The sequence below is a fragment of the Tasmannia lanceolata genome, unplaced genomic scaffold (genome assembly GCF_043159265.1).
Source record: "Tasmannia lanceolata isolate RefF3 unplaced genomic scaffold, GAP_Taslan_0.1 ptg000008l, whole genome shotgun sequence".
Taxonomy (NCBI): domain Eukaryota; kingdom Viridiplantae; phylum Streptophyta; class Magnoliopsida; order Canellales; family Winteraceae; genus Tasmannia; species Tasmannia lanceolata.
Window position 1 is genome coordinate 32,962,830 of NW_027518685.1, and position 72,089 is coordinate 33,034,918.

At 42.4% G+C, this 72,089-nt stretch overlaps 1 protein-coding gene across 2 annotated transcripts; it reads left to right on the forward strand.

The window, feature by feature from the left end:
* Positions 1-19,162: 19,162 nt before the first annotated feature.
* LOC143885238 (light-inducible protein CPRF2-like) lies at positions 19,163-36,530 on the forward strand. 2 transcript variants are annotated; one of them, XM_077389314.1, is made up of 7 exons: positions 19,163-19,679; positions 23,652-23,742; positions 31,095-31,305; positions 31,830-31,905; positions 31,987-32,112; positions 35,598-36,008; positions 36,128-36,530. In XM_077389314.1, the coding sequence occupies exons 1-7, from the start codon at positions 19,272-19,274 to the stop codon at positions 36,443-36,445; spliced, it is 1,641 nt and encodes a 546-aa protein (XP_077245429.1). In that variant the 5' UTR covers positions 19,163-19,271; the 3' UTR covers positions 36,446-36,530. The 2 variants fall into 2 exon arrangements, with proteins under 2 accessions (XP_077245429.1, XP_077245430.1); XM_077389315.1 differs by having other exon boundaries at positions 19,164-19,679; positions 35,598-36,054; positions 36,128-36,369.
* The last annotated feature ends 35,559 nt before the right edge of the window (positions 36,531-72,089 follow it).

The window sequence follows — 72,089 nt, forward strand, 5'->3', positions numbered from 1 at the left end:
CGGCTGGCCGTCCACAGCCTTAGCCGGACAGGATATGGCGCAATCGCTAGACGACAAAGCGCTAGAAGACAAAAGACCTGCCCGGCTGGCCGTCCACAGCCTTAGCCGGACAGGATATGGCGCAATCGCTAGACGACAAAAGACCTGCCCGGCTGGCCGTCCACAGCCTTAGCCGGACAGGATATGGCGCAATCGCTAGACGACAAAAGACCTGCCCGGCTGGCCGTCCAGTGCCATTGCCGGACAGGATCGCATGAACCGCATGAACCAATTATGCCCGGCTATGACGCTCAGGAAGCCTGGCCGGCCAGACTTCTGGTTCAAAATTTGGCCGTACTGGATAACCGAGAGCCTTCTGCCCGGCCGTGCTCCTTCAGGCCACACTTCAAGGCCAGACCAGGGCGCCCGGAGGCTCCTGTCGGGCCACGATTCCTTCTAGCTGAATCTGAGTCCGGCCTGAGCTGCCCAGAGGCCTTAAGGCCGGTCAGATGCTGTTTTTACCTTCTCTTTGCTTCTTCTAGCCATTCTCTTGGCTCGAAGAACCAGGGGGCAACTGATGGGGTCCGGACTCAGCACTGATGGGAATCCGGACTCAGTGCTGATGGGTCCGAACTCAGCATCCAATTGGCTGCTGGCACGTGGCCCTCACAAGGACCGCTGGAAGGCCAACACCTGTCCCTACTAGGTATGACACCTGGACCAATCAGGGACTTCCACCTGCCCTCCTTAGGTATGAGACCTGGTCCATACAGAGGCCACCACCTGTCTTGGACAGGTGGCTCAGAACTACCACCTGTCCTAGACAGGTGGCTCAGAATCACTATAAATAGCCTTCACTTGTACTAAGGTGAGGGTTCTGAAATCTGAGAATAAAAACTCTAAGCTTTTGCTCTGACATTGCTCTGCACTCCTGCTCATACTGACTTGAGTGTCGAAGCGCCCGTCCGGAGTATCACTCCGGGTTGGTCCTCTGACCTTTTTCTTTCTTGTCTGTACCCATGTGCAGCGCAGGACTCCACCAGCCCTTCAGTCGTGACTTGTTAGCTCGGACCATCCAGCCCTACCATAACATGTTACCAATTTTAGACCTAACAAGAGGGACCAGTGTTTGTCTGATAAATAGAACCCATGAATAAACCCCAAACTTTAAAGACCCATAACTATTTAATGGGCTGGAGAAAAACAGACGTAGATAAGCAATAGGTAACAAACATCTGTGATTTAGATGATAATCATTTGCAGTCTTTCATGAAATATAAGACACACTTTTCTCATCATTTATGAAAGACGCTTCGTTCCTTCTCGAAATAAGAAAGGATTGGATCCTTCTAAATCAACTCTAGAGGATGGTCCTAAACCTCTGATCTATAGTGGTTTCTATTAATGTCTTCCCTATACGGATCAAAGGTGAGACCCAGTGTCAACTAGTGGGCATACCTCATTATTAATAGATCAAAGAGAATACCCAGTATCCTTAAGCGGGCATATCTCCTTATATTATTTACAATGAGGACGCATGTAGCAGTTCAGTATTTGTTAAGAAAGATATAACTTTGTTGCATAACCATCAAACATAATCATTTATATTAAAGGTTGTGCCGAAAACAACCTTACCTCATGTGGAACCCGAGGTTGCTAGTCTATGACCAAAATCACTAGGAACTCTTCATCTTTACTTACAGAGCTCTTCCTTGTGGGTTTTGCTTTTGAGTTTTCTCTTAAATGAAGCATGTTTTGGACTAGATTGATTGGAATCCTTGGATAGCTTTGTTCTCGGGATTGGTTACCATTGCTTTGATAATTTTGTCTTCAATAAGCAGAGAGTATATATATGGTTTAACACTAAGAGGTGATCTGTATGCGAGTGAATCCATACCACTACAATATAATTACCTACTAACCTCTTGGATAATATTTCATATTAATTTTGTGACTTCTGATTTGTTTTTTCTTTTTAAGTTTACCTGCTTGAGCTGTATGATAATAGTAGGTTAAAACTAAAATGACATTACTTTATGATAATATTACGAAGTTATTGTAAATTTCTTTGTTGACACTACCAAAGGGGTCAGTAAAAAAATGAATGAAAATGATACTATAGTTTGTTGATGAACAAAATGACATGTGAAGTAGTAAGTTGATACCACCAAAGTGGGTCAACCAAGGACAAATTCAGTGAGTTGATACCATAGAAGTAGGTCAGCTTATGTAAGTTGACCCCAACAAAGTGGATCAACTAGAAGTGAAAATTTTGAAGTCACCAAATCTAGATTGGAAATTTTTTTTGTCAATTTGTTTAGGAATGTCATACCCAAAGGTAGACATTTCTTGCTTTTTTTTTTCCTGCAACAAGAGTTTGCAAATTGACACATATTTGACCTTGAAATTCCACAGACTTGTCACCCAGTTTGGTTTCTCTTAGAATCCTGTTGAACATTGTTTGTATGCCAAGTTCAGTGGGAGACATGTTGTTTTCTTTGGTTCTATAAGTCAATGATGTCCTTCATGTGTGTTTTGACTAAATAGAGTAACAGGAGTTCACCTTAGCATGGCAAGAGTTCATATATGTGTGACAAGGGTTCACATTAAATAGGGTGGTAAGAGTTCACCATAATAAGATAAGAGCGCTCATAAGATAGTTGATTGGATTTCATCTAAAGTGGCATGAGTCCACAAATTGGGTCAGGTGTTCACAAATATGATTTGTGACAGGAGTTCGCAATATGAACTGTGGCAGGCAAGAGTCCATAATATGAACCGTGGCAGGAGTTCACAGTATTTGTGGCAAGAGTTCACAATACAAACTGTGGCAGGAGTTCACAATGTTTGTGGCAGGATTTCACAGAATAAGTTGATCCTGATAATAATCCCTAATAATTGTGTTTGTGAAAATCTTATTTCAGAAGTACTTTGACACGGGGCATCGGCGGTCAAAATAATTAGGTCTACCTGTCTGTATTGTGAGTGAGTGAAATTTGATTTAAACAGATTTTAAAGGCCAAGTGGGAGATTGTTAGATACGTGGCCTATAAAATCTCTCCTTCTGACTTGGCTAATATTGTTTGAACTTATCTCATTTCTTACTTCTTATCTCATCTTACTTGATAAGAACGAATAGTAACAAAAGGGATTTTATTCGTATCTTCATTCTCAATCTCTAATGGGAGAGATTTACGATGAACCAAAATATAAAAGGGGGATCACACCTTGGCTTTGGCATAGTAACACAGTTACAATCTTCCCATGCCCCTATCACGTAAGTTTGCTTGCTGGCTCCGCTACTAGTAGATAGTGAAGTAGCCTAATTGCTATCAGACAGATAGCTCATTCGGCGGGGCGAGAGCTCGTTGAGTGAAAGAGAGCTGCAAAAGGTGGTGAGAGCGTAAGTGGCTCTCTTCGCTCATAGAATGAGCGGATCAGTGCCTAACACCTTCCAATCCCATAACTAAAGAGCGAACCTATCTAAAATACCATCCAAGTTCGGACCTATTGGACTGCAGGCTACTAGGAGTGTCAACGGATCCACTTCGGGTCGGACCCACCTATGTCACAGTCACGATCCATTCAAATTCCTTATTGGTCGGGTCGGAGTCAGATTGTCCTTCGGATCCTACTTTCCACGTCATGATCACGATCCATTTTAATTCGGACTGTCCATCGGAGTGTCCTGTTATGCCCCACTAAGCTAAGTAAACAATTAATTATTTTAAAAAGAGTTTGAATTGCAGTCCACTATTTGTGTGTCTCTATGCATTTTCTTCAACTAAATTAAAATTTTATCTATGTTTGATCCATGTGTAAAACAATGCTTGTAAACAATAAAACTAATCGAAATTACATACACAAATATAATGTATAACTATTATCAAAGAATATGATGCATAAAGAACAAAACCCCTCTCTCTTTTCCTTCGTGAAAGTATGAAATGAAACAACTGAAATGAGTGAAATCGCATTCCCATCCGATTCTTTAAGTGATACGAGAGGTTTTGACCAAAATACCCTTTATTGAACGGTTAGGATTAACAAAATTTGGAGGGTATTTTGCAAAACATTTCGGATTGTGACTATCCAATGGGCATATGTGGCGTGCCCATACTCAATCCAAAATTTTGGATTCCAGATTTGATGATCCGAAATATGCCCATGGATCCTATTCCTATGTGTAGATCCCGTTCATTAACGTTCGGATTCGGATGATCCATCGAACCGTTTGGATCCATTGACACCCCTATAGGCTACCCAATCAGCTCGAGTTGGAGCTAACTAGAAAATTGGGGTATTTGGATGAGTTGGATCTTCCTACAAAGAAAATAACATCAAAATCCATTATTCCTCATTGCTAATGTGCTCTACACCTCATGCTCATATAAATCTCTCTCAGCTTAAAATAACATATTAATGAGTAGATAAATTGATCAGAATATCAAATGGCTGATTGTTTTGTTCAATTATCAATTCGAAATTTAGGGATGCGATCGATCAACCCAACTTTATTCCTTTCTCTAGTGTCTCTTTTCCCTTCCATAAACTTGCATTTGTCACAATCCCTTTTGAGGAAAATCATTTGTTTTTTATTCTATCTCGTTCAATTATTTAGAATCCCTTTCTTCACTAAGGCCCTGTTTAGATTGCATGGAAAAGTTGGGAAACGAAAAATATTTCTAAAATCTCATACTTTTTTACACATTAAAATGGATAACTTGAACCAACCCTATTTATTTTTTACTTAGAGGGATCTTCAATTTATGATAATGTCCTTCTAAATTAAAATTAACCATAATTATATAATTTTCCTTCTAAATTGTGGAAAGAAAAAAAATTCCCCAATAAATAGATCTCTCACTCATGCGTCAACGGTATCTGATCAAGCATTATGAGCTACCATTCCTCTTAGGAAATTGGTTTCCAAATTTATCGGTGCAACTGGCAAGTTACCATGCGGAGCTCCCATTCCTTTTAGGAAAGAGTAATGCTAGGGAGACCGAGAGTACCACCGAAAAGGGGACCCAACAAAATGATTATGGCCACATACTCACAAGTGACGTTAGCAATCCCTCATTCTCATTGTAGGTACCGTGCTCGGTGGTCCCTTGGAGTTGCATCTATCCATTGCAAGCAATTCAGTTCTTACACGTAAATGCTCAATACCCAAGTGGGCTTACCGGTCTGGCTTTTTCAATGACTCCTGATTAATGGAATGGGATAGAGTACTTATATGTTTCCCAGGAGCACATACACAAATTGCATACTCCGTATCATTATCCTTTAGGAAATTGGTTTCCAAATTTATCAGCAAGTTACGGGGTGATGGGGTCCGGACTCAGCACTGAGGGAATCCGGACTCAGCACTGAGGGAATCCGGACTCAGCACTGAGGGGTCCGAACAACTGATGGGGTCCGGACTCAGCACTGAGGGAATCCGGACTCAGCACTGAGGGGTCCGAACTCAGCATCCAATTAGCTGCTGGCACGTGGCCCTCACAAGGACCGTTGGAAGGCCAACACCTGTCTCCACTAGGTGTGGCACCTGGACCAATCAGGGACCTCCACCTGCCCTCCTTAGGTATGAGACCTGGTCCATACAGAGGCCACCACCTGGCTCAGAACTACCACCTGTCCTAGACAGGTGGCTCAGAATCACTATAAATAGCCTTCACTTGTACTAAGGTGAGGGTCCTAGAAATCTGAGAACCAAAACTCTAAGCTTTTGCTCTGACATTGCTCTGCACTCCTGCTCGTACTGACTTGAGTGTCGAAGCGCCCGTCCGGAGTATCACTCCGGGTTGGTCCTCTGACTCTTTTCTTTCTTGTCTGTACTCTTGTGCAGCGCAGGACTCAACCAGCCCCTCAGTCGTGGCTTGTTAGCTCGGACCACCCAGCCCTACCATAACCTGTTACCGATTTTAGGCCTAACAGATTTGGCGCCATCCGTGGGACTACGCAACAAAAGGCTTTTCGAAATCTCACTCAGATAAAAATGGTAGGACAGACCGGCAAGCGAGCACCTCCGACTTCTCGGGCTACCCGGGCTACGGCCCCCCGTGAAGGACGAAGTGAGCGGCTGGCCTCACAGGTGGAGGTCGGGGCGGCCGTGGAGCGGACTTCGCCCCACTCGGACCGTTCAGACCCTACCCCGACCCCAAGGGAGATGCGGGCCCTTTTTCAAGAAATGACTGCTGTAGTTGCGCAGTTCAGGAATGCGGCCCCCGCACTCCAGCAACACCCAGTCGAGGTTTCTCGACCCGTTCAGAGGGGAGAAAGCTCCCGCAGAGAACGCGCGTCTCCACCCCGGGACCAAACTCGTCACTCCACAAGAAGAGACCACTGCTCGCGGGACAGGAACGTGCGCCCTGAGCCTCGTCAGCATCACCGGTCACGATCTCCCTCCGTGCAGAAACGTAGCAGCAAGAGAGACCCTATGCACGGAGAGGGATCGCGGCACCGGCGAAGGAGTCCCCTCAGCCAGTCCGGATCCGCAAGGAGCCCATCAGCCGTAAGGAGTAGACCTGCTCGTCTGGCCGAACAGAGGGATGATCTGATGTTACTGAGAATCCAGAAGATCGATAATAGAATCGAAGAGCTGGCTAGAGATCATGGCCGCCCTGCTTCAAGGATCTTCAGTAGCAATCCCCCTTTCACAGACAGGGTACTCGGTGCGGCAGTCCCCTTGGGCTTCAAGATGCCGCAGATCCCGCAGTACGATGGGACCACCGATCCCGTGGATCATCTGCAGACCTTCAGGACCACGATGCTTCTCCACGGGGCGTCGGACGGGTTCCTTTGCAGGGCACTCCCCACCACATTAACTGGAGTCGCGAGAGACTGGTACTCACGGCTGAAGCCCAAGTCTGTGGACAATTTCGACGACTTCGGGGACGACCTGGCCCGGCATTTCATGAGCAGCAGAAGACCTCGAAAGACAACGGCTTCACTGATGGCCCTGAGGCAGGAAGACGGTGAGGCCTTAAAAGCGTTCGTTGGCCGGTTCAACAGGGAGGCCCTGCAGGTACCCAACCTGGATCCCTCCGCGGCAACGAATGCTCTTCTGGCCGGAGCCCGGTCCACCGACTTCAGAAGAGCAGTCGCTCGACGCAATCCGCAGTCCTTGGCAGATCTGATGACCGGGGCGGAAGAGTACATTTCCGTCGAAGAAACTCTCGCTGCCCTGGATTCCGTCAGCAAGAGAAGACCAGAGGAGAAGAACTCCGCCAAGCAACGTAGGGACGACAGGCCCCAGAGGAAGGAGAGCAGTCCGTCCCGGAAGGAAATGAGCTCCCCCCGGCCTCGAAAGGAGAGGAGCCCCCCGACGAGGGAGCGCTACACGCCGCTCACCGCATCCAGGGCTCAAATTTTGGCAGCCATTCGGAAAGAAGATTTCATCCGATGGCCGAAGAAGCAGACACCAGAGGCGGGCACGCAAGATATGTCCAGGTATTGCCGGTTCCATAAGAGCCACGGCCACGACACCAATGCCTGCATTCATCTCAAGGAGGAGATCGAGCAGCTGATAAGCAGAGGGTACCTCGGGAGGTACTTAAAAAACAATGACAACAGAAGGGAGCGCCAGGACAACCCGAGGCCCAGAGACAGAAGCCCTCGAGACGCCCAACCTCTGGGCGACCGCATCCAGGCTCCTGCCCCGGCCGTTCTCCCTCCTCAGGTACCTCAACCTCAACCTCAACCTCATGGTGTTATTGGTACCATTTCAGGAGGGCCGACCGCGGGAGGGACCTCTTCATCGGCCCGCAGGACCTATGCCCGGCAGGTCAACGCCGTCCATGCCTGCAGCAAGAGGGCCGAGCCAGAAAATGAGATATCCTTTTCGGAGGCAGATCTTGACGGTCTGATCCTCCCGCACGATGATGCCCTGGTCGTCACAATGCTAGTGGCGAACTGGGAAATGAAGAAGATCCTGGTCGACAACGGGAGCTCCTCCGACATCCTCTACTATCACGCCTTCGAACAGATGATGATCGGAGCTGACCGTCTGAAGCCGGCCAACTCAGATCTGTTCGGGTTCTCAGGAGAAGTTGTCAAGGTCGAAGGGCAGATTGAGCTTCCAGTTCTTATCGGGGAGCCGCCCCGCCAGTCCTTTGCCATGGTGACCTTCCTGGTGGTTAAGGCCAAGTCGGCCTATAATGCCATTCTAGGACACCCTGGCCAGAACCTCCTCCGAGCTATTCCCTCCGCCTATCATCAGAAGATGAAATTCATTACGCCAGGAGGCGTAGGTGAAGTCAGAGGGGATCAGCCTCAATCAAGACAATGCTATGCGGCAGCGCTGAGAGGGAAGAATGCGTCTGAGTCTCTTCCAATCGAGCTGTACGATCTGAGAGACGAAGCGCAGGTCACGGTCAACGAGCCCGCAGAGGACCTCATCTCCATTCAATTGAACAGCGGTGACGAGCAGAGGGTTGTCCAGATCGGCTCTGCCCTGCCAGAGGCCGCGCAGCAGGATCTCGCTCAGTTCCTCAGAGCCAATGCAGATGTCTTTGCCTGGACTCCTTCAGACATGCCCGGCATTGACCCGTCGATTAGCACCCACGAGCTCGGTGTCGATCAGACCTGTAAGCCCGTAAAGCAGAAGCGGAGACACTTTGCACCAGAAAGGCGGAGAGCCATCAGAGAAGAGGTGGAGAGGCTTTTGAAGGCCGATTTCATCCGTGAGATCCAGTATCCGGACTGGCTCGCGAATGTGGTGATGGTGAAAAAGTCCAACGAGAAGTGGAGGACCTGTATAGACTTCACAGACCTGAACAAGGCCTGCCCAAAGGACAGCTACCCACTCCCAAAAATAGACCAGCTCATTGACGCTACAGCAGGTCACGAGCTGCTCAGTTTCATGGATGCTTTCTCAGGATACAATCAAATCAGAATGTACGAGTCAGACATCCCGAAGACATCATTCGTTACCGACCAGGGGACTTATTGCTATCGGGTGATGCCTTTCGGACTGAAGAATGCAGGAGCCACCTACCAGCGTCTCGTCAACAAGCTGTTCAGAAATCAGATCGGTCGGAACATGGAGGTCTACGTTGATGATATGTTAGTAAAGAGCAGAAGTGCTTCCAACCACGTCTCCGACCTCGAAGAGGCCTTCCAAGTCTTGAGGGAACACAACATGAAGCTTAATCTGACCAAGTGTACGTTTGGCGTCGGAGCAGGCAAATTCCTGGGCTTCATGGTAAGCCAGAGAGGAATAGAGGCGAATCCGGAGAAGATCAAGGCAGTAATGGAGCTGACTCCTCCCAACACTATCAGAGAAGTACAGCGGCTGACCGGGCTGGTGGCAGCTCTGGGGCGGTTTATTTCTAAATCCGCCGAGAGATGCCTCCCGTTCTTCAATGCGATCAAAGGTATAAAAACCGCGCCCTGGACTCCGGAATGTCAAGCAGCCTTCGAGGAGCTGAAGCAGTACTTATCCTCCCCCCCTTGTTGTCCACGCCGGAGCCAGGAGAAGAGCTGATTCTGTACCTCTCAGCGGGACCCTTGGCAGTTGCAGCAGTACTGATCAAAGAAGAGTCTAACCAGCAAAAGCCGATCTACTATGTCAGCAAGGTCCTCCACGATGCAGAGACCAGATATCAGCGAGTAGAGAAGCTCGTGTGCGCCCTCATTATGGCGGCCCGGAAGCTAAGGCCGTACTTCCAGGCGCACACGATCAAGGTCTTGACAGGGCAGCCTCTCAGACAGATCCTCCACCGACCAGACACTTCGGGCCGACTTGTCAAGTGGGCCGTGGAGCTCAGTGAGTTTGATATCAAGTATCTACCCATGCCGGCGATCAAAGCTCAGATTCTCGCTGACTTCATAGCCGAGTGCACAGCTCCGGACCCAGACCCCGGGCTGGTAGCAGTTCCGTCTCCAGAAGCAGAGCTGGCTGTACCGGAGCCACGAGTCGTTTCCAGAGCATCACCGCCCCCCGGGACTGAGTCCGTCATCGCGCACCCAGTTTTTGACGAAGAGCCGCTCTGGGAAGTTTATGTGGACGGGTCATCGAACAAGACAGGGTGTGGTGCAGGACTAGTTCTCACTGGACCAGAGGACTTCGTCCTGAACTATGCCCTGAGGTTTGGTTTCCGTGCGTCCAACAATGAAGCAGAATATGAAGCGCTCATAGCCGGGATGAATCTCGCTGTGCAGACCCGTGCTCAGAGGTTAAGGGCGTACTGCGATTCACAGCTGGCCGTCTGTCAGATCCAGGGAGTATATGAAGCCCGTGAAGAGCGGATGATCAAGTACTTGGGAAGGGTTCGCAGTCTGGCCGTTCATTTCAAGAGCTTTGAGGTCGTCAGAATCCCCCGAGCAGAGAATGTAAAGGCAGATGTGCTATCAAAGCTTGCAGCATCAGGTTACACCGCCCTCAGAGAAATTCGCATGGAGTTTCTGAAGAGGTCCAGTATCGATGCCCAGTCCGTCGTGGTGATGCAGATTGACGATGAGCCGTGCTGGATGGATGAGATAATCAGGTATCTGCGCAGCGGAGAGCTCCCGGGAGAGAGAAAGGAGGCCCGCAAGGTCACGCAGCGGGCAGCGAGGTTTTCACTGGATGGCGGGACTCTATACAAGAGGTCGTATACCCTCCCGTATCTAAAGTGTCTTCGCCCCAGTGATGCCTTGTTAGCCCTGCAGGAAACCCATGAAGGAATCTGCGGAGAGCACCTCGGGGGCAAGGCCCTGGCCATTAAAATCCTCCTGAGAGGTCTGTACTGGCCTACATTGAGGAAGGACGCGCTGAGCCTTGTGAAAAAGTGTGAGAAGTGCCAGAAGTTCTCTCCGACCGTCCACCAGCCACCCATTCCGATGGCCCCGATCATCAGTCCTCTTCCCTTCGCAGTATGGGGAATGGATATTCTGGGCCCCTTTCCGCCGGCCTCGGGAGGCCGTGAGTTCGTCGTTGTCACCATTGATTATTTCACCAAATGGGTAGAAGCAGAGCCTCTGGCCAAGATCACAGAGCAGAATGTACAGAACTTCTTCTGGAAATCAGTGGTGTGCAGGTTCGGAATCCCCCGAGTCCTCATAACGGACAATGGCAAGCAGTTCGACTCGAGGAACTTCCGAAAGTTTTGTTCTGACCTGCACATAGAGCAGAGATTCACATCTGTGGCGCATCCTCAGACGAATGGGCAAACAGAGGTGACGAACAGGACCCTCTTGCAGGGGATAAAGAAGAGACTGGATGGCAAGGCCGGGCGTTGGGCAGACGAACTGTATCATGTGCTCTGGGCGTATCGGACTACTCCGCGTACAGCCACAGGCGAGTCGCCCTTCAATCTCTCCTTCGGAACAGAAGCAGTGATCCCGGTTGACATCGGCGTCCCCTCCCTAAGGATCGTCCATTTCAGTGAGCAGCTCAACGGGGACGGACTCCGTGCCAACCTTGACTTGCTTGAAGAAGTCCGTGAGGAATCTCAGATCAGGTCGGCGGCCTATAAGCAGAAAGTATCCAGATATCATGACGTCAAGATCCGACCAAGAGAATTCCGTGCCGGCCACCTAGTCCTGAGGAAGGCCTCCGTTTCCCAGCCAAGAAGCGTGGGCAAGCTCTCTCCGACCTGGGAAGGACCATACCGAATCAAAGAAGTCATCCGCCCAGGAAGCTATCGGTTAGAGTCCCTCGACGAACAGATGCTACCACACGCCTGCAATTCTAGAAATCTTCGGATCTACTATCAGTAATTTTGTTTGCCTTCATAGACTTGTAAAGAACTGCTGTAATCATCGAAGTTCTGGAATGAATAAAATAAGTTTCCTGAACAAGTGTCCCTCTTTGAGTCACTTATATAAACATCAGCGAGCAGTAGTGGTGCACTCCGGCTCATCCTAGTGGCTTGGAGATCAGTTCCAGCCTGGACGCCCGCAGTGGAAACCACCTTCAAATATTTCCTAAGTGTTTGAGTACCAAGCTTCCAGCTCGGTTCTCGCAGACTTAGGACGAGCAGTAGTGGTGCACTCCGGCTCATCCTAGTGGCTTGGAGATCAGTTCCAGCCAGGACGCCCGCAGTGGAAACCACCTTCAAATATTTCCTAAGTGTTTGAGTACCAAGCTTCCAGCTCGGTTCTCGCAGACTTAGGACGAGCAGTAGTGGTGCACTCCGGCTCATCCTAGTGGCTTGGAGATCAGTTCCAGCCTGGACGCTCGCAGTGGAAACCACCTTCAAATATTTCCTAAGTGTTTGAGTACCAAGCTTCCAGCTCGGTTCTCGCAGGCTTAGGACGAGCAGTAGTGGTGCACTCCGGCTCATCCTAGTGGCTTGGAGATCAGTTCCAGCCTGGACGCCCGCAGTGGAAACCACCTTCAAATATTTCCTAAGTGTTTGAGTACCAAGCTTTCAGCTCAGTTCTCGCAGACTTAGGACGAGCAGTAGTGGTGCACTCCGGCTCATCCTAGTGGCTTGGAGATCAGTTCCAGCCAGGACGCCCGCAGTGGAAACCACCTTCAAATATTTCCTAAGTGTTTGAGTACCAAGCTTCCAGCTCGGTTCTCGCAGACTTAGGACGAGCAGTAGTGGTGCACTCCGGCTCATCCTAGTGGCTTGGAGATCAGTTCCAGCCAGGACGCCCGCAGTGGAAACCACCTTCAAATATTTCCTAAGTGTTTGAGTACCAAGCTTCCAGCTCGGTTCTCGCAGACTTAGGACGAGCAGTAGTGGTGCACTCCGGCTCATCCTAGTGGCTTGGAGATCAGTTCCAGCCAGGACGCCCGCAGTGGAAACCACCTTCAAATATTTCCTAAGTGTTTGAGTACCAAGCTTCCAGCTCGGTTCTCGCAGACTTAGGACGAGCAGTAGTGGTGCACTCCGGCTCATCCTAGTGGCTTGGAGATCAGTTCCAGCCTGGACGCTCGCAGTGGAAACCACCTTCAAATATTTCCTAAGTGTTTGAGTACCAAGCTTCCAGCTCGGTTCTCGCAGACTTAGGACGAGCAGTAGTGGTGCACTCCGGCTCATCCTAGTGGCTTGGAGATCAGTTCCAGCCAGGACGCCCGCAGTGGAAACCACCTTCAAATATTTCCTAAGTGTTTGAGTACCAAGCTTCCAGCTCGGTTCTCGCAGACTTAGGACGAGCAGTAGTGGTGCACTCCGGCTCATCCTAGTGGCTTGGAGATCAGTTCCAGCCTGGACGCCCGCAGTGGAAACCACCTTCAAATATTTCCTAAGTGTTTGAGTACCATGCTTCCAGCTCGGTTCTCGACGCAGCACAGAAATAATGCGTACAAAAAATAAGAATGCCGTACAGACAGTTGAACAAAAATGTATTTGTATTCAGTATTCATATTACAAAATTGCTCTCTTCGCCGAGCTGGCTTACAAAGAATGGGCATTACAAACTGTGCAAAAAAACATATCACCAAAAAGAAAGAAGGTTGCTACTCAGGCCTCCTCGTCTGCCACCACCTCGGTGACGACCTCTGTGGGAGTGAGGGCTGCAAGCTCGCCGCCCTCCGCAGAGGAGACGGCGGCCACAGTCACCTCCGCATCTACCTCAATAGGCCGGGAGGAGTCCGGTTCGTCTTCCTCCTCATCTTCCTCCTCCTCCGGAGGTGCATACGGGACGGTTAGCCCGTCCAAGGAGATGTCGGGGTGAAGCCTCTTCACCTGCTCGGAGCAGAGAAGGAAACCCGCCCTGTAAGCCTGGAGGCCTAAGTCGAAGTGCTGAGCCTCCTTCCTCTCCTCGGTTTCCTTCACGGCCTTCTCCACGGCCGCCTTCTCCTTCCTTCCGGCCCTCTCTGCCGAACTTAGGAGATCCTGCACGGCCTGGTTTTTGACCCTCTGCAGTTCGTCCTGTAAGCTGTTGAGTTCGGCTTCTTTGATCTGGACGGCTTCATTGAGCTCGCCGTTCTCCTTCTGGAGCTGGGCCTTTTCAGACTCGATCCTTGTGATCGTCTCAGAGAAGAGATATCGCTTCTTGGCCATATCTCTCGAGTAAACCTGGAGTTGATAGAGGGCGGAGCTGATTGCCGCTTCGCAGGTCTCCGGCACCTCTTTTTCGACTTCTAACCGGTCGCGTGGGAGGACGCCCTTGTACATCAACTCTGTGGCCACCCGGGTATCCCCCAGACCGGTGTCCGTTTTCTGCACGGCCCAGTTCGGGCGGAAGACGTTGTCGCCTCCAACCGATGCGGCGGCCGGAATACCCAGTACTGCCCCGCCGTGTCTTGGCCCTGTCGCCGCTCCGGACTTGGAGCTCTGACCCGGGGTATCTGCCCGGCTCGATAGGGCAAGCTTATGCGTCGCCCGGCTGCTTTTCAGAGGCTTAGCCAGTGCGACCATCGGCGGAGTCGACTCCGGCACCTTCCTCTTCTTGCCCTTTGTTTGGGGCTGCTCCTGCGTTGGGGACGCGCCAGAGGTCTGCTTGATTCTGTCCAAAAGGGACATCTGCTTCACCATTTCTGCAAAAGAGAACGGAGCGCAGTCAGAAATATGAAAATTGAAGAACACTTCAAAAAAACAAAATGTTATCCTAAAAGATCTACGTACGTGCCGGCGTCGCACGACTGACCCCGAGTGCGACCAGCTCGGCCTCTTCTTCGAACTCTGAGCAGTGTATTGGACCTCGCTTGAGCTCTTCTTTGATCAGAGCGAAGGTCATATGGTCGTAGTCCTCGAGGGCTGGTTTTTTACTAAGGCGGCGAGTGTCCGGCGTTCTCCATTGTAATGAGAACGGCCAGTGCGAGCCCGGCACGGTGTCCTTTACATAGAAGAACCTGTTCTTCCATGTGTGAATGGAAGAAGGTATCCCAGTGATCATTTTCATTTCAGGCCTCTGGCTAATGTAGATCCAGCCGCCGTCCTTATGCCTCTTCAGGTGCGCACACATCCTGAAGACGGGCACGGTGGGGTTCCTACGGAGCCGGACTTCAAGAAGGTACAAGAAGCCGATCAGCGTTCTCCAAGAGTTTGGGACGACCTGTGTAACTGCCAGCCCGTAATAATTCAGTACGTCCGCAAAAAAGGGGTGGAAGGGGAGCCTAAGCCCGGCCCGTAAGGCCTCTTCATATACGCAGAGGTCTGCACTATCGTTGCTGGCCCGATCCCCTTCGACAGCCGCCCTCAGAATGTACCGGCTAGGAATACAGTATTTGTCCCTGACGATCTGAAGCCTGTTCGGCCACAGATGGTTCACCTCGTATAGGGCCCCGATGTTATACTGTGGGTTGGCTTCCATCTGTGCCTCCGCTATCACCTCGACGGGCATGCGCGACGATTGAGGAACTGCCGCTTCGACGTCCTCATCATCGTCGCTGGTTTCTACCCGGTCCGGTCCGTCCCCACAGGCCGGGATTGTGTCTAAGTCCACACTCATTTCCTCACCGCTCTCCTCGTCTATTACGATTACTAGCTCTTCGCCCTCAATACCGGCCTTTACTATAGGTGAGGCCGGCACCGCCCTCTCCGACGCCCCGGACCCCGTGGTGGTACTGGTCGAACCGGACTCCTTTGAGCTGGAGTCCGTCTCCGAACTAGTGCTAGACATAAAAAAGGGAAGAAAAGAAAAGCTAAAAAAGATTACCGAACTGAAGTGTTGGACGAGGACCTCCGGGCTCACTGATCCGAAGCGGGCAGAAAACTTGAATGGCCGAACAGAGGAGGAGGAGAGTAAAAGATGAAAAGTAAGAAATGAAGAGTAAACTTCAGTATTTATAGAGAGGCTGGGAAGAGCGGGAAAAATCCCGCCCCTTTCCGCCAGCCGGAGTGCGCCACGTCGCCTTCCGCATTAAATGCGCCGTTCGCATTAAATGCGCCGACCGCATTAAATGCGCCGCCTGCATTAAATACAAGGCACAGGTCCCAAAGCGCCAGAAGACAAAAGACCTGTCCGGCTGTCCGGACAAGATATGGCGCGTTCAGACGACAAAAGACCTGTCCGGCTGTCCGGACAGGATATGGCGCGTTCGCTAGACGACAAAAGCGCTAGAAGACAAAAGACCTGTCCGGCTGTCCGGACAGGATATGGCGCGTTCAGAAGACAAAAGACCTGTCCGGCTGTCCGGACAGGATATGGCGCGTTCAGAAGACAAAAGACCTGTCCGGCTGTCCGGACAGGATATGGCGCGTTCGCTAGACGACAAAAGCGCTAGAAGACAAAAGACCTGTCCGGCTGTCCGGACAGGATATGGCGCATTCGCTAGACGACAAAAGACCTGTCCGGCTGTCCGGACAGGATATGGCGCGTTCGCTAGGCGACAAAAGCGCTAGACGACAAAAGACCTGTCCGGCTGTCCGGACAGGATATGGCGCGTTCGCTAGACGACAAAAGCGCTAGAAGACAAAAGACCTGTCCGGCTGTCCGGACAGGATATGGCGCGTTCGCTAGACGACAAAAGCGCTAGAAGACAAAAGACCTGTCCGGCTGTCCGGACAGGATATGGCGCATTCGCTAGACGACAAAAGACCTGTCCGGCTGTCCGGACAGGATATGGCGCGTTCGCTAGGCGACAAAAGCGCTAGACGACAAAAGACCTGTCCGGCTGTCCGGACAGGATATGGCGCGTTCGCTAGACGACAAAAGCGCTAGAAGACAAAAGACATGTCCGGCTGTCCGGACAGGATATGGCGCGTTCGCTAGACGACAAAAGCGCTAGAAGACAAAAGACCTGTCCGGCTGTCCGGACAGGATATGACGCGTTCGCTAGACGACAAAAGCGCTAGAAGACAAAAGACCTGTCCGGCTGTCCGGACAGGATATGGCGCGTTCGCTAGACGACAAAAGCGCTAGAAGACAAAAGACCTGTCCGGCTGTCCGGACAGGATATGGCGCATTCGCTAGACGACAAAAGACCTGTCCGGCTGTCCGGACAGGATATGGCGCGTTCGCTAGGCGACAAAAGCGCTAGACGACAAAAGACCTGTCCGGCTGTCCGGACAGGATATGGCGCGTTCGCTAGACGACAAAAGCGCTAGAAGACAAAAGACCTGTCCGGCTGTCCGGACAGGATATGGCGCGTTCGCTAGACGACAAAAGCGCTAGAAGACAAAAGACCTGTCCGGCTGTCCGGACAGGATATGGCGCGTTCGCTAGACGACAAAAGCGCTAGAAGACAAAAGACCTGTCCGGCTGTCCGGACAGGATATGGCGCATTCGCTAGACGACAAAAGACATGTCCGGCTGTCCGGATAGGATATGGCGCGTTCGCTAGGCGACAAAAGCGCTAGACGACAAAAGACCTGTCCGGCTGTCCGGACAGGATATGGCGCGTTCGCTAGACGACAAAAGCGCTAGAAGACAAAAGACCTGTCCGGCTGTCCGGACAGGATATGGCGCGTTCGGTAGACGACAAAAGCGCTAGACGACAAAAGACCTGTCCGGCTGTCCGGACAGGATATGGCGCGTTCGCTAGACGACAAAAGCGCTAGACGACAAAAGACCTGTCCGGCTGTCCGGACAGGATATGGCGCGTTCGCTAGACGACAAAAGCGCTAGACGATAAAAGACCTGTCCGGCTGTCCGGACAGGATATGGCGCGTTCGCTAGACGACAAAAGCGCTAGACGACAAAAAGCTTTACAAGCAAAGACCTGCCCGGCTGGCCGTTCACAGCCTTAGCCGAACAGGACCACATAACCTCCCGAACCAAGGACGTCCAGGAAGCCTGGCCGCCCAGACCTCTGGTCAAAAATTTAGCCGTGCTGGATAGCCGAATGCCTTCTGCCCGGCCTTACTCCTTCAGGCCAAACTTCAAGGCCAGGCCAGGGCGCCCGGAGTCTCCTGTCCGGCCACTATTTCTCCTAGCTGAGTCTGAGCCCGGCCTAAGCTGCCTGGAGGCCTTAAGGCCGGCCCGACGCTGTCTTTACCTTCTCTTTGCTTCTTCTAGCCACTTTCATGGCTTGAAGAACCAGGGGGCAACTGATGGGGTCCGGACTCAGCACTGAGGGAATCCGGACTCAGCACTGAGGGGTCCGAACAACGGATGGGGTCCGGACTCAGCACTGAGGGAATCCGGACTCAGCACTGAGGGAATCCGGACTCAGCACTGAGGGGTCCGAACTCAGCATCCAATTAGCTGCTGGCACGTGGCCCTCACAAGGACCGTTGGAAGGCCAACACCTGTCTCCACTAGGTGTAGCACCTGGACCAATCAGGGACCTCCACCTGCCCTCCTTAGGTATGAGACCTGGTCCATACAGAGGCCACCACCTGGCTCAGAACTACCACCTGTCCTAGACAGGTGGCTCAGAATCACTATAAATAGCCTTCACTTGTACTAAGGTGAGGGTCCTGGAAATCTGAGAACCAAAACTCTAAGCTTTTGCTCTGACATTGCTCTGCACTCCTGCTCGTACTGACTTGAGTGTCGAAGCGCCCGTCCGGAGTATCACTCCGGGTTGGTCCTCTGACTCTTTTCTTTCTTGTCTGTACTCTTGTGCAGCGCAGGACTCAACCAGCCCCTCAGTCGTGGCTTGTTAGCTCGGACCACCCAGCCCTACCATAACCTGTTACCGATTTTAGGCCTAACACGGGGAGCTCGGTTTCTAAGTTTGGATATGAGAAATGACTCTTTTGCCCTTGGTCCCGCTCAGCTGTAAGTTTCCTGTTTAGTCGACCTCCACGTGTGAAGCCCCCATTGCCCAGCAGATTGTTAAGAAATTTCCTGCAATAGAGAGAGGGCACATGTGTGGAACCGTAGGGGAATGATACAGTGAGACATAAGAAGTTGTGAAGAAATAGACGTCAGGTGATTGGCCCGAGTTTTTGTTTTTCTTTTGGGTGGGTCCTACCTATCTGGCCTTTATGAACATTCTCCTAAACCAGTAAAACCGCCACCAGTATAAACCCGAGACTTTTATATGGTGCAGGCCTATATAGTCCAAAGTATTGTACGGCTTACATTATAAGATTATCTAAACCGTCCATTTGATGGGCCACAGATTGTTCCCAAAAAAATCATCTCCATTAGATGATCCCATCCCTCCGATCTACGGAGGAACTGCATGTTATGGAAACTTTATCATCCTGTGGAAATGATTTTGGGGGCACAACTTATGTTCACTTAAGCCCATCATATGGACGGTTTGGATCATTCTATGGTGGGCCCGTATAGTACTTTTTGAGAAATACTAATAACTATCTATGTCCTTTTTTCTCTTTTGGGTGGGCCCCACCCCATCTGTCCTGTATGAAAAATCGCCACCTATAAAGCCAGAAAAAGAGCCAGAAAAGGCTCCAATATTCAGTGCCGAGTCAAGAAAAGGCCAAAAAAAAAAAAATCAAAAGAGAGAGAGAGAGAGAGAGAGAGAGAGAGGGAGAAAAATAGAAAGAAGAAAAATGGATAGGGTATTTTCGGTGGAGGAAATATCCGGCCAATTTTGGGCGGTAAATTCATCGGAAAACGAAGAATCAAAGATGAATCGCAGTTCATCTGAATGGGCTTTTCAAAGATTTCTCCAAGAAGCTTCAGTAATCGTGAATCCCTCTTTAGTTTCTTCTTCTTCTTCTTCTTCTAATTTGGGTTCCACATTAGTTTCTTCTTCTACTACTAATTTTTTAAGAAAAGAAGGTTTTTCTGGTGGTGATGAAGAAGAAGTTATAGAGATAAAGGATCCTCCTCCTCCTCCTCCTCCTCCTCGTCCTCCTCCTCCTCCTTCTCGTGATGTTCCCATTGATTCTGATGAATATCAGGAATTGCTTAAGCAACGTCTTAATCTCGCATGCGCCGCTGTTGCATTGACCCGGGTATGGGTTTTTGTTTTTTTGAATTGATTCTGTGTTTTTTGGATGGTTTTGTGAATTTTTTTTAGGGTTTAACGTGGTTTTGTGTAATGGGTTTTGTTCAAGTTAGGAGTTTGCAATTGATTCTGCATTGTTTTGATAGATTTGTGATTTTTTTAGGGTCTGGAATGGTTTTTTTTAATGGGTTTTGACTTTGGAGTTGTACTTGGATTTTACAAGCTAAAACCTAGATTTTATATCCTAGAAGCTGGATTTTGGATGCGTAAATAAGGTGGTTAAATCCAGATTTTTGCTTAAAAATCTAGGTTTTAGCTTGTAAAATCCAAGTATCCAGATGGCAAGTTATTAGAATCTTGTTAGACAGGATCCTGTTTGGGAGATGTTATCATGTTAATCTTATTTGTTAATCACAAATAGGATTAATCACGTGGGTTGATCTTATTTTCTTATCTTGTTAATCTTATTTGTGTTGGAAATAAATTTTCTTATTAAATGCTTTTTTTATTTATGTTATTGCTATCTTATATTAGGTTTCCTTATTTTCTTTTTTCCTTTATTGCTGACTTATTTTGTTTCCCCTAATTTCTATATAATGTAGATGCCGTATGGCTATTCAGAAAGGAATAATCAAATTTAGTGCAGTTAGCGTATTGGAGACCGAGTTTCCTCGAATTAACTCATTGGAGGCCTGAGTTTCCTCGAATTAACTCATTCTTTCCGTTTTCCCTATCATCTTCTTCCCTTTTCTGATAGAACTGTGTTCTATCAATTTGTTATTATTTGGATGGATATTTGTTCGAGTTACGACTTTGCTTCATGTTTTCTGATGCTTCTTTTCAGGATTTTTGTTTCATTTATTCTATTTTAACTTTTTTTTTGCTATTCTTATTGTGCATCTTCTTGTTTTCCATTAGCTCTGATACCAAAACTGATGCACAACCAATAGGGAAGAAAACAAATTCATATTGCTCTGGGACTGATGTGATGATTAGATGTGAACTAGATGGAATCCAAGAGGACAATTTTAGACTTTTTGGGGGCACCAATATCAAAAGTAAGACTGCCTAGAATGTTCATGGATGATCCATGGGTTGGCTCTTTGCAAAATTAAGAGGATTGTTTCTTAATAGTAAGAAGATAAGGTACCTGATCATTGGTTCATAGGGTTTGGAAGATTAATGAAAAATCCAATAAATTGGAAATCCGCCCCAAATCTAAATTGATGCTAAACTATGATTTGTAGACATGGACACGAGTGTCGCGTGTCGACACGGACACGGAGCGTTGGACACAGCAAACACCCAAAATTTAAAAACAGGGGCACGGCTAAAATAGAAAGTATATATAATCTTGATTTGTGGATATATATTTGTGTGCCGAGTTTCGATGAGGATATGGGGTGCCTGATATGGCAACCCCTAAAAATCTAGAAATAGTGGCACGCCCATATTTGTACATACATATAAAGTTACCGACACTTCTAGTAGACATTTAAAAGTGTCGAAAAGAGTGTCAGCATGTGTGGACACGGATGTTGTGTCGGACACGACACGACACGTGTGTCAACAATAAATTCTAAGTGTCGGCCAAATCATAGATGCTAACTTACAAGGAGAGCAGGGATCCATGCAATTCAAATAGGAAAGAAATCTAACAATATTCAATCAATCAAGAGGCCCTTGTATTAAGGTACTCCTATGCCCTAAATATTCCATAGGAAGTTGTTTGAAGGGGAATCCTGTAACCTTATTTAAAACTTCGCCTCCTGGCCAAATTTGCTCTATATTAGCGTGAGAAGCAGCTCTTCTCCTTATTTATGAGTTGCCTAGAAGCTGATTCATATGATGCCATATGAAGCCAGGAACTTCATTATATTATCAAATATCATATGAACTTCATTATATTATCAAATATCGTCTGATCGCTTCTTTCCATTATAAAAAATAATGGCGTCATCAGTAAATAGGCAGTAAGATACAGGGATGCATACTCGGAGGCACATATAATAGTCACTCTTACTATATAGGCATATCTTTTTAAGCCCTTGCTCAATACTTTCTTTGCAATGGTAACAAGGAGGTAATGGATCACCTTGATGAAGACCTCTGGTTGACTTAAAGAAGCCCCTAGGTTCACTATTTTTGTAGATTGAGAACCATCAAATGATATGACGTTCTTTCTCAACTGAACAAAGGATCTCCCAAAACCAAGTTTTGCCAAGACTGCCAGAAGGAAATCCCATCTCACTTAATCATAGGCTTTAGCTATATCGAGCTTAAATATCACATTGCCCCCATATAGCTTTCTATCAATGGTTTGAATCTTTTCTTACAAAATAGAGATCTTATCTATTATGTTTCTGCCTTTGAAAAACGAACTTTGTTCTGGTGATATAACATTTTGAAGAACAACAACCTAGCGGTTAGCTTTCATCTTATACATAATCGTATACCTGAAGTTAGGCTTATAGGACGATAGTCAGGCATACCTTTGGTTGATCCTTGGATATAATAATGATGAAAGTGGATGTATAGGACTTAGGAAGTCAACTTCCTGAAAAGAATTCTTTGAGTGACGTCTGTGCATTATATATGTTGCTGCTGCTGCTTTTTTTTATCATGGGTGGAATTTTTTATTATTCCTTTATCTTTATTGTGTTTGCTCGCTCTCCTGTTTTTGGGTTATATTTCTATCTTTCTACAATAAATTAATGACTGTTGTTGTAATTTTATAATGGGATTTGTTAGCGACCATCGCAAAAGGCATTTCGCAGAATAGCTGTTGCGTGAGAGAGCAGCCACCTCATTAATAATGACAAAATCTGTCGTCAAGTGAGCCTATGTGGCTGCTCTCTCATGCAACAGTCGTTCCAATAAATGCCTTATGCGATGGTCCCTAGCAAATCCCTTTTATAATATTTATTTTATTTCTTGTAATATAAACAGTAGTAGTTTCAAATTATTATTTTAAAGTTAAAGATTGATACAACACGAGTATCTTTTCTCTATCCATTTTTTATTTTCTTAACTTAATTTGATACGACCAAGGTTGAAACCTCAAGATTCTGCATCAGAGCCAAAAGAACAGTAGTAGTTTCAAATTAATTTCTTTTCCATATTCTTGAATTTCAGTACATTACTGAATTGACTTTTACTGTGTCAAAATTGTCATGGCTTGTCTGCATGAGTCACTTCTTTGAGTGTTTCCAATTTCTCCTTTCAAGCTAATATGACTTGTTCCTTTGCATGTTAAAATGTTATTTCTTGCTACCAAATGATTTATATGTGCTATCCTTATTCATGTTAGCTTGCTGGGTGAGTCAAGTTAATTTCACGTTGTTAAATCCATGTATGCTCATACTTGTTTTTTTAAAAGGGTAGTAATTTTGTCATAAAGCATCATACTTTTGGCTCCTACGAATGCATGCACACACGTACATACATTTGCGCCTATGATTTGTGGACACTGACACAAATGTCGCGTGTCGATCACTGGCACGTAATGTCGGACATTGCAAACCCCCAAAATTTAGAAACGGGGATACGACTAACATAGAAAGTACATATAATCATAATCTGTTTATATGTCATGTGTCGAGTTTCGACATGGATATGAGTTGTCTGACATGGCAGCATCTAAAAATCTAGAAACAGTGACACGTACATACGCAAAATTATTGATTATTACACAAATATGTGTCCACATGCTCACATTAACTTTAACACTCGTAGCAATACATTTAAAAGTGTCCAAAGGTGTGTCGACACATGTGGACACGCGTGTCGTGTCGGACAAGGCAGGACACCTGTGTCAGCAATAAATTCAAAGTGTCAACTAAATCATAAGTATTTTTTTTCACTGCAAAAACAATGCAAAATCTATCTATGTTTCTAGGCATTCGAAATATCCACTAAACAAGTATGCATGGCTATGCAGTTGCACTGATTGTGTTTTACTCATGTCAACGTTCAACAGGCATCTAATTTGAAACCTCAAGATTCTGCTCCTGTAGCTGGTGGTGAGTTGCCGGCTTCTGAAACTTCACAGTTGGGATCTCAAGCTCTTGGTAAATGTCTACATTTTCACACCCACTTTACCTCTACTTATGAATATTTGATGAATTGTTTGACTAAACTTAAGATTAACAATTATTGAAAATTGTATTATGGAAAAAAAAGTCTCTATTGCTGTGTCCAATGCATAATTGCTGTTTACTACCCCGGCACTGCCGTGACATTGCTTTTTCACTCTGTTCCCTAAAATAGAGATTAAAAGTGGAGGCTTGCTGTGTTGTACATGTACTTGTAGACACTTGATACGAAAGGTTTAAACTTTAAAGTCTCGGGTTTTTTTTCGAGGTGTTTCGGATAAGGTAGAATCCATTATGTGTCATCAGTATGCAATACAATATCAGATGATATGCAGGAAACTCCACAAAAAAAATCTGAAAAGAATAACAAAAATCCTAGTAAATCATAAAAAATTGGAATAAATCACAACCGTTCAGAATCGAGTGGTTTTCTTAGTATTTGAAATCCAAGTATGTATGATACATCTGTTTCTTTATTAATTTAACTATATGTTAAATGATACTTGTGTTTAGAGTTTTAACTTGTTTTACAACTTATTCAATTTATATAATATATAATTAATACTTTTTTTTTTCTTTTGAAATGGTACTATATAATTAGAGGAATGCTAGATTCACAGGCGCCCTTGCAAATAAAGGGGCAAAGGGTGACCCTAATCCCATTTAAGACAGTTATAATATTAATTTTTTGTGCCATCTTAAATGGGATTTGACCAATAGGGGCGCCCTTTGCCCATTTATTTGCAAGGGCGCTTGTGAATTCAGCATTCCTCATATAATTAATACTTAACATTGTCAAGTGTAAATATCAGTATATAATTGTTAATTTTTAATCAAGTCCGCTATTAAATATAAGTATCATAATTTACCATGAGTATAGCGTATGCAATCAATTATCCATTGATTATGTTCTATACAGTCTATTTAGTGAGTAAAGGTATCTTTGTAATTCGACTTTATGTGAATATAATATAAATAGAGAAGTGATATTTACGCCCCTTTTGATCACCAGGGACACCCAGTGCCAGTGTACGTGGCAATCAAACCCACTGGATTTTTCTGACGTAAAGTACATTAGTCCCCCTTTAGTCATTGATACACTGACATTGGGTATCCCGAGTAATAAAAAGGGGCGTAAATATCACTTCCCTATAAATACAATGAGATAGAGAGAGCAAAAGACACCCGGTGGGGGGTGGGGGGATCATGATTGTAAGAATCCATGTGGATTCTGCGAAACCTTACTGGCTGTATGGACTGGGGTGACAATCCATATGTTTTGAATCGCCCTATCTCCCTCATTAGTTTTTTTTTTTTTTTTTTTTTTTTTTTTTCAGAAATTTTCGAAGACTTTTGAATTTTGATGGCTTTTTTTGTTATTCTACCAGTTTTTGGAAATATTTAGGTCTATGGCTTTAGTTTAAGATGTAGAGCAGACTAGGAGTTGTTTGATCAAAAGGCTCAAAATGACTTTTAATGCGGAACAACCAGATATGAATTTTTTTTTTTTAGTTTGAAATTGATTTAGAGGGCTCCGGTGAGAAGAGGCGACTCGTGCCAAATTGATGGAGTAAAAAGAGCTAGGGGCAGACAAAAACTACTTGGGTAGAAACAGTGAGGAAAGACTTGATAGCTAGGAACATAACAGAGAACATGACCCTGCATAGGATAGAATGGAAGAAAATGATCCACATAGAAGAACCCAACTAGAGCCAGGATTAGAACCGGATAGATTCCTTTCACATTCTTCATGAAATGTTTCTAAAGGATTCATTTAGCCGACCTCAACTAGTTTGGGACAAAGGCTTTGTTGAGTTGAGTTGGAATTGATTTAGAGGATGTTAGACAATATTTCGTCATACTAAGGACTAAGGGGGTTCAGCAGAGTGCGTTTTTTGGATTTGACCTTTTTTTTTTTAATTTCCTCTATGAAAATCCAAATTCCAACAGTCCCATGGAGTTTGATTGGAATTTTTTTAGGTTGTGATTACTTTTTGTTCATACGACTTGCCTAGGAAAGATGTTGGAGGTTAGTTAGGTTTTGAATGACTCGAGTGGTGAAGTGGGTCATGTTAGTGCCTAGAATGATAATTCCTCGTTACAAATCACAATTGTGAAGCTAAGTGGTAATAATTATCTTGCCTGGTCAAGGATCTGTCCTATTGCTCATCAAGGGTAAAGATACATTGGGTTTTTTAATGGAAATGTTTATGAACCTGCTGTTCGGGATCCCAATTATAATAAGTAGGATGCTGAAAATTCAACTACCATGTCTTGGTTCTTACATCGTATGCAACCTTAGATAAGTAACGGATATCACTTTCTTTGAACAACAAAGGAAATGTGGAATGTTGTTTCCCATACCTACTCGAAAGTAGGGAATGGCGTACATGTGTTTGAGTTAAAGATGAAGATCCATGAAATCAATCAGGGAGATGCATGCAACTTTGGCTTCATGCCGTGCTACATTACAGAATCTTGGGAAGGAGCAGATTGTTCTGGAGATACGCATATGTTTAAAAAGATGGTGGACCAGGAGTGTCTTTGATTTCTTTTCAGGACTTAGCCTTGAGTACGATCAAGTTTGCACTCACATCTTGAGCCGTGATCCTCTTCCCACATTAGGACCAGCATTTGCATATGTTCAAGGGGAAGGTAGTAGACAAGGTGTCCTGCTATTCAGGAGAGGTCAGCTCTAGCATCTGCATTCCAGAGAGATGAAAAATGGGGAAGAACCGTGATACTTGATGACCGGAGGAGAGTCTCTAATGAGAGAGATTAGTTGAAATGTGACTATTCTGGGAAGAATAGTCATAGAAGGTAGACTTGCTAGAAACTTGATGTGATTTAGTTGTCTAAGCAGCCGTTAAATTTATGTTTTATCCATTGGACTATTGGATACATGTTATTTTCTTTTATTAGTATTTTATTTGGATTGTTTGAATTTTTATTTTGCCTAGATGTGGGAGATGCCCACATCACCTATGACCCACCATACATTTTTTCTCATGGTCCACCTTCTTCACCTATTTCTCGGTACGAAATATATGGAGGAAATTAAGGTAAGATTCTTCACTACTGGTTTTTCTTCTTTTTTTTTTGTCGTTTTTTAGAAATATCTTAAAGGAATCTCGTTGTTATTCTCTCTTTCTGTAAGTGGAGTTTATTTTTGTCAGAAACTTTGTTTTTTTTAATCTAAAAAGTTAGATGTTTCGCATATTTTGACTGAAATTTCAGGCCGAAATTTCGGGCAAAATATGGTAATTTTTCGAATCCAAGTGAATTTCATTTTGTTAGCAGCAGAAACTGAAATACTTAGGCCAAAACGAAATGTTTCGGTCGAAATTTAAAACCATGACAATGCGTGACGTGTGTGGCAAACAGAGCATCAATAGTGAAGTTGGCCTCTTTTATTCAGGCATCACTGAATTTACAACTTGTTAATGAAGTAAGAGATAATTGGCTCCATCATAACTTAAAAGAAGAAATATGAGTGTCCCCAATTTTATGAGACATGGGTTCCCTTTCCACCCTCTTTCTCTAATTCTTTGGTTCTTTTCTTGTATCTTTAATGCTACGAGAGTATATAAAATGCCAAATATGCACTAAATAGAAATCCAGTCATTGGTTAATTCATGTAATGCAATGTATATGGCTTTCATGGACTACGCACAGACCTTCGTGATTATCCAGTTATTAGTTGATGGAAACATTTGCCTTGTTTTCATTTACCGAATCAATTATTTCATTTGCGGAAACAATGCTATCAAGGATTTGCTTCCCTGCCACAAAACATCTTTTGTTCAGCGCTACAAAAGTAGACATCACCTTTTAATTTCTCGGGCATTGTTGGACTTCAAATATTATCTTACAGATCCCATCAATCAGGCTAATTGGTTTAATCACCTTGTAACCAAAGCAAGAAACTGGGCATTAAAGGCCCATTGAGTTTGATGGCAAAAGAAGTTTCTTCCATTACCTTCATAATACCCAATTCTATAGTTACACTTCTTCCATATTTAAGCTGATAACAGCTCTTCACACTTCATCTTTAAAGAATCAAAACCTCTAGACAGTCCATGTCAGGTTATTTAAGGAAGATCTCCATAGATCCATGAAAAAGTAATGCAAATCAGATGAGAAAATCGCAAAGTGCCTGATGATGGCTTCCTCCAACCCTTTCCTCAATTCGAAGACAGCACTATTTACTGTCAATTTCTGGATTGACTTTTTCCTTCCTCTCATTGCCAACTTCTAGCTAAAGAGCCCTAGATCTCTATCCCTAAAGGACCGTCTCTTGGTCATTGATTTTAGTGAATTTTCTTTAAGGAGGCTCTAAAGTTTTTCCCTGATAAGGATAAAAAGGCTTATCCTCATCCTTCCTATCCAGAACATCATTTCCCCTCTATTTTTTCCTAATTGCTAAATTACTAAAGGTTTCTTCTTTCATTTGGAAGAGCCAAGTTGAGAGCTTTAAGCTTGCAAAAAGGACAGATGCTGAGACTCCCTTTTAAAATGGTTGTTCTTCCACCAATTGGTCATTCAGGGCTCCAAGGTCATCCTCTGTGTTAAATAAAATTGTTGAGTAATCAAAGATCAGATAAGGAAGAATCTGCTTGTAGGCATCCGGATAGCATTCTTCCTAGTTAGTGGATAAAAGGAACCAACCAAGCCTACTTAAAATAGGATTGGCTTGTCAGCCCTCCCCTTAGTGATTTTGTCTTGCAACGATTTTTTCCGGGGTTTTGTCGAGCAGGTCATTGCCACTAGTCCAAGTAAACATATCCCTCTCGCAATAGATGCCAATTATATTACAAGTAAAGATTTTTTTTTTTTAATGGTTATATTATGAGTAAAGATGACCTTCAGAAACTTTAGACATCGTCAGACTTCTACAAGAGGCACTTATATGCCTCTTCAAACCAACGAGCTACGGCAGACGGTACACGCGAAGGGTTGATAAAGAATATTGAATGCTAGAGCGATCAGGCCATAGAAATTCCATCTCAAACTCCTTGCACAGTGCCAAGAGAACATATTATACCGTTGTAAATAGACTGAGAAATAGTGATTCGCCATATTCACTACACAAATAATTCTTGGATCCCACAATATCCAAATTCCCTAAAAGAGACCTTTGGTGGGAAACAATAGATGCTTTGACCTAACAACAAGCAAATTAACTGACTATAGGGCGACAGAATCTACTGTTGGTATCCATAGAACATTTGTAGGCTTTATAAATGCAGTTGAATCTCTGACAACTCTTTTTTGATTGGAACCATTCAGCCTTCTAAAATTTCAAGAAACAATCTTCATAGCGATTTATGGCACAACGGTAAGGTTGCTCCATTGTGGCCTGGTGGTCACGGGTTCCAATCACCGAAACAGCCTCTCTGCAAAGCAGGGGTAAGGTTGCGTACATCTAGCCCTCCCCAGACCACGCAATGGCAGGAGCCTCGTGCACTGGGCTTCCCTTTTATCTTCATAGCGATTTAGGAGTGAGTTTGACGTAGGTTAGATTTGAGGCTTGGAGTGACACCCATCATGATTGACGAAGAATGACTGGTTGACTAGATCTCTAGAATTCTTTTAGTTTTTTTTGTATTCTTTAGGGATTCTCACCTACATTTAAGATAGAAATTTGCATTACTCAGACTTTATGGACAATAATAGTTGCAGAGGAAATGGGCTAGATATTAATAAACCTCTACGGTGGATGTGGTTTAGTGGCTTCTAGTTGTTGAGAGAGGATTGTGGAAAGGTTTTTTTTTTTTTTAACGGTGATAGATTTCATTCTAAGATTTAAAAGACCGAGAAGGTCTATACAAGGAATAAAGAGAAATAAATAGAAAAAGTACAGAGACATTCCCGCATGGGGCAAGAGGAGGAAAATAAAAATGGTAATCAACGGGGGAGGAAATCAAACCACTCGACCTCCGCCCTTGACACCCCATCTCTGGCTACACTATTGGCTATCGCCGACTGACAGACATGACATAATGATGAATTAGCTCCGCGCACTCTATCCTAGATCTCATCAAAGAAAGAAGCAAATCGCCAAAGATACGAGTGGGAACCCATAAGCCATCTCTAATCACGTTAAGAGGGCCCCCTTCAATCACGATTTTTTTAAGGTCAACATTTTCAAGGAATTTAATTCCTTGATGAACCACTTGAACCTCAGCATCATTCGAGTGCCACACCTATAGGTCTTGAAAAAGCCCATCTCACAAATCCTTGGTCATCCCTACGGACACCCCCCAAACCAGAAGGACCAGGATTCCTCAAGCTAGAGCCGTCAAAGTTTAGCTTAAGAAACCCGTGCGGAGAGTATTCCCAATCTTGAACAATCTTGGATTCCCTTTCAGAATCACGACAAATCTCCTTCCATAAATAAAAAAGTGTGGTCATGTTGTGGGATGGGGAAGTTGGTTTCCCAATTGATAACTCTTGGAATTGAGGTTGGGGTTGTGGATGGAACAACTAAAGTGGTGTTTGGATCTCGTTATTAGTGAGGGAAATAGAGTTAGGTTCCTAGGGGATATTGGTGTTGAAGGGTAATGTTGAGTTAGGGCTTCCGGTACCTTGCTCTTATTGGTAGTCTAAGAGTCCGAGTACGGTTCTATTTTTGGTAGTTAGATTCTACACAAAGATATGTTTCGAGAGCATTCTCCAGCTATTCTTTTATGGCAATTCATTGAGATTGTTTGGTCTTTCATAGATTTAATGATTATAGTTAGAATGGAAGAAAATGATCCGCGTAGAAGAACCCAACTAGAGCCAGGATTAGAGCCGGGTAGATTCCTTTCACCTTCTTCATGAAATTTTTCTAAAGGATTCATTTAGCCGACCCCAACTAGTTTGGGACAAAGGCTTTCTTGAGTTGAATTGAGTTGAGTTAAGTTAAGCTGAGGCATGTTCCTTTTTGCATGGGATTGTGGCATTACCATTTCTTTTTCAGGTCACATATGGTAGATTTGTTAAATGATTATTGGTTAACTAGATCTGATTGGTTTCCTTGGATATAGGCCATTACGTTAGAGGAGATTCTATGTTTGTGAGTCCTGTAGGAGGCCATTATATCAAGGAAGAAGGAACTTGTTGCATTTTATCCTAACTTGTGCCTTTTTGGTTACGTATGCAGATATGCTGTGCTGTGAAATTGATGTCTTACTTTTCTTTCTAATTGATGTGACAATTTACTCCCCATATCTCTTTTGACCCTGTTATTTCTTATTTTAGAATAGAACTAATGTAATACTGGTTCGTACAACGTGAAGAATATTGCATATCTGTTACCTGTATATTGTTTGTTCCTCATGCAGGATCAGGGTGTGGCTTCTCCAAGATGCAAGATAAAGTTGTTGGTGGACCAGTGGGCATTCCAGCGTTGCCTTATATTCTGAAAAATTCAGGGGTTCAAATTAGGCCAGCCGCTAGTGGGTCATCTAGAGAAGAATCAGAAGATGATGATCCTGAAGGAGAAACAGAAACAACTGACAATATGGACCCCACTGATGTTAAACGCGTGAGGAGGTAATCAATGGTTCTTATTTCTAATTCTTTTATGTGATATACGAGGCTAATTGAATGGAGTTAGGAGAGGCGTCTATAATAAAATGCACGAGTAAGTGCATCATTATGGGTATGCATGATTTTTAAGGAATACCATGTTCCAGTCTATGTCACAAATATCTCCTATATTTTCAAAATATAGCGATTTAGCATGACATGTTGATAAAACGACGAAATCCCGGAATAATCCTGAGAATTTAAAAATAAAAATAAAGCGATATTTTCATTTACCATGATAATTTTTACTGTATTTTTACTATATTTGTATTTTTCTTAATTTGTATATTTTTATATGATTTTTAATAATTTTATTTTTATCGATTTTTTCCTGATAAACCCAAAAAAATAAAACAAATTTAATATATCCTGAGATTTTCCCATGCCGAGAAATTCCCGAGAACGATATTTGTGACTTAGGTTCCAGTTCATGTTGATTTCGTTTGCAATTTCTTTTACTTTCTATTGATCCATTGAATGTGCTTCAGGATGTTATCAAATAGAGAGTCTGCAAGACGCTCTAGAAGAAGAAAGCAGGCACACTTGAGTGAGCTTGAGACCCAGGTCTACCTTTTAGCCTTGTTTCATTGGCACCTTTTTTTTTGGGAATGTTTTTCTAATGAATATCTTTGACATGGTTAAAAGGTTGCTCAATTGAGAGTCGAGAATTCTTCATTACTAAAGCGTCTCAATGATGTAAGTCAAAAGTATAATGAGTCTGCTGTGGACAATAGAATTCTGAAAGCAGATGTTGAGACGTTGAGAGCTAAGGTAACATTTTATGTTTTAAGCATGAATTTCAAAATTATATTCTTTAGTTTCGATGAATTGTGCTGTCATTGCTCTGACATTCATGCGCGGTGGGTCTGACATCTGAAAATCATGGTTAAAACGTTTTGGTTGATATTGTGGCGATAATGCTGATTATACACTGCATAAGGATGCATGAAGTTAATTGAGAATCATGAAATTTCCAAATAAATACGAAAGACATGCGAGTTGCTTTTACATGCCTAAATTTTGGAGTTATTTCTGCAATCTGATTACATGGTGAGATTAATGTGCGCATGATCTCACAGATATCAACATTTTTAGTTGATCAGGGAAAGATAATTCATGCAAAATTCGAAGGACAACAACCGAAAAGTGCCTTAAAAAATATGAAAATATCAGCATTTTAACTCGACCAGGGAAATATAATTCATCCAAGAATTGAAGGACAACAACCAAAAAGTGCCTTAACAAATATGAAAATATCAGCATTTTAACTCGACCGGGGAAATATAATTCATGCAAGAATCGAAGGACAACAACTGAAAAGTGCCTTAACAAATATGAAAATACTCGTCATATTTCTGACAACTCTTGATTATCGGTTGGTTATAATATCCTTTAGTGTGGCTTTTGCAATGACTACAGACAAATCCTTCATTTTAATGGAATATGCTATGAATTCATCAAATTGCATATTTATAAATACTTTGCCTTTTTTAGGTTGAATCCTTATAATTTACTAAAATAAATCAGATTATCAGACAAGTCTTTTTACTATCTTGGTTATGATCTTTTTTTTTTCTTGGTACAAATTCTTGTTATTTCTTCAGTAAAATTTGTAGCAAGATGTTTTAATACTTTATATACTTCTTGGTATCAAGTGTATGTTTTTGCCAGTCATTTTGGTTCATGGGTGCATTCTTTGGAGAATTACTTCCCATACAATTTTTGAGAAGCCGTACGATAGAATTAGATTGGTCTCTTCTCCTTCGGAGTTTGGACTTAAGAGAATGCGTTTTGGGATTTTGTGAAGAGAATGTATATTGTAAGCCCAAGGGTTCCCATGGGTTCAATCATTCACCTTACCTACTTGTTTTGATGCTAGCAAACGCAAATTGATTAGCATTGTCAGACTAATGTGTTGCTTTGAGATGTGCTATACACAGGAATTTGATATGTTATCGCCATTACACAACTCAACACAACACATGGCTTGTGGATCAAGGTTTTACTTTATGCATATATACTCTAATTATATACATTCACCTTACCTACTTGTTTTGATGCTAGCAAACGCAAATTGATTAGCATTGTCAGACTAATGTGTTGCTTTGAGATGTGCTATACACAGGAATTTGATATGTTATCGCCATTACACAACTCAACACAACACATGGCTTGTGGATCAAGGTTTTACTTTATGCATATATACTCTAATTATATATGTATAAATTAAGCCTCAATCACAAATGAAGAATAAAATGAAAGAACTCTCAATGCCTCTTGATTGACTGATTACAACTTTAATAGCTCACAAACACTCCAAGGAAGATAAAATGTAAAGCCTATGGAGTTCCTCTTGATAGAATGTAAAAATACAAGTTCAACGAGGTTTAACCTTTCATATAAAAGTTTAGGTTCAAGAAGATAGGATTTGATCTTGCAAAAAGTTTTTTAGAAAGGTTTAGATAGTGTATATATAGCCCACTAGGATATATGACCGTTTGGGGGTAAAACTGTAAATTACAGGGTTGAAAAAGTCAACCTGCGAAAGTCCCAACGGATATATTTCCAAGCCGCGGCAGTCTACCGAGGCACGACGGTCGCCCGCCCTTATCGGGCTCTCTATTTGAATTTCAAATTTCATACCGGCGCGGTCGATCGGCCCTATGGCGGTCGTCCGGCGAGGGCAATCTGTTTGAATAAAAATTCAGCTAAAAAATACTATCGCGGTCGACCGGACCCATGGAGGTCGATTGTCCAAACCATACTGGATTGTTTCTGTCTGAAACAGAAACGTATCCACAGTCGCCCGGCTTACCCCGATCGACTGACCCGATAAATTTCGAGATGCCCTGGAATTCCAGTTAGCATCCCCCAGTCGCCCGGCATAGCTCGGTCGACCGACCCTGAGTAAAATTCCATTTTTTATTTTAAAAACCAAGGGCTTTTGGGCTATGGTCTTTGGGCTTAAGTCCACGGTTTTCAAACACATTTCTAGGTGTGTGTTGATGGTTTTCAAAGATGTAAAGTGTTAAGTATGAAAACCATTTTGAAAAACCTTTTGAGAGTGCATTTAAACATAAAATCAAGAGGACTCCAAATACATTCTAATAATGTATACCATTGAGTCTTCTTGGAATGTCTTGACTCCTTTGCACTTCCTCGGACTTCTTCATCTTGTGAGTGAGCATCTTGAACTTTGTCTTGGCTCTTGTGACTTCCTCAAATCTTCTAATCATGTTGAGAGGTGCATGAGGAGTCATCCAGGCAGTTCATCTCCAAGCTTCTTCTTGACACTTGTAGGATCTTCATGATGAGCTCCATGACTTAAACATCTTCAAATGAGGATGTCTCAAATTTTTAATTAACCAATTCACCCCCCCCCCCCTCACCCCCCCTCTTGGGTTGTCACCTTGTATTTCATATATCTTGGTATATTTACTAGTCAATGCATCTGAGGACCAAGGCAAATCCATTATCATATTATTGGCGCTCCAGGTATTCGACAGAGAATTAATAAAGAGGAGAAAAGAGGAGAAGAAGAAGAGGAGAGAATGAGAAGAAGAATAGAAGAAGAAGAAAAAAGGAAGGGGTTCACTCAATATTATTCCAAAAACTAGTTGTCCATTTCATGTTGCCGTCATATATATAGACAATTGAAATAACATGGAAATAAATTCCTAAATCTAAATAACATGGAAATCTAATATCTAAAAGTCTTATTGGGCAAATATGCCACTTATTGGGCATCAGGGTTTGACCCTGTCTAAAGTAGCGCCTACGATCCTCATCACTAAGACAATCCTTTTAGGAGTAAAGCTAAATCTCATCTTGCAAATCCCATAGTCAAGACATTGTAGATGTGGAATGTCATCGGACCGTTATATTGTCTTCCCATGGCAATTGACTGCTATAATGTCTGTGATCATGCCAAATTGATGATCAGTTTGTAGGACTGTACACTTTGCTCCTCTGGTGATTGCCTACAGGATCAACGAGCCTAATCGCCTCACGTATGTGCACATGGCACATGAGGCTAGCATGATGAATACAAATCATTCTCATACAGCGAGGCCAACCATTTGACTCACCTTTTAATCATATACTTGAACTCTGGCCTTATATAAATTGCATTTTATGTGATTATATATGTGGAATTCTTTTCTTTTTTTTATCTCGATGCATGTAATTGTTATGTTTATACTTCCACTATCTTATGTTTTATTCTCCCAATTTCACATCATTTCAACTGTTTTCAGGTGAAGATGGCTGAAGATACAGTTAAGAGAGTTACAGGAGTGAATCCTTTATTTCCAAACATGTCTGATATGTCATCCATAAGCATGCCATTTGTTGGAAATCCATCTGACACAAACTCAGATGCTGCCGTCCCTGTACAAAATGAACCCAATCACTACTTTCAACCTACGAATGATCGGAGAGTATACATCGGTGTTTCTGACATTGCCCCTGGCTCCACAGTCGAAGATGTACACAATGACGGAGGCAAGATGGCTCGAACTGCTTCCATGCAGCGAGTAGCCAGCTTGGAACATCTGCAAAAGCGGATTCGTGGGGGTGCTAGCCCTTGTGGACCCCCTTCCCACTGGGATGGTGGGTGGGACCCAGAAACCACCCATTCAATCGAGAGCAGTAACAAACAAAATCAAGTATGAAGACTTGTCAATATATCGCAGAAACTGCGAGATTAAATGTGTAAGAAGTCTGATTCAATGTTTTTGAAAATTTATTTAATTGCTTATTTCTGACCTGAACCTTTTGCTACTAGGAGTTATTTTATTGGAGCCTCCAAATGGTGGCTCTTCAGTTCTTTGATTCACCATTGCAGTTTGCAGCCTTCCAAGCCCAGCTATTGCATGGATATATGAATATACCAATCATTATTACAGACAATGTCTATTCTTCATCTGTGTCGTTTGTAATTATCAAGGTATTCTTCATTTTATTCTTTCTGACATTCAGTGTGGTTAAAGTGCGAAATGATATAACTGTGGCAGAGATTTGTCATAATCTAAATGAACATTATTGTACAGCATTGAAACTCATTATTCTAAAGTGTTTTCCAAAGGGAGGCTACCAACTGTAAGGCAGTGCATGCATAAGGTATATCAATGGTGCATGCCATAGGGAATTTTAGCTTCCTAAAATTTTGGATTCTCATACTGTCTATATATCCTCTTTCCATCTGCTAAATGTTTGAGATGGGATGACCCTGACATTAGATTTACATTTGACTATCAGTGTTTTCTAAGGCGTATGAGGCAATACGCCTCGTGCTTACGCCTCAAGGCGAGGCGTTCCAAAAATGCCTTCAGTTGTTAAAAAAAAACTTGATGCCAATGAGGTGTATGCCTCGGGGTAAAAGCGTTTCATAAATTTACCTTTTCTGTTTTCTCTTCTCTTAATCACTCATTAATGCTCCTCTCTAACTGTGTTCTTTATATATGTTATTGGTTTTTAGTGGTAGTTATATTTTATTTTGTTAGTGTATGTATTACGTTTGAACGAAGATATTTTGTTAGAAACGAAGCATATGTATATTTTTGGACTTTTTGTAAATTTTTTTTGTATTTTTCATAATATTTTATAATTTTAAATATTTTTTTGTTTAAAAAATATGAAGATTTATGAGGTTTATTTCTCAAGCATTGCCTTGCAATTTATGCCTCACACCTTCTTGCACCTGGCTTTTTATGTTTAACTCTGTAAATCAAAATGAGTTTTTGATTAACTAGATCTCATGTAGGTAGGCATAAATCCGTGCAGAATAAGGTCTCATTTCCAATTAAACATCGGGCTTAAACACAAATGATTTCAGCTTACCCAATTGACGTGGCTGGACCTCAGCTCCTGTGAGCACAGTAAATTAGGTTTTTCAGTTAATAAAAGGTAGAATGTCATTACTTGACTAGACAACATTGAGGGTATTCTGGTCTTTTTTCTGAAATTAATCACAACCATTCATGGGAATTTGATCAATTGCAATAATTGATAAAAAAATTGCAAGAATTGATCGTGAGGAATCAGGGCTGATCTCCATTGATCCAATTATTTAGGAACTCTTCGTTTTTTTTTTAGAATTGATTTGAGTCGAAAACTGATTATTGGACTCAAAACTATGTTCAATTTTGAGTACAGTAATGATTTTTCGACTCAAAACCAATTGTCAAAATCCAAAAACAGTGTCTTAACAATTGTGAATTGGGTATTTTCCATACAAATTAAAGGAAATCTTTGCAAATGAATGGGTGTCAACTCCCTGGTGGCAGGGTTATTTGGTCATTTTGATGTGCCCATTCCCATCCCTTGAACAAAGTATGATCAGTGGCTATGATTGGTCGCAGGTGGCCAAGGGTGATCTCATCAGCCTTCTATCCTTTTTTTTTTTTTTTTTTTTTCTGAAGAAAGACAATTTCGTTAGTGTTTAAATAGGCACAAGATGTCCCATGCCCAGTACATCTAAAACGAAATGAATACAATTACTGAACCTTTAACAGTAGATCGTGTAAGAAGCAACAACCAAGTCCTGAGTACTCCTTTTGCTAACGTATCAGCTGCCTCATTAGCCGATCTCCTTCGACGTTCAATCCTGGGCTCCAATAGTCGTATTAGATCTAATATTTCTGCACTTAACCTCTGAATCCTCCACGGACCCCTACTAATTGCATTCGTAGATTCTCCTTCCACAATAAGGTGCCTTGTGCCATGTTCAAAGGCCCATCAAAATCGTCCAAACAGAGGGGCTCTTACTTCTATCTCGTTTGCTTCACATTCCCTTGCCGGCCTTGAATAGGACATAATGATTGCTTCCCTTTCATCCCTTGTCAGACCTCCAATCCCAGCCTTACCAGGATTACCTATGGAGTTCTATCCTATCATCCGCCTTCTATCTTATCAACAATTTTCCTTTGTTTTGGTCTAAAATCAATATTTGTAATGATTTTTACTAAAAACCTCAAAACCTTACATAAATCCCCATCTGTCCTTGTCAAGTGAAGATATGACTTTTTATTTCGGAAGATGAGTGCATTTTTGCTGGACACATGGAAATAATCATGGTTTATGGAGGGTATTTTTGGAAAAAGAGAAAGGGGAGTTTTTGTAGTGCATTCATAACTGAATTATTGTTTAGATAAACTATGGTGTAGGTGTGGCCTGGAGTTTAAAAAGCTTAAAACATGGGGTGTGGAGGTGAGTGAATGTAGTTTTTAAGCATCTCAAACTTATCTTGGACTCCATATATTTAATTATATAATTGATGAAAAAAATAAGAACTTTTCAAATATTTGTTGGGAAATGATATCAACACTGCAATGTTTTAATAAGATGTGCGAAAGCATCTTGTAGTTTAGTATTTAAAGGGCTTGTAAGAAGGATTACAAGCCCTTTAAATACTAAACGACAAGATGCCTTCTTACAAGCCCTTTAAATACTAAACGACAAGACGTTTCGCGCATCTTATTAAAACATTGCAGTGCTGATATCATTTCTCTTAATTAATTTCAATATATTAAGGTCATGTTTGGCAACCATGAAATTATTTTTCATCGAATATTAGTTTACCAAGTGTTGTGAGAGTGGTAAGAGTGGGAGAGTGAGAGGGCATGAGTGAGGAGATGGTGTGAAGTGGCTGAAATATAAGGAAAACATAACACTATTTTGAGTTAAAAGTTTTTCTTTTCCCTGTTTTTTTCACCCACTTCTCACCTTCTCCTCTATCTCCCACCACTCGATAAACTAATATTCCATGGAAAAAACTTTTTCATGGCTACCAAACGTGGCCGACACAGTCTAGACCCTGTTCAATTAAGATTGTGACAACCAATTGTGGGCTCCAAACAGATTATTGGACCAAATTTCTCGCATTTAGGGAGTTGCTTTCCACCGTAACTCGATTGAGCATATTGGGATTAATGATCCTAATTCCTTGATGAACCGCTCTAATCTCCGCTTCTGCGTGAAGAACAGACATAGAGTAACCATCCACACGATCCATGATCTTGTCTCTCTAGTGAGCAAACCTCAGAGGATGGGAGAGACTACCCTTCACCGACTTATCACATTTAGGAAGTCACCTTCCACCGTAACTCGATCGAGCATGCTGGGCTTAATCATCCTAATACCTTGATGAACGGCTCTAATCTCCAACTCATTGGAATTTGCAAACCCAATGGGGGCCAGAGAATGCCCATTTCACCGCACCATAATGACTTCGCAGGAGTCCACCTATTCCACCTGGTCTGGGTTCCCAAGGCTAGAACTATCAAAGTTTAACTCAAATGAATAGTCCCGCCCTACAAATTGGTGTGGGGATACCCTATGTCATAAAAAAATAGTTTAACTCAAAATGACCATGTCTAGGAGGATCCCAAATTTGAGCAATGACTGGCCTCCGCTCACCACTAGTGCATATATACTTCATTCCAGCCTCTGCATAGATCTTATATTAAGATAAAACACGACTGTTACAAAATGAGAATAAAAAGATAGAATAGCATTTATTAGGCAAATATCCCCCCCCCCCCCCATTCTCTTCACCAGGCCACCCCCTTGTTGTGTAAAAAAGTAGTCATACATAAACAAGATGGGGTGGCCCAGGGAAGAAACCAGGGAGTGAATACTACTTCCTTTGATTGCCAAATATACTTGTCAGATTAACTCTGGAGATTGTCTTAAACGTAAGAAACGGGCACGTGCATGCACCTTGGAGGCTCTGTAAGGTTATTTTCGTCATTTCAGCTTGCATAAGCATGCATTGTATATGTCCTGCTAAGGTTCTGGTTCTTGACACTGTTGGGGATATTTTTTTTTTACCTTCTTTAGTTCACAAGGATCCTGTTTTTAGAGACTTCCTACAAGGTGAGCTTTTCTTGTTTCTTCCTGTGGATTTTTTTTTAAAGGTAGCTGATGATTTTTTATTGTTCTTTTGCTTCAGTTCTGCTTTTCATATTTGTATTTGTATATATGATTATTATTCTTCCTTGATCACTTCATTGTTTTGATTGTGGTGTTTATATACAATTCAATCATTGTCAATTTGAAGAATGCATGCTTGGTATTTTAAGTTTATCTGTATGGATTGTGTGATGATCTAAAATGGTTTTGATATTGATTGTAAGTTGAGGTTGATATCACACTAGTTTTGAATAGATCAATGGGTTTTAATTTTAACCATTCATCATTTGCTTTGTGGGATTATCTTCCAATCTTCCAATCAATTTGGCTGATAATGTTCGTGTGTGGGCGTGCTAGAGTCAATTCTGGTCTATTGATTTTTGCTAACTTTGATTTGAAGCACCAAACCAACCATGTAATCGCTCTTTGCCAGGATAACCCTTTTAACAAAGGGCACTACAAGAAATACATCCATTAGCGACGACTCAAATCCATCCCCAATTTATTTAAAACCGTCACTATATATTTTTCGCGAAAATTATATTTCCGTCGTGATATAAGGCGTCGCTAAAGGTTTATAGCGACGAATATGCCGATGGATATATAACCATCGCTAGTTATAAGATATGACAATGGTATGGACCGTCACCGAATATTTTTAGGTTAAAAAATTAAAAAAAAACCTCTATGGCAATGAAATAATTTAGTCATTATAACTTATTTGCCGCCAATTACTTTAATTTAAAAAAAACAGATTTTACATTTTTGTGGTTCAACCCATGACATATCTACCGATCCGGCAAGTTATTATCAAATATTAGTACAGTTATATACTAATTATAAATAAAAATTAATTAAATGCTAACCACAACGATTTTCAAGTTTTGTCACCAAATAACCACAATAGAAACAGCATCCATCACTACCAAGTTTTAGGAAAAAAACATTAAATGTATTTTTTGAGTATCTACCACAATAGTTGATCAGTAATCATTCCCATAAAAACTGATTTAGTGATGGTTAAAACAATCTGTTGTTGAATATTACAAATATGGACGGTAATGTTGGTAAGGAATATGGGGAAATTTCAGATTATACCTTTCTTATTAATGAATCTGATGATATAGCAAAATTGAATTTGAAAAAATTGCAATAGATCTGAACTTTAGAACAAATAGTGACCAAATAAAAGGGACAGAAACTTATCAATGAGTTGAGATACGAATTTCTTTTTCGCTGTCCTTGAGACAAGTATCTCCCCCACATACAACTAATCGCGCGGTGCATATTGGGTCACTTGGCGTATGTCTCCAGGATACAAACAACTCCGCTCCAAGGGGGTGTGAGCTCACGCTACCCGGATGCTTAGCGATCATGCTTGTGCAGTCTTAATCAGAGATGAAAAAACGACCCAAAACTTGTAAACAGTAGGAAGCAGAAAGTTGAAGAAGGAAAAGCTAGAGAGAAACTTTCTGTTTTGTGCTTGTCTTTCTCAACCCAAAATGAGGTCTTAAAAAGACATCCAAAAGTCACGTCCTTAATCCCTTAATTAAGGGACATGATTAGGTAACGTTTAGAACGTTGCCCAACAGGAAGAAAAGAAACACTGCACTTAATGGGTGGTTACAAATCCAAAACGCAAAATATTGCTCTGATAACTTCGAAGTCTCAGGAACGACGAAGTTATTTGACTTTGAACGGCGAAGTTATTTATCAAGAATGGTGAAGTTATTTTCTAATAACTTCGAAGTTCCCTGAGAATAAATATGGCTAGTAATAAAAAGAAAAAGAAAATAGAGGGAAAGAGGAAAGGCTATGAGCCAAACGCGCAGCCAGCCGAGCCATCCCGGGTGGCACCATGTGTGGCATAACCAAAAGCCCATCGGGTCCACTTGTCCACTCATGCGTATTGACCAACTCTTCCTCTTCTCATTCACAAACTAAGAGACATGAAAACCAATATAAACCCATGAGCCTTTCCTCCACTTTCCAATAAGGGACTAAATGTCCCCACAAAGGCCAAAGGGAAAGGAGGGAAACTCAAGTTTGCTTTGAAAAGTCCATAAAAGCTTAAAGTACAAAAGCTAAGAGATAACAGGGTAAACATTATAATTAGACTATTTCCTTTTCACCACAGGAAAAGTCAACAGGTAATTATAATTGTCGCCATTATTCTTTTATAGGAACGGAAATATTTCCGTCGTAAAATCCTATATTTCTTGTAGTGGGGAGTGAATAGCCAAGACATAGCAATGATGAACTTATTCCTGTCCGTCATTTGGTATGGGTCCGTTGGGTGGGTTAAAAGTAACTATGGATTAGACAGTTGAATCACTTTCAGTAACTTTGCACACTTGATAATCAACATAAGCAATTAAAATATTGCACTTTTAACCATTGCAATATCAATCATGGACACTTTCACTAATAACAGGTTAAACACTAGTATCAATTCATCAACAATGCACATTTGAAAAGCACTTGGAATCTGCAGTCATTGGAACTATGGCCACACTATATCCCTGAGACAAGGCCAATTCACCAGGTCATCACTTTGTGGTAGCACAATTCACGTTCACTTTAAAATCACTACCATACGGTTACTAAAACATGATCATGTGCCAACGTATTAACCCCCACTGATGGGATCTTATGTCATTGTCTTAACCTCCACTGACGGGATCTTTCATAGTCTGACTGAGAACTTATAAAAACAATTTATTGAAATAAATAGTATTTGATGGTGCAATACAAATTTAGTTCAATAATCAGTAGCTTAAGATTCATAAATACAAGTACTTTCAAAAGTAAACTTCGGTACCACTTGCATGCTTGACTCATAGCGGCTAAACATGATGAAAAAAGAAATCCGAAGGCAAATCAAGAGTACTATTTGAAGATAGATCATAAGCCAAATTTCATGTGAACAATAAATAAAAGGAAAGTCCAATTTGAAATCAATACGATGTCATATTCATTATAAATACTTGATTTAGAAAATACATGGAAAATCACTAAATGAAAACAACTAGATAAAATGTATAATCACTTTCCTTAACAAAGTCCAAACAATCCTTCAAAGAAAGCTCTCTTTCCAATCCCTCGAAGATTGGAATTGAATACCCTTTAAACACCATCTTCCGTGCCCAAAACTTCTTCCAACGATGGTATCTCTCCCATGGCTCCTTTCCTTCTCAATGTTTCATCATCGAAGAACCAAAAGGATTAGAAGGAAGATCTTTTCCTTCCCTCTTCCCAAAACTATTCACTCGAGCTTCTTTCCTCTTCATTCCAAATAAGTTTTCAAATATGGCCTTCTTCAAGGAACTTGTAGACAACAACCACCTGGAATTAAATTCCCTTTTGATCATCCAAGCTTTAGCAAAGACATTTTCAAAAGAAGAAAGTAGGCAATTACCAAGTCTTCTCTATTTCACTTCATCAAAGCCCAAAACCAATATAGGAGCTTTCCCTGTCCTTTTTCCCCTTGGACGTCCAAGGCTTATTTAGCTTCTCTATGTTTTCGCCTTATTTAGTAAGTTCTCTTATCGTTGCCACAATTCCAGTCACCAACTTCTTTAAAATATCTTAGAGAATCTCTTAAGATTCTCTCAAGAGAAATATGTGAATATTTAGGAGTCCTATATTCTAATTTATTCTTCAAATAAATAATTAGTTCCTAAAATTCGTCCAACACTATACTATAAAAAATGTGAGCCCACTTTGGAAGTCTCAACTTCCTACAATTTAGCAGCTAAGAGAGCCAACAAGGTAACTTGCTCTCACACGTTTTTTTAATCAATTTCCTAAAAATTCACCCTCATCACTCCATCCCTAACCGTAACTATCCTTCCTAAATATCTCTTACTCACAATGGAAATCGTCCAAGGCATGAGAAAATTCTTAAAGCTTTCCCATAAAATAAAGACACTCTTATTTAAATACCACTTAAATAAAATCCCTAAAACTTCTCCCAAAGAAATATCACTTAGAATTAAATAATCCCCAAAGTCGATTTGGGTAAAGAAGAAAAAACAATTTCTCCTAAAATCTTTCTCTTTTCCCAACTTTCCCTTCCAAGAATGCCCTTCGCCTCTCACATTGGTTAACACTCACTTTACAGTTGCCCCTTTTTGGAAAATCGTCAAGTGTCAGCAAAAGTCCCAATTACGCTCTCATTCTTTCACTTGATTGGGTAAAAATACCACACACACTGCCCCTTTTTTGGAAATTGAGAATTATAGAAATGAGTTCAAATGGAAGATAAAAATATATTGATAAATGATTTTCATTTTGTTGAACATAACTTATCAGGTCGTGATCTATAATCTTGTTTGATCCTGTAGTCCAAATAATCCCATACCATGACGTATGTGAAATAGTAGTAATTCGTGAAAAAAGAATACTTGTACAAACCAGTGAAGTGACTCCGTATCCAAAGATAGAAATCATTGTAATATTTTGAACCATTCATGAACATCACAGCTTACTACATACTGCATAAATGTTGAAGCACTTATTACTCTAGTGAAATGGAAGAATGAAAATATCCAAAACAATGGAAAGGAATTTATTATAAATTTTGTAAGATTATTTCATCGTTTGTGTTATGCTTGATCTCAGTTTCAGATTCTAATCTGTGTTTTCTTTCCTTTCTTTTTTCCTTGGAATGCATTTTTTCCATAGGTTCGATTTGTAGATGGCGATATAGAGGAATTGGAGAAAGAAGAACTAGAAGAGATTTTGGTTCCTCTCGGGCGGAGACTCTCGTCCAATGTCTCGTGATCGTCCACGTGAAGGAGAGCCCCACCAAGGAACTCTCGAAAGAGTGTCCCTCACAGCATGAGCGGCGATGTGAAGTGAGATACCTCTCGATTCGGGGACTAGCCCGGATTCGAGACGCACCTTAAACAAAGAAAGAGTCGACATCCAAGGAAGTGGGCCCTAGATCCCATGCTGTGCTCTGTCGCAACAGATAACCAGAGATATAAAAGGTCCGTGCCTGATGACGAATGGGGAAGGGATTAGGCGCCCCCGATTCGCCCAAGTGCGAGCACCTGGTCTCTTATGCCATTTATTATTAACTTTGAAGAGTTTTGGGCAAAAATCATGTGAAATGGGAACGAATATCCCCGAGATAACGTCTAGCTAATCATGCATATCAGGGAGATGAATAAGAAGCACACACAAAAAGAAATGAAAGATATGACACCTAAGAATAGCTAGGTTATGAGTGTCATGCCTAATTGGTGTCTATGTTCTGATGGGCAAACGCATGCATGCTACAGCTAAAGGTATAGGATCTGTACAGGAAAGTAAGAAAACACAGCAAAAACATACAATATGACAAACCCTAGACTCTAATGCGATAATTGACTCGGACCAAGATGGCCATCCATCTTAGCTGCACTACGTATCCCGGCCTCGGGAAGAATCAGAGCCAACGTAGTTCGGCGACCTATGCTAAACTACAATGCCTAACCTTCTAAGACCGCTATCCTAGACTCGATCAACTAGATCTGACTAGTTTTTAAAGCTTCTTGCGCCATTGCTTAAGTTCAAGTGAATGGTAATTTTTAGGACTCCCTATATGCCCTAACTAATGCAGGTGGACCTACACCCTAAGCGTGACTAGGCTGCGTGTCCTAAGGAAAACCATGGGCTATCTAAGCGCATTCTAGTCTAGTCATCGGCTCGACTAAGTGTCTAACCGACCACGACTCGAGGCCTCCTAACTCTAGGGACACTCACACGACCAGACACACAAAGCAACACAATCAGGACAGACTCCTCACTCTATGACACCCCAAACGCCTAGGACAGCCTCCTAACTCTATGGGAAGATCTTTTGAAAATTGTTTGCAAGGTTATTTTGAAGGATTTTTGTATTTTGAGAAGACTTGAAAGGTCTTGAAGCTTATGGAAGTTTTCGAAGTTGTGAAGGATATTTGCAAAAATAGTGACTGAACTCAGGATGCCAGCAGCACGCCTGAGCTGCCTACGTATCCCTCAGCTAGGGATCAAGCCATCCGTAGTTCGGACCTGACTACTCCTAATGACTCGAGATTTTTGAGATTTTTGATATTTAGATGCTTTTGAAGTGTTTTTGAATTTTTGACACAAGAGGACAAAATCCTATCACCATAAGGGTAGGATAGACTCCTGATGTCCCGCAAAGGTTGGACAGCATCCTATGCTTCGCGGGGGAATTGGACAGAATCACGACTTTGCAAGGGTTGGACAGCATCCTATACCTTGCAAGAGCGGATAAAATTTACGCGACTTGATGAGAGGATGGACAGAATCCTAACCCCTATGATGGTAGGACAGACTCCTGAAAGACTGAAGGACTGACTCCTATGCTGAAAACGGACTCTGGAAGATGGAAAGGCGGAATCCCAAACTTTATGAAGGGATAGGACAGAATCCTAAACTCTACAAGGGTAGGATAGGCTCCCAAATCCTAGGACGGTAGGACAGACCCCTAAACTCTCTACGACTGACTCTATAGAGAAAGGAATCCCTTAACCTTCGAAGACTCTAAGGCAGGAAGGGAAGGGGTTGGCTCAAGATACATTTCGTCATAGCCTCCGCCGGGGAAGTTTTTCGAAAATCGACGAAGATATCGAATGCTAACGACAATCTCAAACTCCCCTGAAGACTCCAAAAACAAAAGAAAACTCTAGAAGACGAAACCCAAGCATCAACACAAACCCCAAAAGAATGAGTGAAAAGGGAAGGGCAGGCCCCGAGATTCCTACGATTCAATTAGAAGTACACAAAGAAAGCCCAATTAGCAGGGAGAAGAAAAATGGTCTTAGGGTATCACCACACAACCGGCTAGTCAGACAAAATGACCAAGAATTACCGATGCCCTGAGTGAATATATCAATATTGGCCAAGAGCATCTGAAGGGAAGAATACCCCATAGGCCAACTGGATGGTCGAATCTATTGGGAACCATAAGCCTGATATCATTAACAGGTGGCAAGGATAATCAAAGAGTAATACAACTAAATTTGATTTGTAAGCACAGAGGTATCCAAAAACAAGTTAGAATTGCAGAGTGCATTAAAAAACCAAGACCAACTTGCGAGGACCGAGCAGTCCCAAATTAGTTTGTAATCAAAGTATAATACAACTGAAGTTTATTTGCAAACCCCAATCATAGCCCATTCCATCTGCAATTTCAGGGCATTCAAATATATATATCAAAGCCACAACTAAAGAGGACCGACGATCACAATCATTACCCGATGCTCAGGGCCAAAATCGATGCAATAGACCATTCAATCAAAAGAAACGAAGCAAGGATAAACATCTAGTGCGATCAATATTAGCAATAAATGGAAATGTTACCCGAGCTGTTAGAGGAGGAGGAATGACATACCTGAATATCGCTACGAACCCAGGTCTGATGGCGGGATGCCAAAATGGGATGATCGGTGGAAATGGGTGCGATTGGCGGACGGGCAGAGGCCGGCTGGAGGAGACGAAGTTGGGGGTCGAGCTCCCCCTCCTCTCTCTCTCTCTCTCTCTCTCTCTCTCTCTCTCTCTCCTTTTCTTTTCCTTTCGCGACAGATATCGCAAAATCCGAGAGGGAGGTGCGGAGAAGACTTGGAAAAAAGGGGGTTTGGAGAGCTCCCTCTCTCTATCTCTCTCTCTTTCTCTCTCTCTCTTTTCCCTTTTTCTTTTGCGACAAATATCGCAAAAAACAGAGAGGGAGGTGCAGTGGCTGGTGGAGAAAAATAAAAGGGTTTGGAGAGGTGATCGGAGGAGGTGGTGGTGGCTGGCAGTGGAGAGAGGTTTGGGTGCGGTCGCGGCTTGGAGGTGGGCGGCTGTGAAGGAGGTTTTCGAAGTGGGTTTCGATTTTTGGAGGTGGGGAAATGGGTTTCGGGTTTCGGGTTTTGAGGAAGGTGAAGGTGGAGGACGGTGGGGGATTTTCGAAGGGTTGGGTGGTGGTGGAGCTGGAGGTGGAGGATGGTGGAGGTGGGTGGAGGATTTTGGGTTTCGGGTTTCGGGTTTCGGGTTTCGGGTTTGAGAGGATGGTGGTGGGTTTTGGGTTTGGGAATTTCGGGTTTGAGAGGATGGTGGTGGTGGATGAGGGTGGTGGTGGTGGATGACAGTGGTGGCGGAAGAGGGTTTGTAAATAAAAAAAAGAAAAATGGGTTGTGGAGGAGGATGGTCGTCGGTGGAGGTGGCGATGGGGGGTGGGAAGATGGCGATGGTGGCAGCAGGGTTGCCGGAGGTGGGGATTTAGTTGGAGAAGGTGGGAGTGGTGGTTCGGTGGAGATTGGATGAGGGTGGAGGTTGCGGCTGTGGAGGAGGAGGGTGGTTTCGGTGGTGGAGAAAGGGGAGGTGCGATTGAAATCCGGCAAGCTTGCCGGAGAAGATGATTTTTTTTTTTGCTCTCCTCTGCTCTCTTTGCTTTTTCTGTGTATGGTTTGAAGATGGTGAGGTTGTGGAGGTGGAGGTGATTCGGTCGGAATCCGGCAAGGTTGCCGGAGAAGGAGGAACGGCCGGAGGTTGTGGGAAGAGGGTTCCACAGATGTGGGTTTAATGGAGGTTGGGGATGGCAGAAAATGGAGGGTTTGGGTAAAATGGGTTTTGGGGTGGAGGAGCTGCAGAGGTGGTGGTTTGGGGTGAAGGAGCTGCAGAGGTGGTGGTTTGGGGTGGGGTTCGGTGGTGGAGAAAAGAAGAAGAAGAAGAAGAAGAAGAAAAAAGCCAGGTGGAGGAGGTATGGCCGAAATCCGGCGAGTTGCCGGAGAAGATGAGATGGTCTTCTTCATTTTTTTGATTTTTTTTTCTCTTGTTCTCCTCTGTTCTTGATTTTTTCTTTTCTTTCCAAAGGATCCCCACCCTCCTCATGCAAGAACTCTCTTTGTTTTTTTATACCTAGGGTTAAATCCCTACCTCTAATCTTAACCATCTATGTGGCATCTTCCTTTCCTTGGTTGTTCTCAACCCTTGATCCTCTCCCTTGCCTTTACAAACCCTAGAAAATCTCTTTCTCATCTCATCCTACCCACACACTTTCCTTGTTGATCCTATGGCTTAGAATTATTGCTTCTCAAGCAAGCAATGTGAAAATCCAAGAATACCCTTGAAGATGGGTTGATTCCCTTCTTGCCCAAACCCCTATTTTGAAGAATGATATGGTTGACCCCCCCTTTTTTGCTCTAGACAGCCCTATCTAGTGTATTTTAACTACTCTTATCTTTACAAGGGGGGTGGCTCGGGTAGAAAAAGGGGGCGGAATAAAATAAATTTTTTTTTCCTTTGATTTGCCTATGGTAAGCTAGTATTGGCACACCCATGCCCTACTAGTTCACCCTCCCCTTTCATATTTCTTTAAACTACGCCCAGCTCGAGCTCGAGACACGGGTTGGGATGCGACTTGGGTCGATTCATGAAATTCGGGTAGAGACTTTCAACTGCCAATCGGGTTAGGCTCGGATTAATTCCATTCGTTTTCCGCCTGACCTCGGGATTTCATTCGAATACGCGGGTTTAGGGCCCTGTCGAAATGGGGTGTCTACAGATGCCCCTCTTTGGCAGAGGGCGCTTGTCGCGCGAATGCCAAAGCCGAACAGACACACAATTTGACTGGCCGAAAGCTCCAAACAAAAGGGATGCAAGAGGATAATAAGGTTGATTGACGAGACAGATTCTCATCGGATCAACCAAGAAAGAAATGATAAGATGGATCAACGAGACAGATTCTCGAAAAGAAAACTGAGATGGACTCTCAAGGGATAGTGAGACAGACTCTCACAAATTGCAGAATGGAATGATTAGACAGCCTCCAATTAAGCCACTCAGGGATTTGGAGAATATAAAGCGGAATGATTAGACAGCATCATGATCAAACCTGAATTAGGATCTGAGAAGACAGCATCTTGATAGATCGACAAAGCGGAATGATTAGACAGCATCATGATCAAACCTGAATTAGGATCTGAGAAGACAGCATCTCGACAGATCGACAAAGCGGAATGATTAGACAGCATCATGATCAAACCTGAATTAGGATCTGAGAAGACAACATCTTGACAGATCGACAAAGCGGAATGATTAGACAGCATCATGATCAAACCTGAATTAGGATCTGAGAAGACAGCATCTTGACAGATCGACAAAGCGGAATGATTAGACAGCATCATGATCAAACCTGAATTAGGATCTGAGAATACAGCATCTTGACAGATCGACAAAGCGGAATGATTAGACAGCATCATGATCAAACCTAAATTAGGATCTGAGAAGACAGCATCTTGACAGATCGACAAAGCGGAATGATTAGATAGCATCTGTGGGACCCGATCCCGCGAGAGGGGCGTGGGGCGCGAGCCGCCGCGCTCTCTTCTCTTGGTCTCTCGTACCCACGCGATTGGCGTGTGCCTTTTATTATTAAATTTAATTCATCTTTTATGTGAACTTGGGATCACTAAGGCAATCCGAATTCCACACAAAAGAGACTGACAGAGTCGCCACCTAGATGTGGGATCTAGGACCCATAATTAACCAGAAATCTAGACTCGCTACCTGGTTACAAGAATGGAAGGTATGGGGATTTATCCACCACATGCACCATTCCTGCCCGATAATCGGTCTTCAATTCCAAAAGTTAACTCTTTTAAATTCATTTTTAATGGCTCATTCAACTCTCTGTTAATGTGCTATCTATGTGACATGCATCCTATGATCTAATTTCAATGTGAATCTTAAATGTGTATCTTGATTTCTTAATTGGTTTGGATTCAATCTAAGTGAAAGTTCTCCTAAAATTCTAATTTCATGGAAAATCCTAAGTGATTTGATTGTTTCAACAGTTTTAAAAGTGATTAGCCCGAGTCCTCAGATGATCTGGTATTCATCCAAAGAAGCCTACGTATCCCCGCCTCCACGAGAATCAAGGCAACGTAGTTCTTCGCGCCTATTCTAAGCTAGGATGCCTAAGACACCTAGACTTCTATCCTAGACTCGATCTAAAAGACCGAACCGGTTATTAAAGTTTCTTGTACGATTATTTAAATTTCAGTGAATTGTGGATTTTATGACACCCTATATGCCCTAACTAAATGCAGATTAGCCCTAAGCTAATGCAGGTGGTTCTTACAACCTATGTGTGACTAGGCTGTATTTCCTACGGAAAACCAAGGGTGGACTAGCGTATCCTACTCTAGTCATCACTCGGCGATATGGATCGCCGACTGACCGGACGGAGGCGCTCCTATAACTCTAGGACAGACCTCTAACTCTAAAACAAGCACACAGCAAACAATCAATCAAACAACCTATCAAAAGAAAAACCCTAACTCTAAAATTCTCTATCGAGGAGAAACTTCTAACTCTAGAGGAAGGTCTTTTGAAAACTATATTTTAAAGGTTTTTGAAGAAGGTTTAAAACGTTTATTTACAAAAAAAGTTTGGCTGGACTTGGGATGTAAATCCCAAGCTGCACTACGTACCTCGGAAGAGGATCAAGCCAACGTAGTTCGAAACGAACTCTCAAACTACGCTTCTAAAAGAAACACTCACACTACAGATTTTTTAAGGTTTTTTTATATTTTCAAATGTTTTTGATATTTTTAAAGTTTTCAAATGTTTTTGAGTTTTAAATTTCTAATGTTTTTGGATTTTAAAGCTTTTCCAATGCTCAGGACCTTTAGATGAATTCACTCTTACAGAGAACAAACAAGCATAACCATAAACTAGGGCAAAGCCCTAAAGCAAAAAGGGGAAACCCCAAACAAGCAACTAACGCCTCAAAGAGACGAACCACAACAAGAAAGATAGCGTCCCAAGAAGAGAGAAAACGATCCAAGATCCCAAGCAAGCAACGCTTTAATAAGACTGAGTTAGCCTCTAATCAAAGCGAAGTAATCAACAACTCTAAAGGAGAAACTCCGAACTAACAACACTAAAGAGGGGTACAAATGAGTCAGAGACTCTCTAATACTACAACTTAGAGGAGGAATGAGTCAAAGACTCCCAAAAAACGCCAACAGAAGAACCAATGAGTCAAAGACTCCCTAGTAATACCACAAAAGAACGAATGAGTCAAAGACTCTCTAATAATACCTACTAAGAAAACGAAGTGAATCAAAGACTCTCTAAAAGAAAAGGAAACACGAGTCAGAGACTCCACTAACACCCACTAAAGGATAGATGAGTCAAAGACTCTCTAAAAGAAATGGAAACATGAGTCAAAGACTCCACTAACACCAACTAAAGATAAATGAGTCAAAGACTCTCTAAGAGAAAAGGAAACACGAATTTGAACATTTGGCAGAGGTAAAACACCCAGCCGGGCCGGACAGCTACCTAGCCCTAGGGTGCAACAAATGTGCAACCCAATACCCATAAGGGTAGGGGTATGAAGCCAAGCCGAGTAGGGCGTTCTTCCAAAACCAAACGGCGCACAAAGAGGACTAACGAGAGAATGAGACCGGGCGGGTCTCCCAAACACACACAAAGATGAAGGTGCTTTAGAGATTTTAAGATGATTTTCACTTAATTTTTATTTTTTTAATGGATTTTACCAATTTTTAACCATATGAGTGATTTTACAAGTGAAGCTGTTGCAAACGAACTCGAAATGAGTTGAAACTTCTCCACCAACAAGATATGATGAGATGTAATTTACTGGAAGATTTTTACAGATTTTTACATTAAACTCATATTTAATATGGATTTAAAAATTAATTAACCAGATTGTAAAAATAACACATAAACTACTAGAAATAGATATCTAAATTCCATGAAATTTCTACAGTAGTAAGAGATAAGTGAAAATAGCATGCTGTGAGATTTCCATGAATTTAGAAAACTATTTACTATCAGTTTCGGATTTTTCAAATTTCAAACCAGATTATGAATTAACACTACAGCTCATATGAAACAAGATCCAAAGCACTTGAAAATTTTACAGAAGCAAGAAGTATAGAATTTAAGACTACTGTAAAACTTTGGAGAATTTTATCTGTGATTTGACGTCAGTAACAATTCTCCCAAAATCTGATAATTTTCAAAGAATGCGTAAAATAATATACCAAACAAAATCCAAAAATTCTCACAAATTCATGGTAGAATGTATCATTATCATATTATTTTCCCACGAAATTTCATTATTTTTGGAATCTGTTTAGTATATCGTTTAGTTTTCTTTGTTAAAAATCATGCAAAAATCCGAAAATATACCAAATAATTCTAAAAAAAAATTCCGAGAACGGTGTACCTACCTGTGATCGAAATCCTCGCCGAATCCGAGAGCCGAAAAACTCGAAAATTCCGCCTCCGTGCGATCGCTTCCGCTTTCTTTCTCTTTTTGCTTCTTTTTTGTTTCTTTTTCTTCTTTTCTTGTTTCTTTTCTTTTTTTTTCTTTTCAACCCCTCATAGCAACTTTGTTAGAACACATGATAGAAGAGAAATGAGTTCCCCCTCTCTTACTCACCCTCATTGAACCATTTATAGCAAAGGAATGGGAGGGTGGTGGCCACCATTGTGGACTTATTCCATGGTAGGTGGCCACCATTGTGGACATATTCCATGGTAGGTGGCCACCATTGTGGACATTGAATTTTGACATGTGTGTGGCCCCATGCATGTTTTTTAAAGTTCTTTTGAGTAGGTAAAAGATAACCCAAATGGGTCCCATATGTGACCAAATTCCCAATTGTGCATAAAATCATATGCCCCACTCCAAAGTATGATCGGAACCGTTCATTTGATGGGCGACAATGTGATTTAATTTGTGCTCCGCTAATCAATCCTATGGGCTGATCCAAGCCATCCAATAGATCAAAATGTGAATATGTTACCCCATTTTTAAATCACTCCCATTTGATGATCCGAACCGTCCATTTGATGGGCGACAATTGATGATCTTGACCGTTCAAATGGTGGGTCGCAATGTAAATTGGTTGTGCCCCCTTAAATCATTCCTCTATGACGATCCAGACCATCCAATTGATGGGTCCCCTACCTAAGTAGGTTGTGTCCTCCTAAATCATTTCAATGGGCTGATCCGAGTAACTCAACCTGATGATCGTAACAAAATTGGTTGTTAAAACGACTTCTCTGAGATCTTGACCGTTCTCTTGATGATCATCTTTAGGTGTTGGATCGAAGTAGGTTCAAAACTCATTTTTCACTAAAACAATGCGCGGGCCACCCTGTTTGATCCAAATCTAAACAAATGCTCAAGATGGGCCCATCAATCGGATCCAAATTCTCTCTTGCTCGAATTCTTGGGAATAATCTCTCTCAACACTTAACGGAAAAGTGCGAAACATGGCGGAAATGATTGGATGGGGTTTCGCCCAAGCATAGCGAACTTGGGTCCGATCAAAATGGGGTGTCTACAGATGCCCCTCTTTGGCAGAGCGTGTGTAACACGCGAATGGCAAAGCTGAACAGACGACACATTTTGACTGACCCAAAAGCAAAGCAAATTTTTGGGTTCTCGGGTTCTAAGGGTGGTATTCACAAGGGCACACAACAAAGTAACATTAAGAGAGTCATAAACAACAAGCAAATGGGAGATAACCTCTCACCGACCCGTAACTCGGCAACGACAACTTAAAGAGATAGTCTCTCCCTAATACTCATGACTCAACTGTTTAAATCAATACGCAAAGACTCTAGCAAACACAAACATACTCTGTTAAAACAAAGCTTTTAAGAAAACGAACCCAATAAAATTACCTCAAAGAAAGCAGACCACTATCGATGCAGACGTAAATCAACCCTTCAAAGAATATCAAATCAAATTACTCAAAGAGTATGTAACACTCATAGAGTCTCAAATCAAACACTCAGAGAGCTTCAAACACATAGAAATCTTTATACTCAAAGAGCCTCAACCACCCGAAGAGTCTGTAACACTCAAAGGGTCTCAACTACTCAAAGAGTCTCAAACACATGCAAAAACCTTTATACTCGAAAGAGTCTCAACTACATAGAGAAACCTTTATACTCAAAGAGCCTCAACTACCCGAAGAGTCTGTAACACTCAAAGGGTCTCAACTACTCAAAGAGTCTCAAACACATCAAAGAAACTATTTATACTCAAAGAGTCTCAACTACCCGAAGAGTCTGTAACACTCAAAGGGTCTCAACTACTCAAAGAGTCTCAAACCAACACAAAACATTTATACTCAAGGAGTCTCAACTACCCGAAGAGTCTATAACACTCAAAGGGTCTCAACTACTCAAAGAGTCTCAAATCAACACAAAAACATTTATACTCAAAGAGTCTCAACTACCCGAAGAGTCTGTAACAGTCAAAGGGTCTCAACTACTCAAAGAGTCTCAAATACACACAAAAAACCTATATACTCAAAAAGTCTCAACTACCCGAAGAGTCTGTAACACTCAAAGGGTCTTAACTACTCAAAGAGTCTCAAACCGACACGAAAATATTTATACTCAAAGAGTCTCAACTACCCGAAGAGTCTGTAACACTCAAAGGGTCTCAACTACTCAAAGAGTCTCAAACCAACACAAAAACATTTATACTCAAAGAGTCTCAACTACCCGAAGAGTCTGTAACACTCAAAGGGTCTCAACTACTCAAAGAGTCTCAAATACACACAAAAAACCTTTATACTCAAAAAGTCTCAACTACCCGAAGAGTCTGTAACACTCAAAGGGTCTTAACTACTCAAAGAGTCTCAAACCGACACGAAAATATTTATACTCAAAGAGTCTCAACTACCCGAAGAGTCTGTAACACTCAAAGGGTCTCAACTACTCAAAGAGTCTCAAATCAACACAAAACATTTATACTCAAAGAGTCTCAACTACCCGAAGAGTCTGTAACACTCAAAGGGTCTCAACTACTCAAAGAGTCTCAAATACACACAAAAAACCTTTATACTCAAAAAGTCTCAACTACCCGAAGAGTCTGTAACACTCAAAGGGTCTTAACTACTCAAAGAGTCTCAAACCGACACGAAAATATTTATACTCAAAGAGTCTCAACTACCCGAAGAGTCTGTAACACTCAAAGGGTCTCAACTACTCAAAGAGTCTCAAATCAACACAAAACATTTATACTCAAAGAGTCTCAACTACCCGAAGAGTCTGTAACACTCGAAGGGTCTCAACTACTCAAAGAGTCTCAAATCAACACAAAACATTTATACTCAAAGAGTCTCAACTACCCGAAGAGTCTGTAACACTCAAAGGGCCTTAACTACTCAAAGAGTCTCAAATCAACACAAAAATATTTATCGATCTTATATCGAGTTCATTGATAGCATAGCGATCTCCTGCCGAGAATAAATGGGAGTGCATGATCTTTGCTGAAAGCAAAACTCGAGTAGATTGATGAGATTTTTAGGTGCTGACTCTCTTGAGGTTTGAAGGATGCAGGAGTAGATTATATACCCCGCTGGGAGTTGAAGTTTATGAAACTTTGACTCCAAAAGAAACAACTTGATCAAGGAATTCAACTCAAAGAGTATGTTCAAGCTTCTCTGGTTTCTATTTGCTAAGAATAGATATCCCAGTTATCATTGTGTAATATCTTTTATGACGCAAGTCATAAAAGATGCCCCTAGTATGATGTGCTTCCATGACAAGGTCTTAAGAAAGCAAAACCAAGGTAAGTAGGAAAAATTTGAGTTTGCATGGGTTCTTTCTTTGGTATAGTGGTAAAACCAACTTCACAAAGGCTAGATCTAAGATTCTTCCTTTCATTGCTGAACATTACTTGAGGCTTGATGTCTCTGGTAGGTTTGGACCAAATGTTTCTTGCCCCTTCCTTGATTCTTAAATCAGGATCTACTCTAGATTTTTCTTTACATTTCGGAAGGTGTACATCCATTCTCTCCAGTGCCAAACACTTTGGATTCTAAAAGAAAACAATGAGAAACAAGGAACAGACTCCTAAGGACTCTTTCAAAAGAAGACTTACAATATTCAAGAGACTTGACTAAATTTTGATTCACCCTTAAATCAAATGTATCATTTTTTAAATGGTAAGGTCAGCCACTCTTAGAGTAGTCTCAAAAACCAAGTCAAGATGCTCTAATTTCCTCCATCGGGATTTCCGTCATGGTTACTACCCCCTTTGGGTTGCTCGGTTTTAATGCCCCTAGTTTAAAAAGGTGTCAAAGTAAGCCTTGCTGACATTATTCAGATTCCAAGATCCTACCCTATGCAGTGATTGTTTCTCCGTCTTCTTGAGTCTTCTCTTCAAAAGAAGTCACAACTTTTAATTTTCAAGTTTTCAGTCTAAAAGACCACTTGTCTCAACTTTTGCTTTCCAAGTTTTCAGTCTAAAAGACTACTTGTCCTAACTTTTGCTTGCACTCGAACTTAGGAATTCCACGTAACTGAGGAACTCCTTCTGCTTCTATTTAACTCAACTTTTCATGGGAAGTATTTGCCTCTGACTAGATTGTCTCTTCAAGTTTTCAATCCAGCACACCACTACCCCTACTTTACATAAGCCAATCTCTTTGGTTATTGACTTAGCAAGAAAATGACTTTATCTAGGCCGCCCTTTCGGGTTTTCAACCTAGCGGGTCTTCAGACTCTCATTCTTTTCTTTCTGTTTTTCTTTTCATTCGCCTCGAACCTTTACTTGTTTCACCAGAAGGACTTTCTAGGTGGGCTCGGTTTCAAAAGGGTTGAATACCTAAGGTTCTAAGGATTTGGACCGAATCTGGTCTAGCCAGACTACCTACGTACCCCAAAAATGGAGGATCAGGTCCGCGTAGTTCGCTTAAGGATTTTTCAAAGAATGGTTTAGCATTTAGCTTCAAAATTTTGAAAAGGGATTTTATCCCAAGGTTTGACCGAACCTGAATTAATCAAGTTGCCTACGTACCCCTGAAGAAATGGGGATCAGGTCCGACGTAGTTCGGGTGCATAAATGCCCCGGGTTTATAATGTGTTTGAAAAGAAACATTGGCTTTAAATTGTTGGCCCAAAGGGTTCTCAAAAGGATTTTAAAACGTTAGGATTTTGGCTATAAAAGTTCAAACGCCCAAGGATGGCCTCCTGATGTATTTGATGTATAAGCTCTTTTGCTTAAGGTTCAAAGGCTTAAAAAATTTTCTAGGAGTCTGACGGCATGTCAGGCAAAACTTCAACCACTGTGCTCCACTCTCATCTCAAAGATCTTGGATTTATGCTCAAGATTCCACCACTCCTTGTCCGAAAATCTTCTCTCAGTATTTCATCAGCTCCACAGGATGTCTGATGCTTATCTCTTTAAAATTTTACTCTTCAACTGGATGTCTAAAGCAGATGAAGTCTTGCTTTGCTCAACGACAGGGCATTCCCCTGGTTTATCCTTATAGGATCAAGCAAGACTACCTCAAACCCCTCTAAACAGGTTTATCAATTCTTTGTGCTCCTTAGGAGATAAAGTTTTTCCAATCCATTTCTCCCGAGTTTCGGATTTCGATACCACTATCAATGGCTTCGATTTCTTCTTTAAGTGGCTATGCTCGACGCTCTTCCTCTTGTTTGACCATCTTTCAAATCTCGAGGGGAATTTCGTCTGCATTCTCATCCGAGAAGGGGGTCTTGTAGTTGTTTTAAACATTTAATCCAAGAGTGAATCATAAAAAATTGAAGATACAGACTCAAATGCTTTATTGAATTGAAATACTTTGAAGTACATAGATGACTTTGAACGCGCCTCAGTAGGCTCTACATTGAATTTAATCAAAAGCTAAACACCGACTCTGAACGAGAAAGACTGATTGACATGACACATTTTCTTTTCTTTTTTTAACATCAACATAACTGAACTTTTCCAACTTCGAGAGAAGAAAGTTGATGTACACTCAATGAAAGACAAATCTAAAGACACAGGACACTTCTTCAAAGGTAGTGAACCGGCACTGAAAGTTTATAGGTGATACACCTTTCTTCATGATAATGAAAATTACAAAGTTCGATCCCGAAGTAGGAATCCCAGAAAAGGCAACTCCACAAGGTCTAGGTTAAATGGGGCAACAAAAGGCTTATGCTGACAATATGGGTAAAGCAATAGACTGATGTATCGAATGAATTCAGAAATGGTCAGTCTTTTGGAAGAAGGGCTTTTTGTTGAACACAGACTTTTGACTTAGAAGCAATCACACTATCTCAATAGTCATGGGATAAAAATTCTAAACAAATAGAGAAAAGAGTAATCTTGAAATACATCAACGGGTATGTTAATTTGGAAAGAATCCTCAATCTATTCCTTAAGATGTTCTTTGGGTATAACCGTTCTTCTTTTGGGAATGAAAGAGTCAGGAACGATAAACATCCCTAATCAGAATAAGTTTCGATCTCAGCAACGATCATGCACTCAAAGAATACAGGTAAGATCAAACTTTTCCATCAATGATTTCGATATGATCCAAAGGTAAAAGATATATGATAGGTAAACATTGATCAATGAAAAATCAATGGCTCAGATAATAGACCATGGCCATAAGAATGACAAAAGTAGAGTCCAGGGCCAAATCTAAAATCTGAATGATGGATATCAACAACTGTAGATCAATATGATTAGATCAAGATGAGATGAGATAGCATAAGATTGCTTTCAACGGATGGATCATGAATGACTAATCCTATGAGATCTTTGGAAATGAATGGGATTTACATCCTAACCCCAAAGGAAAAGTTTTTTTAATCTTCGCACATTTTATCAGTGTTACCTGAAGGCATCAACCCTAACCCTAATCTAGCGGAGTGGAGAGAGGATCTCGACTCATGACTTTGTTTGTGTACCTAGGACCGATCGTAGCCATTGGAAGATGGACTACAGCCTAATCTAGACACAAATGGGTAGGATATCCTAAACTAGGCTCACACACACAATTGGGTAAGATATCCTAAACTAGGCTCACACACGTGATGCACATGTGTTCGTATACTACATGCATGTGTGGGTTAATCTAGGGGTAAGGCCAAGAGTTCCCTTAGCGCGAATCCATGTTCGATATACTGTACCAGTGTCCGGTGTATCAGTACGTGAACAAGAGATCCGTTTACGTACCATAGAGGTACTAGGCTAAGGGTGGAATGCTTCTCTAGCACAGAGGCACCAGGTGATGAAATCCCAGTCAACCATGCTAGATAACACTCCGGGTTCCTAAAATAGGACGTGTGTGCATGTGAGATGCAGGGGTTTAGATGAAAGTGATGTAAGTGTGTGCAATAAGTTTGCGCAATCTATGATGCCTTCAGGTTTTGTTAGATTAAGTTTGAGTAAATGTGATGAGAAAATAAAGCATACAAACTAATCTAACAAGCATAAAAGAGATAGAGTTTTCATGAGCCAGTTGAAATAGATTCAAATGAGTTATCCTCTGGAATTGTAATGAAGTTAGGTTGTCCCCAGCAGAGTCGCCAGTCTGTGGGACCCGATCCCGCGAGAGGGGTGGTGGCGCGAGAGCCGCCACGCACTATCTCTTGGTCTCTCGTACCCACGCGATTGGCGTGTGCCTTTTATTATTAAATTTAATTCATCTTTTATGTGAACTTGGGATCACTAAGGCAATCCGAATTCCACACAAAAGAGACTGACAGAGTCGCCACCTAGATGTGGGATCTAGGACCCATAATTAACCAGAAATCTAGACTCGCTACCTGGTTACAAGAATGGAAGGTATGGGGATTTATCCACCACATGCACCATTCCTGCCCGATAATCGGTCTTCAATTCCAAAAGTTAACTCTTTTAAATTCATTTTTAATGGCTCATTCAACTCTCTGTTAATGTGCTATCTATGTGACATGCATCCTATGATCTAATTTCAATGTGAATCTTAAATGTGTATCTTGATTTCTTAATTGGTTTGGATTCAATCTAAGTGAAAGTTCTCCTAAAATTCTAATTTCATGGAAAATCCTAAGTGATTTGATTGTTTCAACAGTTTTAAAAGTGATTAGCCCGAGTCCTCAGATGATCTGGTATTCATCCAAAGAAGCCTACGTATCCCCGCCTCCACGAGAATCAAGGCAACGTAGTTCTTCGCGCCTATTCTAAGCTAGGATGCCTAAGACACCTAGACTTCTATCCTAGACTCGATCTAAAAGACCGAACCGGTTATTAAAGTTTCTTGTACGATTATTTAAATTTCAGTGAATTGTGGATTTTATGACACCCTATATGCCCTAACTAAATGCAGATTAGCCCTAAGCTAATGCAGGTGGTTCTTACAACCTATGTGTGACTAGGCTGTATTTCCTACGGAAAACCAAGGGTGGACTAGCGTATCCTACTCTAGTCATCACTCGGCGATATGGATCGCCGACTGACCGGACGGAGGCGCTCCTATAACTCTAGGACAGACCTCTAACTCTAAAACAAGCACACAGCAAACAATCAATCAAACAACCTATCAAAAGAAAAACCCTAACTCTAAAATTCTCTATCGAGGAGAAACTTCTAACTCTAGAGGAAGGTCTTTTGAAAACTATATTTTAAAGGTTTTTGAAGAAGGTTTAAAACGTTTATTTACAAAAAAAGTTTGGCTGGACTTGGGATGTAAATCCCAAGCTGCACTACGTACCTCGGAAGAGGATCAAGCCAACGTAGTTCGAAACGAACTCTCAAACTACGCTTCTAAAAGAAACACTCACACTACAGATTTTTTAAGGTTTTTTTATATTTTCAAATGTTTTTGATATTTTTAAAGTTTTCAAATGTTTTTGAGTTTTAAATTTCTAATGTTTTTGGATTTTAAAGCTTTTCCAATGCTCAGGACCTTTAGATGAATTCACTCTTACAGAGAACAAACAAGCATAACCATAAACTAGGGCAAAGCCCTAAAGCAAAAAGGGGAAACCCCAAACAAGCAACTAACGCCTCAAAGAGACGAACCACAACAAGAAAGATAGCGTCCCAAGAAGAGAGAAAACGATCCAAGATCCCAAGCAAGCAACGCTTTAATAAGACTGAGTTAGCCTCTAATCAAAGCGAAGTAATCAACAACTCTAAAGGAGAAACTCCGAACTAACAACACTAAAGAGGGGTACAAATGAGTCAGAGACTCTCTAATACTACAACTTAGAGGAGGAATGAGTCAAAGACTCCCAAAAAACGCCAACAGAAGAACCAATGAGTCAAAGACTCCCTAGTAATACCACAAAAGAACGAATGAGTCAAAGACTCTCTAATAATACCTACTAAGAAAACGAAGTGAATCAAAGACTCTCTAAAAGAAAAGGAAACACGAGTCAGAGACTCCACTAACACCCACTAAAGGATAGATGAGTCAAAGACTCTCTAAAAGAAATGGAAACATGAGTCAAAGACTCCACTAACACCAACTAAAGATAAATGAGTCAAAGACTCTCTAAGAGAAAAGGAAACACGAATTTGAACATTTGGCAGAGGTAAAACACCCAGCCGGGCCGGACAGCTACCTAGCCCTAGGGTGCAACAAATGTGCAACCCAATACCCATAAGGGTAGGGGTATGAAGCCAAGCCGAGTAGGGCGTTCTTCCAAAACCAAACGGCGCACAAAGAGGACTAACGAGAGAATGAGACCGGGCGGGTCTCCCAAACACACACAAAGATGAAGGTGCTTTAGAGATTTTAAGATGATTTTCACTTAATTTTTATTTTTTTAATGGATTTTACCAATTTTTAACCATATGAGTGATTTTACAAGTGAAGCTGTTGCAAACGAACTCGAAATGAGTTGAAACTTCTCCACCAACAAGATATGATGAGATGTAATTTACTGGAAGATTTTTACAGATTTTTACATTAAACTCATATTTAATATGGATTTAAAAATTAATTAACCAGATTGTAAAAATAACACATAAACTACTAGAAATAGATATCTAAATTCCATGAAATTTCTACAGTAGTAAGAGATAAGTGAAAATAGCATGCTGTGAGATTTCCATGAATTTAGAAAACTATTTACTATCAGTTTCGGATTTTTCAAATTTCAAACCAGATTATGAATTAACACTACAGCTCATATGAAACAAGATCCAAAGCACTTGAAAATTTTACAGAAGCAAGAAGTATAGAATTTAAGACTACTGTAAAACTTTGGAGAATTTTATCTGTGATTTGACGTCAGTAACAATTCTCCCAAAATCTGATAATTTTCAAAGAATGCGTAAAATAATATACCAAACAAAATCCAAAAATTCTCACAAATTCATGGTAGAATGTATCATTATCATATTATTTTCCCACGAAATTTCATTATTTTTGGAATCTGTTTAGTATATCGTTTAGTTTTCTTTGTTAAAAATCATGCAAAAATCCGAAAATATACCAAATAATTCTAAAAAAAAATTCCGAGAACGGTGTACCTACCTGTGATCGAAATCCTCGCCGAATCCGAGAGCCGAAAAACTCGAAAATTCCGCCTCCGTGCGATCGCTTCCGCTTTCTTTCTCTTTTTGCTTCTTTTTTGTTTCTTTTTCTTCTTTTCTTGTTTCTTTTCTTTTTTTTTCTTTTCAACCCCTCATAGCAACTTTGTTAGAACACATGATAGAAGAGAAATGAGTTCCCCCTCTCTTACTCACCCTCATTGAACCATTTATAGCAAAGGAATGGGAGGGTGGTGGCCACCATTGTGGACTTATTCCATGGTAGGTGGCCACCATTGTGGACATATTCCATGGTAGGTGGCCACCATTGTGGACATTGAATTTTGACATGTGTGTGGCCCCATGCATGTTTTTTAAAGTTCTTTTGAGTAGGTAAAAGATAACCCAAATGGGTCCCATATGTGACCAAATTCCCAATTGTGCATAAAATCATATGCCCCACTCCAAAGTATGATCGGAACCGTTCATTTGATGGGCGACAATGTGATTTAATTTGTGCTCCGCTAATCAATCCTATGGGCTGATCCAAGCCATCCAATAGATCAAAATGTGAATATGTTACCCCATTTTTAAATCACTCCCATTTGATGATCCGAACCGTCCATTTGATGGGCGACAATTGATGATCTTGACCGTTCAAATGGTGGGTCGCAATGTAAATTGGTTGTGCCCCCTTAAATCATTCCTCTATGACGATCCAGACCATCCAATTGATGGGTCCCCTACCTAAGTAGGTTGTGTCCTCCTAAATCATTTCAATGGGCTGATCCGAGTAACTCAACCTGATGATCGTAACAAAATTGGTTGTTAAAACGACTTCTCTGAGATCTTGACCGTTCTCTTGATGATCATCTTTAGGTGTTGGATCGAAGTAGGTTCAAAACTCATTTTTCACTAAAACAATGCGCGGGCCACCCTGTTTGATCCAAATCTAAACAAATGCTCAAGATGGGCCCATCAATCGGATCCAAATTCTCTCTTGCTCGAATTCTTGGGAATAATCTCTCTCAACACTTAACGGAAAAGTGCGAAACATGGCGGAAATGATTGGATGGGGTTTCGCCCAAGCATAGCGAACTTGGGTCCGATCAAAATGGGGTGTCTACAGCATCTTGATCAAACCTAAATTAGGATCTGAGAAGACAGCATCTTGACAGATCGACAAAGCGGAATGATTAGACAGCATCATGATCAAACCTAAATTAGGATCTGAGAAGACAACATCTTGACAGATCGACAAAGCGGAATGATTAGACAGCATCATGATCAAACCTAAATTAGGATCTGAGAAGACAGCATCTTGACAGATCGACAAAGCGGAATGATTAGATAGCAGCATGATCATTCCTAAATTGGAAATTTGATTTGAAAAATGCGTTCAAGTTTTCTCAAATCTTGATTCGTTAAAACTGATATCTCAAACATCAATGCATGGTAGGTATCTTTTATGGTCTGACTTTCGTTAGGACATAAAAGATGCCCCTAGTATAATTTCGCTTCCAGTTCAGGAGTCTTAACAAAACTCAAACCGATTCAAGCTTTCTTTTATGAAACTCGGGTTACAAAGATTTTGAAGGAACAAGAGACTGACTCTTGCTGAAAGGTCTAACACTTTTATGCCAATAGCAGGGCTCCGGGCCTCAAAGGTTTTCAAAACGCACAAGAGACTGATTCTGCCTGAAACACTTTCAATTTTCCACTAGATGTCAGAATTTCAGGTTACAATGATTTTCAACTTCCAAGCAGACTAATTCTGCTTGACACATCTTCAACCTCCTGCCTGCTGCAGGAATTTCAAATGGGCCCGAGAGCTTGCCGCGCTTCTAGACCATGTATAAGTCATTTCGCCTTCTGGAGATGCGACTTCATTTTCTGGTACCTGTTACCCCAGCTTTTGAAAGGATACTGGACCAAACAGGTCATTTTGGGACACACCTGACTCGACTGAGTACATGACTTTGACTTGACAAAGAATGACCTTGACAACTGCTTGACAAAGGACTTTTGGTGAGTACACAACCGAGTTACAAGACTGACTTTCAGGAAAGACTAAATCTGCTTCTTAATTTGATAAGTGTTTTAAGATGGTACAGCTTACCACTTTTGGAACTCTTTGAATACCGCGTTTTAAGGTGATTTCGCCTCTTCCTGGTATTTAGTCATGGTTATTATACCCTTTGGATTGCTCGGTTTTAACCCCTAGCTTAGAGGAATATCAGAGGGAGCCTTGCCGGCACTATTCAGACCTTGAAGTGATGCTGATACAGGTATGAAAGTCTTGCTAGCTTCTGAAATTTAGTCCTTTACGAGAAGTCACTGCCATGACCAGATTGCCCTTTAGGGTTTTCAATCTAGCGGACCGCTTGCCTTAATTTTTGCCTGAACTGCCTGCCCTTGCAGGTTTTCCATCCAGCAGGCTCTGCACCCTGATTTTTGCCTAAGCCGCCCTTTCGGATTTTCAGCTTAGCGGGTGAATAACCCTAACTTTTGCCTAGACTGCCCTTTCGGGATTTCAGTCTAGCGGGTCTAAGACTCCATTATTCTTTTCTTTTCTTTTTCTGTTTCTCCACAAACCTTTGCCTTATCACACCAGGAGGACTTCTAGGTGGGTTAGGGTTTGAAAGAATTGGATTAGGGTGTTTGCCTTGACTGGACCGAATCTGGACCCTTCCAGATAGCCTACGTACCTCCAAAGAGTGAGGATCAGGTCCGCGTAGTTCGCCCATTGGGGACATTGGGTTGAGATTGTTTTGATTTGACTTCCTTTTTTTTCTTTTTGAAAGTTCTCTCTTTTTGAAAGTTCTCTTTTTTTTTTGAACAGCTTTGAAAGATTTGCTTTCTTCTTTTCTTTTCTTTCCTTTCAGCAATTTTGAAAGATTTGACCGAACCCGACGTTGTCAAGTTGCCTACGTACCCTGTGGAAAGGGATCAGGTCATGGCGTAGTTCAGGCTTTGCGTCTTTTATGGCGTAAGTCATAAAAGATGCCCCTGGTTTGAGGGTGACAAAGAAATTTTGATTTTGCTTATTGGCTCAAAGGGTTTGCAAACGGTCTTTGACTTTTCTCTTTTGTTTTTCAATTGGATTTTTGGATTTGAAGCTCAGATCGACCAAGGACGGCCTCCTGGTGTCTTAGGTATAATACTTTTTAAGTTGATCAAGGTTTGTGGGTTCTGTTAGTTTTTCACCATTTTGATCAAGGAGTCTGACGGCTTTTCCAGGCAGGACTTCATCGACAATGTAAGGACCCGACCAGTTTGGTCTGAACTTCCCTCGGGGATCATGGACCGGTGCCCTGTAGGATTTCAAAACGAGGTCACCTTTCTGGAGATCTCTGATCTTCACCTTCTTGTTAAAGGCTTTCTCAATTCGACGCTGATATCCCTGGACATGATACAGAGCTCTGAGCCTCGAGCCTCTTCTCATCAATCATCTGCAACTCCTGATACCGGGCCCTTGCCCATTCTGATTCTGGCAAACCAGCTTCCATCATTACCCTTAACGAAGGAATTCTCAGCTCAACTGGTAGGACCGCTTCCATCCCATACACTAGTGAATATGGCGTAACTCCCGTAGAGGCCCTGGTCGACGTTCTGTAAGCCCACAAAGCATATGGTAGCTTATTTGACCAGTCCCTGTACGTCTCTGTCATCTTGCTGATGATGGTTTTGATGTTCTTGTTTGCAGCTTCGACGGCTCCATTTGTCTGGGGCCTGTATGGTGAGGACTTGTGATGCTTAATCTTGAACTCCTCACATAGGCGTACCACTTCTTTCTTGAAGTGCGATCCATTGTCTGAGATCAGCTCATGCGGTACCCCATATCTGCAGATGATGTTTGTTCGGATGAATTTGGCAACTGAGGCTGAAGTCAGCGATGCGAACGATGCAGCTTCAATCCACTTAGTGAAGTAATCGATGGCTACCAGGATGTACTCATGCCCACTTGAAGATTTCGGAAACACCTTTCCGATAATATCGATTCCCCAGACTGAAAACGGCCACGGCGAATTCAGAGAATGTAACTCAGAAGGCGGCACATGAATGAGGTTGGCGTAAACCTGACATTTATGACACTTCTTCACGAATGCGAAGCAGTCAGCTTCCATGGTTGGCCAGTAGTACCCAAGTCTCAGGATCTTTCTTGACAGCATCTTCCCGTTCATGTGAGGCCCACAGACTCCTTCATGCGTCTGTTCTACGAGATTAGCTGCTCGATCTTCATCTACGCAAAGAAGCTGGATTCCATCAAATGACCTCCTGAAGAGCTCATTGCCGCAGATAATGAAGTTAGCCGCCAACTTCTGAAGAGACCTTCGCTCTTTTCCTGATGCTTCAGGGGAGTGCCCTTGGCCTAAAATGAGATTCTTTATATCAGTGTACCAGGGCTTTCCATCGAGACATCGGGCGGCTATCTCTATAGCGTTCACATGTGCTGGAGCCCATTGTAACCGCACTGCTAGGGGCTGAACTTCCATTGATGTAGAGATATCCAACATTAAGGTTAGTGTAGCCAAAGCGTCCGCGAAATGATTCCTCGTCCTCGACAGATGAGTGAATGTAACATTCTTGAATCTCTTGACCAGAGAGTCCAGATGCGTGTGATACGGGATCAATCTATCCTCCTTTGTTTTCCATTGACCATTGATCTGACAAATGATCAAGATTGAGTCTCCGAAAACATCTATCTCTTGAATATGCAAAGCCAAAGCTGCTTCGAGACCAGCAATGCAAGCCTCATATTCGGCCTCATTGTTGGTACACTTGAACTGCAATTTGATGGATACGGGGATGTACTCTTTCTTCGGAGATATCAACACTGCCCCGACCCCTTGACCTCGGTTGTTCACAGCACCATCGAAGTACATCAACCATCTGGTGATTGGGACCTCATCTTCTATAGCCATGATCTCTTCATCAGGAAAATCTGCCGTCAGAACTGCATTCTCATCCACAGGCGCATCAGCCAACTGCTCAGCTATCACACGTCCTTTAACTGATTTCTGGGTTACATAGGCAATATCAAATTCAGACAATAACAGCAACCATCTGGATGTTCTCCCGGTGAGGGCGGGCTTCTCGAACAAGTACTTCAACGGATCCATCCGTGAGAGTAAGAGAACCTTGTTTGATAGCAGGTAATGCCTAAGCCTCTGAGTTGCCCACACCAGTGCCAGACAAGTCTTTTTCAAGATAGAATATTTGATTTCGTACTCCAGCATCTTCTTACTGATGTAGTAGATAGGCTTTTCTTTCTTCGACTCAGGGTCTTGCTGGGCTAACATGTAACCCATAGCTGTGTCAGTGACGGATAGGTACATCAACAGTGGCTGGTCCGGAATAACTAGTGACAGGACAGGGGGCAAAGTTAGACACTGCTTGACTTTCTCGAATGCTTCCTGACACTCATCATTCCACTTCTTTGGAGAATTTTTCTTCAATAGCTTGAAGATGGGTTCGCACGTCATTGTCAACTGATTTATGAACCTTCTGAGGTACTGAACCTTTCCCAGGAAACCACGGATCTGCCTCTCGGTCCTCGGTGGCTCCATCCCTTGGATTGCTTTGATCTTTTGAGGATCTACTTCGATTCCTCTTTCGCTAACCATGAACCCCAACAACTTGCCTGAAGTGACCCCGAATACACACTTGCTCGGGTTCAAGCGAAGCTTATACTTCCGGATCCTTTCAAAAAACTTCCTCAGGACTACGGCGTGCTCAGGTCGAGTCTTAGATTTAACAATCATGTCATCGACGTAAACTTCGACCTCTTTGTGAATCATGTCATGCAATAAGGTGGTAGCCGCCCTCTGATAGGTTGCCCCTGCATTCTTCAGCCCAAACAGCATCACTTTGTAGCAATATGTTCCCCATGGAGTGGTGAACGCAGTTTTTATCATGTCCTCAGGGGCCATCTTGATCTGATTATATCCGGAAAACCCATCCATAAAGGATAGCAAAGCATGACCAGCTGTATTATCCACCAGGAGATCGATGCTCGGCAAAGGAAAGTCATCCTTGGGACTCGCCTTGTTCAAATCTCTGAAATCCACGCACATTCTGACTTTTCCGTCCTTCTTGGGCACCGGTACTATGTTAGCTAGCCATTCCGGATATTCAACCACTTGAATGAAGCCCGCATCTAACAGCTTCTTGACTTCATCATGGACTTTCAATTCCCATTCTAGTTTTAATTTTTGATGTTTTTGCTTTTTCGGCTTGGCACGTGGGATTAGGGGAAGACGATGCTGGACAATGTCTTCGCTTAATCCCGGCATGTCATCATAGGACCAAGCAAAAACTTCTTTGTATTCCTTAAGCAAAGTGATTAATTCTTCACGCTCCTCCGGGGATAACGTTTTGCCAATCCGTATTTCCTGGATTAAGGTTTCATCACCAATGTTGACGGTTTCAATTTCTTCTTCAAGTGGTTTAGCGCGACGCTGCTCCTCCTGAGTAATCATGTGTTTGATCTCAGGGGGAGTTTCGTCGGCATCCTCATAAGAGGGGGAGTCTTGATCATTGTTATTAGTTTTATCAATTTGAGAAGCAGAAACAGAGACAGAGACAGGAAGATACTGAAACGAGTCTTTCATTTCATTCATAGAATCAAAATTTACATCATTGATCAATTGGCCCACAACAGGCTTTACAGTATGCTCAAAAGAAAAGTTTGTATCGTCAACTGAAATGTTGACACCTGACTCAACTGGACTATGTATGGACTTTGTGGTATATTCTATAACAGACTCATCTTCATAGACAGCATCTATACCGGAGGACTCGCCACCCACACCAGGAATGTCTAAGCTTCTTAAGGTACCTGCATCCAAAGAATTGTTAGAAATAGCAGACTTTATATTTGACTCGGAAACAGACACATACTCAGAAACTTCAGACTCTTTTGGAGGAACATGACCATACTGAAGAACTAATTGAGGGATGACCTGAGAGGTCCACTTATCAAGGGGTACCTCAGCTGGGGTAATTCGGCCCTTAGGGTTCAGGATGTGCGCATCTTCTCCGATCATGGCAATGACCGGTGCCTCAACCTCGAAGAGGGAGTCTAGAAGGCGCGGCTCTAAGTTCTCCGCCCAATCAGATTCCTGTTTTTTGACAGTTGTAATCTGCCCATGGAAGTACTCATCCGGCAATTCATCAGCGAAAAAGATTTCAAAACCTGGCAGCTCTTTCCCAGACTCATCCAACCACGGCTCGGGGAAACCACAGAACGGGCGATCATCTCCTTCTTTCCTGTACCTACCATTCATCAACAGACTGAACGGTCCCATAGGCAGCTCTAGGCCCCGACGACGCAACTCTGCCCACTTCAGCATGTACTGCTTCCTTTCCCTGATCTCCTTTCGGGTGGGTTCATATCCTAACCCAAACAAATTGTTCGCGACCTTCAGCTCCGGCCACTCAGTTAAACCCTGCAGATTTCTCCCTAGACCAGTTCCAGGAATATACCCATATTTGCGCATTATTCGGGCTACCTGCGCATTTGTACTGGACATAAACAGAATTTCTTCGCTCATAGCTTCTTCCATAGTAATGGTCGAAACTTCGAGTGAAAACCCAGTCAGACTGACATCTATGGTGCTTGAACCAATCTGCTCTTCGGATATCTGTCCAACCTCTGGTTCTGGGTCCCCTCTAACTGTGATAATTCTGTTATTCTTGATGAACTTGAGCTTCTGATGGACAGTGGAAGGAACCACTCCGACTTTGTGAAGCCAAGGTCGGCCGAGAAGGAGAAAGAAGGAGGTCTTGATATCCAGAACTTGGAATTCTATGTCAAACATTTCACCTCCAATCTCGATTTCGGTGACCAAAGTTCCAATGACATCCCTTCTGGTCCCATCGTAAGCCAGTATCCCCTGCTCTGACGGAATGTAGTCATTTGGCCCAAACCCCAAGGCAGTAGCGGTGCTCAAAGGACACACATTCAGAGCTGACCCGTTGTCAACCAAAACCTCTGGTACCTTCTTCTTATTGCAAACGACGGTAACTCTGAGGGATTTTGTATGATTCTTACCTTCCGGAGTCAGATCTTCATCAGAAAAAGATACGGTCATAGCTGCTCTGGCCATAGATACGAGCCCAACCAGCTCGTCAGGGGTTATATTCACAGACACCTGTGCTGTATTCAGTTCGCGAAGTATAACCTGACGATGCTTAGGTGATGACATCAACAGACCCCAGATAGAAACATTAGCTTGGGTCTTTCTAAGCTGCTTCAACAAAACGTCTTCATCTTCTTCAGGACGCAACCTCTGATTCTGATTTTCAACAGCTCTGGCAATCTCAGCGGGATTCTCTGCTCTCAGCTCGGGAGGCTTAAAGACGTGTCCACCACGAGTAACATGGCGAACCTCATCACAGGGATCGTTCAACAGAAGCAAATCATCATCCTCAAGCTTAAGGACATACGGGACTTCGCCTTTCTCTTCCTCCCCCTCGAATCTGAGGACATAAGGGCATCCAGAGGATTCCCCAACTTCTTGCGCAG

Excerpts from the sequence above, each read along its gene's own strand:
- LOC143885238 (XM_077389314.1), top strand. The coding sequence starts at position 19,272 with ATGGATAGGGTATTTTCGGTGGAGGAAATATCCGGCCAATTTTGGGCG. Across the intron at positions 31,906-31,986 it reads TGAGTGAGCTTGAGACCCAG|GTTGCTCAATTGAGAGTCGA; the intron begins GTCTACCTTTTA and ends CATGGTTAAAAG. Across the intron at positions 32,113-35,597 it reads TTGAGACGTTGAGAGCTAAG|GTGAAGATGGCTGAAGATAC; the intron begins GTAACATTTTAT and ends AACTGTTTTCAG.